The sequence below is a fragment of the Hippopotamus amphibius genome, chromosome 1 (genome assembly GCF_030028045.1).
Source record: "Hippopotamus amphibius kiboko isolate mHipAmp2 chromosome 1, mHipAmp2.hap2, whole genome shotgun sequence".
Taxonomy (NCBI): domain Eukaryota; kingdom Metazoa; phylum Chordata; class Mammalia; order Artiodactyla; family Hippopotamidae; genus Hippopotamus; species Hippopotamus amphibius.
The window spans coordinates 101249699-101311695 of record NC_080186.1 but is presented as its reverse complement, the minus strand read 5'-3'; the positions used below and the strand labels follow the sequence as shown (position 1 = coordinate 101311695).

At 42.8% G+C, this 61997-nt stretch overlaps 1 pseudogene; it reads right to left on the bottom strand.

The window, feature by feature from the left end:
• Nucleotides 1-1264: 1264 nt before the first annotated feature.
• Nucleotides 1265-38300, bottom strand: LOC130832714 (40S ribosomal protein SA-like; annotated as a pseudogene).
• Between the last annotated feature and the right edge of the window lie 23697 nt (nt 38301-61997).

Genomic DNA, 61997 nt, shown 5'->3' with positions numbered 1-61997 from the left:
GAATAACACCCTGCATACCGCGTTAAGCTAATTACTTGGACGAACACCAGGTGGCATTATTTCCTGAGGGTGAACCGGCCTCTGGCACTGCAGGCCTGGGCTCAGACTTCTGGCTGTGGAACAGACACAGGCGTGGAAGGCAGGCCTCGGCTTCTGGCCCACAGCCAGATCCACGCACCCCGAGTCACCAACGGTCTCCATGGTTGCTGAAGAAGGGGAGGGCCAAGTGCAGGCATAAAAGGACAACACCATTCATCCATCTTAGTGATCAGGGTTGGAATTAATCACACATTTTTATTGTCTGTATTTCTGATGCTTTGACATCTGGGGGTCTTGCTGCCCCAGGAGAGACTGCCCTCCTCAGGGCTAGCTAATTCCTAGAGACAGTGAAGACTCACAAGTAAGGCTCTTCATATGCAAACCAACCAATCCAGAGCCCACACTCCATCCTCCTCCTTTATCTGATTCTCACACTCTTGGACCACTCTCCATCTGCCCTAATCACCCCAGGGTCAGGTACCGGACAAGTAGAGACAGCTCTCACACTCCAGAAGCTGCTGACATTATTTAAAGTAGCAATCCTAAGCCTGCTTACCCTGCCTTGCTTGTTCCTTCTCATAAGAAAATAGAGGCTCTTGCCCATGTTTTCCTCCTACGCTCCCTGCCTCCTGACTGACCCTGGTACTTCTCTGTGTGGCCTGCATGGTGTAGTGTACCCTCGCCTCTTGGAATTGTCTTCTCAAAGGCAATTGTCTCCTGATCTGTTGGCCTTACCATACCTGAATAACAATAAAATCTGCATTTTAAAACAGGGTTTCTATTGAAACTGTGCTCATTTGTGAACCATATAAATGATCAGGCAGAGAGAAGGAATTAGTATTTATTGCTTTTTTTAAAATTATTATGTGGCAGGCATTGTAATAGTCATTTTTAATCTATTATTTAAAAGTATTTTCCTGGTAATATTATAAAGTGAATATTTTACAAAAAACTCAAATAGTTTAAGTGCCATTTCCAAGGTCATATAGGCTAAACCCAGGCCTTCTGGTTTCCAGCCAGGCTTTCCCACTGTACTGGTCATAGATGACTAAGAAGATTTCTTCCTGCTGTTACTTTATTTCTTCTCCCCGTCTCTGATTAATGATCACTGTGCACCCCATCCTCTACCACACTCTTTCTTTCTACTTTTCCATTTATTTATTTATTAGAAACTGTTTATTTTCCACCAACCTATTTCCATAGTAAGAGTTTGTGAAAGAACAGCTTAAGACCACTCAGTGGTTGTTCCTACCCATTCAGTGGCCTGAGCAGTGGGAGCTGCAGACCAGTCCTCAGTGGTGGGCTGAGTGCTCTGGTCTCAAGTAGGGAACTGCTGAATAGGCACAGAGGGCACCTATGCCTTCAGACTAATCTGTGATCTCAGGTTGAATAGCAGTGAATGTGGGAACTGGAGTATCCATTCACCCTGGAATTCCTCCTTGGTCACAGCCTTTTCAGCTGCAGCCTGCTCTTCCTTTTTGATCTCTTTAGAATCCCTGTAGAAGTAGAGATCATGTTAACCTCCCTTGGGTGTTCCTGGGAGGTGGTGCAGTGCGTGCGCAGAACTTCCTGGGCCAGCACCCAGCACATCAGACCCACTGAGTGGGCTCCCTTGTTGCTGCACAGGATGGCAATGTCCACACTGTGCAGAGGAGAGTCTGTGTTACAGGGAGTGATGGTAGACAGGTTAACTTCAGATGCCTCTGTGAGAGGCTGGGATCAGCCCTGGTATCAGTAACCAGCAAAAGTCTCAGCTCCCCGAAGGCTGCCTGGATCTGGTTAGTGAAGGTTCCAGGAGTGGAGCACCCACTATAGGAGTGGCTCCAATGGCAGCAGCAAACTTGAGCACAGCTCACTGGCCAGTGTTCCTGGAGGATATGACACTGACATCAGCTTGGTTTTCAATGGCAACAATGGTGCAAGCTGCCAACAGAAGCTTCTCCCAAGTTCTCTCCAGATTTATGATCTGGGTGCCATGTAGATTCCTTCTGTAGGTGTACTGTTCCATTTGGAAGTCAAGGCTAGTGCCACCTAAGTGGGTTCCTGCTGCAAGGAATTTGAAGACATCCTCCTCCTTTATTTGCAGGACATCAAGGGCTCCAGATAGTGTGAAAGTTTCACTTTAAGTTATGATGGGAATGCAGAACAATGCCATATAGACCCCTGTCTGGGTAGTTCAGAAAGGCCCTACCTTTCCCTTTCAACAGAAAAATTTCTTGGCAATGTTATTTGTGTGTGTTTGTTTCAACTAGGTGAAAATCTGAAAGACAAATCATAAATTCCAGGATATAATAAAAGTTTTTAATTACAAAAATGTTCAATTCTGAACCTATAATTATTCTCACATTTTAAGATCAATAATAAAATTTTAAATATGTACTTTGCTTTAAATGCTTTTTTAAAGCACCAGGACCAAGATAGAGGAACAGGTCTGGATTTATCCTCCTATGTGAAATAACTATAAATTCAGACAAAATGTATGAAACAACAGGATTCAAGAAATTGGATCAGGTTACAGAAGACAGTGATCCCTGAAATGCAAGAGACCAACTAGGTCATCCCCAGGATTGCCCTAACTTGCTGCCTAAAGAGAGTTTTCAGACTGTGGTACAGGGAGGGGGAACCAAGCAGAGCCTAGTGGGCTGCCTGCACTGAAGAGGGAGAGCTAGGGTGTAAGGAGGCAGAGTAACAGAGATGAGAAAGCTGCAGGTAAAGAGAACTCTAGAAAAATACAGAGGTTCCCCTCAAGTACTCAGCTGCGTACTGTTCAATGCATGTGTGTGGGGGAAAGAATCCCCTGAATGGATAAGAGGGGGCAATATCTAGAGTCACACAGTAAATAGTACCTGTTATGACCAGCCAGGCTGGCAAACCTCATAATTCATGAAGCACTGGGTAGTGTAATCAGACTGGTCTTGCCTCAGTGGTGGGGCAAAAAACTCAAAAATCCAAACAAACAAACCTCCCCCCAACCCCAAACCTAGATTAATGCTGCTCTGGTTTTGCCAAACAAAGCTTAAAAGCAAAACCTGAAAGCATCAAACTGTTTCCAAGTACTGTGCATTCCAAAGAAAAGTCAAGAATATTTATGAAATACACAAATATGCAGCATCCAGCAAAGTATGATGACTGGGATCCTATAAAAATTACCAAACATGTAAAGAAGCAGAAGAATGTGGCTCATAAGAAGGAGGAGAATCTATCAGTTGAAACTCACCAGAACTGACACAAATGATAGAATTAGTAAAACAAACAAAAACACCTTTAAAACAGTACTTCAAAAAGCTGGGGGGGTGGTACAGCCACTATGGAGAACAGTATGGAGATTCCTTAAAAAACTAAAAACAGAGCTACCATATGATCCAGCAATCCCACTCCTGGGCATATACCCAGAGAAAACCATAATTTGAAAAGATACACGTACCCTAATGTTCATTGCAGCTCTATTTGCAATAGTCAGGACATGGAAGCAACCTGAATGTCCATCAGTGGAAGAATGGATAAGGAAGATGTGATGTATATGTATATGGAATATTAGCCATAAAAAAGAATGAGATAATGCCATTTGCAGTGACATGGATGGACATAGAGATTGTCATATTGAGTGAAGTAAGTCGGATAGAGGAAGAGAAATATCATATGATATTGCTTATATTTGGAATCTAAAAAAAAAATGGTACAACTGAACCTATTTACAAAATAGAAATAGAGTCACAGATGTAGAAAAAAACTTTTGGTTACCAAAGGGGGAAGGGGGGGGAGGGATAAATTGGGAGATTGGGATTGACATATACATACTACTATATAAAAAAATAGATAACTAACAAGGACCTACTGTATAGCACAGGGACGTCTACTCAATACTCTAATGACCTATATGGAAATGGAATCTAAAAAAGAGTGGACATATGTATACATATAACTGATTCACTTTGCTGTACAGCAGAAACTAACACAACATTGTAAAGCAACTATACACCAATAAAAACTAATTTTAAAAAAAGCTAGGGGAAAAGTAAACATGATAACCAGAAAAATGGAAGATATAAAACACATCCAAGTAGAGCTTCTAGAGATAAAAACTGTAATGTCTGAAATAAAAAATATACCAGATAGGAGTAACAAAAGATTAGACATTGTAGGAACAAAGACTAGCGCACTTGAAAACATAGCAATAGAAACTATTCAAGGTTGTTAACCCCTCTTATGCAATATGTAATCTGTTGTTAATCCCAACCAGTGTACTTTTTCACTTTGTAGTTATCATTCTTAACCTTTGATTTGTGTCTCTTTTATATTGTCCATGTTTCTACTTAAATTTTTGAAACTATGAAATGCAGTTATAATAACTATTTAAATGTCCTTGTCAGCTAAATTTAACATCTGTATCAATGCTTTGTCATTTTCAAATCGCTGATTGAGTTCTTCCCCTTCATTATGGTCATATTTTTCTGCTAATTTGAATGTCTGATAATTTTTTATTGGATACTAGACATTGTGCATTCATTTGTTGATTGTTGGATAGTTTTGTATATCTATAAATATTCCTGAGTTTTGCTCTGGGATGCAGTTAAGTTACTTGGAAGTCATTTGATCCTTTTAGGTCCTCCTTTTAAGACATGTTATGTGGGACCAGAATCATGTTTACTCCAGAGCTAATTGCTTCCCAATACTGAGGAAGATGTTTCTGAGTGCTCTACCCTACACCCTATGTACTATGAGGTGGGAACAGGCACTCTTCCTAGTTAGTGTGAGCTCCAGGTACTTTTCCCTCTCATCCTTTTGAATGGTTCTTTCCTCAGTCTTGATATATACTCCTTGCATTAATGCGCTCATCAGTAATCTGTTTTTTTAATATAAATTTATTTATTTATTGGCTATGTTGGGTCTTCATTGCTGCGTGCGGGCTTTCTCAAGTTGCAGTGGGCAGGGGCTACTCTTCGTTGTGGTGTGTGGGCTTCTCATTGTGGTGACTTCTCACTGTGGAGCACGGGCTCGAGGCACGTGGGCTCTAGGCCCGTGGGCTTCAGTAGTTGTGGCTGGCGGGCTCTAGAGCTCAGGCTCAGTAGTTGTGGCACGTGGGCTTATTGCTCCACGGCATGCGGGATCTTCCTGGACCAGGGCTTGAACCCGTGACCCCTGCGTTGGCGGGCGGATTCTTAACCACTGTGCCACCAGGGAAGTCGCACTCATCCGTATTGTGTAGAAGTTGTTAAAGGGACTCTCGGAGAATCTCTGAAGTTCTTTCTCTGTGTAGCTCTCTCCTCTCTGATACTCTTTACTGTAAACCTTAGTTTCTCTGGACATTCAGAGAAATGTCTCCGCATCTCATGTAGTCTTCTGGGCTTTTCCAGGATTGCCTTTCCTAACCACAGTAGGATTTCTCCCAAGGGAATAAGCCTGGGCAATCATATGTCTCACTTTGTTCCTCATCTAGCAGGGATCACTGTCCTCTTGCTGCCTGATGTGAAATGCCTCAAAACTATTGTTTTGTGAATTTTGTCCAGTTTTAAAATTTCAGTCGGGATGGTAAATCTGGTCACTGTTATTCTACCTTAGTTAAAAGTAGAACTCCTGGATGACTTACATGTAATTTAATTATTGACATGGTTGGCTTTATATCCACCATGTTGTTAGCTGTTTTCTGTTTGATTTGTTCTTTTCCCTTTTTTTTCCTTTCCTGCTTTCATTTATATTAATTATTTCTTTGTGATTTCATTTTATTTCCATTATTAACTCATTCATGACTTTTTAAGAGCAGTTTTAGGTTCACAGGAAAATAAAGAGGAAGGTGCAGAGATGTCCCATGTACTCCATGTATGTATACTATACATGCATGGCCTTCCGTGTTATCATACATCCCCCACCAGAGTGGTCCATTTGTCACAACTGATGAATCTACAATGACACATCATAGTTACCCAAAGTTCATGGTTTACCTTAGGCTTCACTCTTGGTGTCATAAATTTCCTGGGTTTGGACAAGTGCATAATGAATGTGTCTATTGCTATAGTATCACAGAGTATTTTCACTGCCCTAACGCTGCTTGGTGCACTGTCTGTTCATCCCTCCTTCTCCCCAACCCTTGACATCCACGGGTCATTTTACTGTCCATATTTTTGCCTTTTCCAAAATGCCATACAGTTGGAATCACGCAGATATAAGCTTTTCAGATTGGCCTGTTTCACTTAGTAATATGCATTTATGGTTCCCATAGGTCTTTTCATGGCTTGGTAGCTTATTTCTTATTAGTGTGGAAAAATATTCCATTTGTCTGGATGTAACACAGTTTATTTATCCATTCACCTACTGAAGAACATCTTGGTTGCTTCCAAGTTTTGGCAATTATGAATAAAGCTGCTATAAACATCTGTGTTCAGTTTTTTGTGTGGACATAAGTTTTTAACTCCTTTAGGTAAATACCAAGGAGCACAATTACTGGATCATATGGTAAGAGTATGTTTGGTTTTGCAAGGAACTGCCAAACTCTCTCCCAAAGTGGCTGTACCATTTTCCATTCCCATGAGCAATGTATGAGAGTTCCTGTTGCTCTACATCCTCACCAGCATCTGGTGTTGTCAGTATTCTGGATTTTGGCCATTCTCATAGGTATGTGGTGGTATCTCATTGTTTCAATTTGCATTTCCTTGATAATAATATATGAGGTGCAGCAACTTTTCATATGCTTATTTGCCATCTGTATGGCAGTGCTGAAGTATATTTTAAGGTCTTTGGTCGATTTTCTAACAGGGTTTTTTGTTTTCTTGTTGACTTTTACTAGTTCTTTGTATATTTTGAGTAACAATCCTTTATCAGATATGTCTTTTGCAAATATTTTCCTCCAGTCTGTGGCTTGTCTTTTCATTCTCTTGACATTGTCTTTCACAGAGCAGAAGTCCAGCTTAAATTTTAATGAAGTCCAGCTTATCAGTTATTTCTTTCCTGAATTATGCCTTTGTTGTTTATCTAAGTTATCACCATACCCAAGATCATCTAGGTTTTCTCCTAAGTTATCTTTTAGGCATTTATAGTTTTATGTTTTACATGTAGGTCTTTATTCTATTTGAGTTAATTTTTGTGAAGGGTGGTCTCTGTCTAGATTCATCTTTTTTGCATGTGGATGTCCAGTTGTCTCAGCACCATTTGTTGAAGAGACTGTTTTTGCTCCAGTGTATTGCCTTTGATCCTTTGTCAAAGATCAGTTGACTGTATTCATACGGGTCTACTGCAGGGCTCTCTATTCTGTTCCTTTGATCTAACTTTTCCCAGTCCTGCAGTTTTCTTGGCATCGGTGTAGAATTCTGGACCCAAGATCTTTCTTGCTGTCCCTGGGGGTAGAGGACTTTTACTCCTACTCTTCTTCTAGCAGTGATGGTTCTTTGCCTATTTCCTGGTGGAGAGTTTCCTATCTTCTCCCAAGAAAGATGAATTTTACTTCCTCCTCGTCTCCCAGAAGCCGTGCATCTATAGGGTGCCCTCTCTCTCCCTCAATAGCTTCAGGCTTTTGCTTCAGAGGAGAAAAGAGCCCTGGGAGGCAAGCGGGGCTTAGTGCCTGTCCCACTCAGCCATCATTGCCTTCTTCCCTCCCATGTCAGAGGAGACTCTCGTCAATCTGCTGCCCTGCCCCCAATCTTTCTTGTGAGCACCCAGCAGAGGCTCATGAAGAAGAACTTACAAGTGAAGCAAGCTCTCCTGGTGCCTAGCACCCCCACTACTCCAAACTGACATGCTGACCCACTCTTGGCCTCCAAGAACGTGTTAAGCTTTTCGTTTACTTTTCACTTGTTTGTTTAGCAGCCTCCTCTTTCTCCCAGGCTCTGCCAAAGGACAGACACTGTGTGTGTCCCACCTTGCCTTTGAGGGCTTTGTTCCTCCTTGGAATTTGGTTTACTTAGCTGCCCTGTGAACTCAGATCACTCATGAGCTCTATGAAAGTTATACTTTTATAGCTTATCCAGCTTTTCCTCATTGTTAGGGTGGGGATAACATTCTTTCCAGCTCTCTTCATCCTGAGAGAAAGCCTCATTCTCTTAGCATTGAATTTACTCTTTTTCTTAATGGCCAGAAGAGGTGAGTTTCCCATTTCATACAGAGGAAACTGAGATCTCAGAGAGGTTATACTCCTCGATTGGTAGGTGATGAGCCAGGACTCCTCAACTACCAGAAACCTGTGAGGTCTTTGTTGGGATGGAGGGGCAGGAGGAGACAGCAGAAAGCTTGAGTGTCTTGGGAGGTGAGGGAGTGTGGGGAACAGAGGCTGCCCAGGGGGTGAGGGTGCAAATATTCACACCTCTGTTGGAGGCAAGAATCAGTGATCAACCAAAACCAAAAGGCCTGACTGGGTGGCTTTCTGAAACATCACTGGCCGGGAACTGCCCCACCCTGGGGAGGGGAGGAGGACTGGGGAGGACGGTGGTGACGCACCCACCACAGCTCTGCTCTGCGCTCAGGATCAGGACGATGCCTCCCCCGCCCCTCTCCACTGCTTGCCCCCCCTAACCTTTGCAGCTGTGCTCTCTGCCACTCCCAACCTGCTCCATGCCCATCCATGAGGCAGGCACACTGGCCTACTTGCCATTTCTCAAACACACTCCTCCCTTTCTTGACATTATCCACTTCTTCAAGGCGTTCCCTGAAACTGTAATGCCCTGTCTGACTCCCACAAAGTGCCCTCAGTTCTGCCTATCCAAAGCTGAAGATGGGGAAACAGCTCCGAGTGTGTATGTGTGTGTGTCCACCCAAGAGAGTGAAGGGGGCAACAGTGTGCATTGTGTATGTGAAATGAAAGAAAGGCTGTGGGTGTGACCTGCACGAGGAGGGCATCCCAGCAAAGGTGAAGGATGGCTCAGAGGGCACTCACAAGGGAGGAGAGGCAGGCAAAAATGGGCTTGCTCATTTTATCACAATTCTAGAGCAGCCCTGGAGTGACAGGCGTCTCATCCATCAACGCTAATGTTTTGGTAAGACGCAAGTGTCTAGCTGCAAGTGAGACAGAGTGAGCACAGCAGGGTTACAATGACAGCTCTCCTTGGGGATGCTCTTCCAAGCTGGCTGCGTGAAGAGGGACCCGGTGAGGCTGCCCCTGCTGCAGACAGACGCGCAGACAGGGTCGGGGCGCCTAGGTGAATGGCTTGAGGGGTTGGGGAAGGTGTAATGCCAGAGTGGATGAAATCCCACCATTAGGGATTCAATATTTTACCATGTCCCCCATCTCGTGTCTTTTAAAATGCAAATAAATCTCAGAAGGGTGATGTGTTTGATTCCTCTGGTTTGGCTTTATGTGGGCAGCATGGGCTTTGAGTCCATTAGAAAGGAGTTCAAACCCTGAACCTGCCCATTACCAGCAACGAGCTCTGTGAATCTTCTTTTTTAGTTTTTAACCCTCCTGAGCATTCATTTCCTCATCAGTAAAATGAGGACAATAATACCCATCTCACAAGTCTGTGAGGATGAAGCGAAACTGTGAACATAAAGTGCCCCACACCGCTTCTGCCACAAGAATCGTCAACTCATTTATTCATTCACCAAGTGTTTACTGAGCACCTACTAAGTGCCAGGCACCACTCTACATGACGAGGCTTCAACAGTGAACAGAGCAAATTCCCCACCATGGAGGAGCTCGTATAAAAAGTAAATAAGCAGGTGAATACAAGCTATGTCAGACAGTAAGTGCTCCAGGGCATAACAGAGCAAGGGGATAGGGAGTGTGTGGAAAAGGCACCATTACGATTTATATGGGGGGGGTCAAAGGCCTCTTCTTTGAGGTGATATTCGATCAGAGCCTGAAGGAAATGAGGGAGTGAGCGCCAAAGATCTGGGGAGAGAGTTGGTAGAGGGGGGAAGAGTGAACGAAGGTCTGGAGCCCGTGGCAGGCTGGGCAAGTGTGAGGGATGAGGGAGAACAGGGAGGTCAGGGTGGCCAGAGCAGAGTGAGGATGGGGAGACATGGGAGAGGAGGAGGAGGGGCCAAGGGTGTCATATGTCGTGTAGGACTTGTGAGCCAAGGTGAGAGCCACAGCTTTTACCCTGAAATGGGAGCCATGGGAGTGTTGTAAGAGAGGGGTGGGTGGCCCACATTCACCGGGGGTGCTGTGTGGAGTGTAGACTGCCGGGAGGGGGAAGGTGTAGACACTGGGAGACCATACAGGAAGCCATCGTGACATAAGGAAATGTTGTCTAGGACCTGGTCCAACTCTGTGGCCAGCCAGGAGAGATCAGATCCTGGACAGAAAGTGGAAGCAGCAGGATGTGCTGATGAATGGAAGGTGGTGTGGGAGGGACAGCAAGGGAGACTGCAAGGTGTTTGACTTGAGCAATCAGAAGGACAGACGTGCCAGTTACTGAAATGAGGAAGTTGAAGAGGGTGGGCTGTGAGTTGGTTTTGGACGTGTTTGTTGGACTCCCAAGCTGTCAGTAGACGGATGGACACGTGAGTCTGGCGTGCAGAGGAGAGGTTAAGGCTGGAGGTAGTAGTGGACAGGGGGAGGTAGAGCAGTGTTTCTTTTTTTCCATGTAGGTATGTCTGTAGGAGGGCATAAAGAAGGCTCTGGAAGGAGGGAAGGGCTCTGACAGTTCACACCCAGACTCTACCCCTTCCTAGTATGTGCTTTTTCAGGTGATTGTCTGCTTTGAGCTCATTCATTTGTCCATGGAGGAGGAGTTGGGCCAGATCATCTTGAGGTCTGACACACATGGCTCTGTGTGTGTCTCATGGAGATTCAGACTCATTTAGAAAAAGTGGTAACACAGCAAACCATTCATAACTTGTATGGGCCATCTACCAGTTATCTACCTGGAAAGCAGGGGAAAATCCTGAGGGTTAGAACCCACAGAGGCAGGTGCTAAAGGCGGGGGTGAGGGCCCATCAGGAAGGAGGTGGGTGCTGCTCTTCCGAGTAGAAGGGGCCAAAGATGGGCTTTGCATTGCTGCCCAAAGCAAGCAAGAGTGGGCTTCCCACACCTGCTCTCCAGGAGCCTGGCCATCCCAGCTGCTGAGTGGCCTGTTCATGTTGCAGCTCAAATCTGAAAGCTCCATTTTCCTAAGAGAATTGACTGCCTTTCCTAAAGCAGGCTGTCTCCCTGCCCGAAAGCGCTGATCACACCACAGGTGCACAATTCCGTACAGGCTTCCGAATCTACGACTAATGGAAGGAAATAGTTCTTTGACCTGAAACCCACTAGTCTGTGATTGGTGGCCCCTCAGAGAGTGTCCTAATGAGGCGGAAACTTCACTCAGCCATGAGAGAAATTAAATTGTGCTGTTAGCATTTCAAGTTGTCAGAAGGGTGGCACTTATAGAATAAATTATCATGAAATAAAAACAAAAGGAGTCAAGTTAAATTAAGCAAGATTATAAGTTGAGACATGAATACAGAGCATGCTGGGATAAAAATGGTTGAGAATTACACCCAAAAAGTGGCTCCTTGCCAGGGTCATGCTGGTCAGAGGTGATGTCCACAGTCAGAGTGTCAATAGAGTCCTAGGTCCAGGCAATTCACAGCGGGGAATTGGATGCCACCTCCATTGTTCCAAGGAAAGCAGAAACAAGGATGCTCGAGGGCTTGGTGCTCAAACTGTGGTGTGTGGAAGAATCACCTCTCAGACTTGCAGTGTGCTATGTCCATCCCAGAGATTCAGTATGTCTTGGTTGTGGCCTGAGATTCTGTATCTTAACAAACATCTCAAATGATTCTGCTTCAAGTGATCCTGGACCACCCTTGAGGAAACACTGATACAGGAGGGGAAGGTCCCACCCAAGGAGGCTGGGGACTAGGGGAGGGTTTCAGTGTTTTAGCAATGGATTTTGCTGACAGTAGAGATGGAAGCCTGGCCCTGGACATACCAGCAAGGCAGCAGTAGAATCAAGTTGCTAATTGAGCCTGTGCAGGCTCATCCCTGGTGGCCAAGCATTGGGTCCATGTAAACAAGACCTACCCTTAGCCCCTGGATGACAGGCAGGGGAGTGGAGGAACTAGAAAGAAGTGAAGGCAGGAGGAGGATGTCTGTGACTCCACCTGGGATGGACAGAGAAGGTAGAAGAGGACGATTAGCAAACTTTATATGCCAACAAAGTTTATGAGGGGTGTGTATATCTATTTGCATTTCAACCATGGCTAACTTTGATAGAAAAGGGCTTTGTTCCCAAACGATTCATAAACAAGAGTTTTACCACTGGTACTCCCTGGCTGAGTACAGAAGGACTTGTTTTTAAATGGAGAGTCAACTTTTACAGAGAAGAAAATCCATCACAGAAGGTTGCTTGTTGATCTAAAATGGGAGGGTGCTTTCTAGAGGGGCGGGCAAGCCTGGCATTTCCCTTCCTCCTGGTGTGGAGGAGAGGGTAGGCTCTCCCACGAGGATGTGTAAACTTGCCAGCCTGTGATTGTGGATGAGGCCCCATTAACTGGAGTGACCACCCGGTGTAGGCTCATCACCTCCACCTGTGTCAACACAGCACTCTAGGAAAAGTGAGCGATGAGACAGCTAAGCGAGTAGTAGAGATAGAGGGTGCAGACGCATCTCAAACCAGGCAGTAAAATTCATCAACTTTTCAACCTGCAGCTTGAACAGAATCATTCAGCTGAGATTGTGATTTTGTTTCCCTTGATTGAGGTAGCAGTTTATAACCCTAGACAGGCATAAAATAAGTATAGAGATAATGAAACACTGGATGCAGAATTCTTTCCAGTGGGTTATATTGTATGGGATTTGTAACAAGTTTCAAAATCATTCTTCTGCTTTACATGTGCTTTGTCTGCATTTCTGTTTGTATGATGTTGGAAATGGGTAAGAGAATCTGACACACCACGTTTGCAAGATTGATTTATTAATTTACAGTTCTCATAATTGCTGCGAATAATTTTGCTCTTGTTAAGTCTGCCACAACAGGAGTCTCAATTGCCTAGAAGAATCCAATATATTGAATTTGTGATTGTACTTTCAAATGTCTAAGGAAGTGTGATTAATTAAAAAATAAATGAAGTAAATGTTTAAGAAGGATTAATCTGTTAAACTTGTTAGTTGAAATTAATCAAAGAGCCAGTGGAAACAATTTTTGTAATTCTTTTTAATTGCTGGATTTGTATAGAAGAAATTGATTTGTGGGTTAAGCTTGGAGATTTAAGATAAACTAGGCTTTAAAAATTAAAACTTTGATATATTGCATGTTAGATTTTGAAAAAAAAAACCCACAATGAACTATAATTAGTGTTTCCAAGGTACAAAAGTCTCCTTTCTGCTTATGAAGAAAAGAAAAGAAGAAAATTATAGCCACATTCTCATTGGCCCTCTGCAGGGTTGCTCCAGGTCTTGCCCTAAGTCGGTTGTTATTGCTCTTATTAATTTCTGCCAACCTTACGAGTCAAAAATGACATTTCATTATTGCTTTAAATTACATTTCTATGACTACAGAGAGGTTGAACATCTTTTCGTCTTGAATTGGACATTTATGGTAGTCTCAGAATTTCTGCTGAAGCCTCAAAGCTAAAAACAGTAGGTGATACTGTGTGTGGGAATGTAAATTGGTACAGTCACTGCGGAAAACGCTATGGAGGGTCCTCAAAAAATTAAAAATAGAACTATCATATGATCCAGCAATTCCACTTTGGGGAATTTATTCAAAGAAAGTGAAAACATTGACTGGAAAAGATATATGCGCCCCCATGTTCATTGCATCACTATTTACAATATCCAAGATATGGGAACAACCTAAGTGTCCATCAATGGATGAATGCATAAAGAAAATATATAAGTTAATATATATTTATGTATGTTAATATATATTATATTATTATATCATTTAGCCATAAAAAAAAGAATGAAATATTGCCATTTGCGGCACCATGGATAGAACTTGAAGGCATTATGCTAAGTGAAATAGTCAGATAGAGAAAGACAAATACTGTATGATCTCACTTACATATGGAAAAAAAAAAAACCCAAAACCCCCAAAGCTCATAGATACAGAGAACAGGTTGGTGGTTGCCAGAGACCGGGGGTGGGGGGCTGGGCAAAATGAGTGGAGAAAGTCAAAAGGTACAAACATTCAGTTATAAAGTAGATAAGTGATGGGCAGGTAATGTCCAGCTCGCTATTATAGTTAATAATACTGTATCACATATTTGACAGTTGCTAAGAGAGTAAATCTTATAAGTTCGTGTCACAAGAAAAAAATTCTCTAACTATGTAGGGCAAAGTCCTAGGACCCCCCATGGTGCTCACTCACTCACTGGGTGCTGCCCCAGAAGGACACAGCTGATTCCAAAGCCAAGGCCGATTCTGCGGGCACTGCAGCTGGAGGCTTTGACTAAGTGCCCTCCTGTAACAAATTCTTTTTTGAGGGGAGATCCAAACAACACACTTCCCTGGCTTCCACATCAACCAGTGGGTTTAAATTACATTTAAACTAGTGATAAAATACCCCCTCCTTATACCCCTAGGGCAGACAGGGGTTGGCAGAGGGTCTCCAGCAGGACTGAGCCCTAGCTGCCTACAGCAGTAACTAGCTTGCTGGTGCACCCTTGGCTTGATTTTCCCTCACTTCACTAGTCCCTCCCTTAGGTTCCTTGTGATCCCTTCTCAAGTGATCTGCATACAAGCCCTGGTCTCAAACTCTGCTTTTGTGGGAACCCAGGCTGAGAGGCTGGCTTACTGTGTCTCTTAGTTCAACAGTGCCCTCTTCTGTTGGTACAATGGAGTTCAGTTCTTCGATGAATGATGGGTGGCGTGTGTGGCATTATTAGTGGCATGCTTTTGATTTTGTGATACACTCTGTTTCTGAGGACACTTAAATTCAGATGTTTCTTCTTCCTTTCCTTTCACTGTCAAGCCTCTAAGGGATGCTCCTCCTTCCAAATTACCCCTCTCTCTCCCCTAAAGTCCTGAAGGCTCACCTACTTTCTCTGCTATTGTCATGCTATTATCCATCTCTTTTTAAATTTCATAAGACATTATCATTATTACTGTACTATATAGTCAATCTTACTCAGATTTACTCACATCTTTATTGTTTTATTTTCTCATTATTCTTTCTCACATATCAGATATTTCTTCTGGAATAATTTTTCTTTTTTCTAAGGAACCCTCTGGATTTCTTTTCAATGATAGTCTTTGGTGGTCAACTCCTTCAGTTTCTGTTTGCCTAAAAATTAATTTAGTTCATCTTTGTATTTGAAAAATATTTTTTATCATTATGTAATTCTAGTTACTTTTTTCTCTCAGCAAATTAAAACTATAATTCCACTATATTCTGTTGTTTGTTATTGCCTTTGAGCAGACAGTTATGTTTAACTGTCAATTTTTATAGCCAATTTCTCTTTTCTCTGCTTCGAAGATTTTTTTATTTGCTGTTCTGTAGTCTTTATGTGGATTAATTTTCTTTAATTTATTTTATTTACTAAATATCTAGCCATTTACTAGGTGTTAGACATTTCTAAGCTCTTTGAATATTAACTCATTTAAATCTCAAAACAATCTTATGAGGTAGGTATTATTAAGTGTCTTTTCATACTAGTAGACTGAGACCTGGAGAGGTCAGGTAACGTCCCCAAGGTTACACAGCTAGTAAGGGGTAGAGCCATGACTTCAACCAATGCAGTCTGAGGAGTGAGGAAGAAGACAGACTAAAGGATAATTTCAAATTTTCTGGTTTGGTTTGGGAATATGGTGGTGCCTAAAAGATCTAAAAGAAGGAAAAAGTATTGTGATGATTAATTTTATGTAGCAACTCTACTGGGTCATAGAGTGCTCAGATATTTGGTCAAACATTGCTCCCAGTACCAAAATCTGTATTAGTTCTCCAGAGAAACAGAAGCAGTAGGGGATATCTCTATCGATTGATCGATCTATCTATCGATCTATCCATCCATCCATCCATCTATCATCTATCTATCTATCTATCTATCTATCTATCTATCTATCTATCATCTATCTACCTATCATCTATCTATCTATCTATCTATCTCTCTATCTATCTATCATCTATCTACCTATCATCTATCTATCCATCTATCCCCCCACCCCACACACATTTATTTATTTATTGTAAGGGATTGGCTCATGTGATCATGGTGGCTGAGAAGGCCGGATCTGCAGTTGTCACTTTGGAGCCCCAGGCAGGAGAGCTGATGGTGTGGCTCCTGTGTGAAGACAGGCAGTCTCAAGATCCAGGAAGAGCTGAAGGCAGGAAAACACTGATGTCCCAGTGTGAGGCAGGCAGGCAGGCAGGAGGAAGTGCGGCCATGGGCAGGTGCTTGTGGGATGCCCTAGTCTTGCCTCGTTCCCCAGCACCCTGAGGCAGATGGCTCCATCCAGCCATGGGATGGCCTCTTGAAGACTGAATTTAGCACCAGCCGGGTGGGAGTGTGTTGCAGGACTGGGGCATGGCTCTCCAGAAAGCTGCATAGGCCCCGAATCAGCACCCAGTATATGGTGCCTTTCCTTCCTTCGCTCCGATTCACAGGTCCAGAAATCCAGGGCTGGGGATGGGAGTGGCATCACTCACGATGACCCCTAGTGACCCCTAGCAAGATTTTTGCTTCCTGTTCCCGTGACCTTATGCTCTGCTGGCGTAGAGCTCTTCATTCCGAAGGGAGAAATGCTTCCCCCAGAAGACCCAACAATGATTCCATTGAACTGGGTGTTAAGACTGTCACTCAGCCACTTTAAGCGCCTCATGCCTCTGAATCAACAGGCAGTGAAGGGAGTTACTGTGCTGGCCTATGTGTCTGAGCCCGACTATCAAGGAGAAATTGGACTGTGACTCCACGCTGGCGGTAAGGAGGAATATGTCGGGACTATGGGAGATTCCTTAGGGTGTTTTAAAATATTACCATGCCCTGTGATTAAGACCAATGGAAAACGACAGGCACCCAATCCAGGCAGGACTATGAACGGCTCAGACCCTTCAGGTGACCTTCACGGGTCACCCTATCATGAAGGCAAAGGGAATATGGGATGAGTGAATGGGTAGTGGAAGAAGATATACATCATAATATGAGTTACAATATCATCCATAATATCTATATATAATATACATGATACCTATATTAAATATGTATTTTTGTTTTCTTCCCTTTTATTCCTTTATCATGAAGCATAACATGTATTGACTTTATATGATAACATTTAAGTATTGTTAATTTAACATCATAGTATTTAAGCAACAAGATATCAAGAAGAAGAGTAAATGTCACTCAAGGACTTTACCTCCTCTTTTGGGGGAGAGGTTAGTGCATTTTCAGTTGTACATGGGACAATTGTCTCAGGTGAGGTGGAATTATGACCTTCTTATTGTCTTTATTTGGAGATTAAATATGGTTTAAGATGATGTGATAGGTGCCAAGTTGACAAGGGTAGCCTTGTGTTGTTTACTTAATTTTATGTGTCAACTTGAAACACTATTCTGGTGTTTCTGGGAAGGTGTTTTTGAAGAGCTTAACATTTAAACAGATAGATGGAGTCAAGTGGATTGTCCTCCTTATTGTGGGTAGGCCACATCCAATCAGTTGAAGGCCTGAATAGAACAAAAGAAGGCTGACCCTCCCCTGAATAAAAGGGGATTGAGGATGAGGTACAGAGCTTCAGAGATGACCCCGGTGAATCTGGGTGCCTATTTCTAGTCATGTTTATGGAGCCACCCGTCAAAAACGCAAGCCTGAAACTCAGGAGCTTTTGCTGAAGATACAGATTCAGGAGTGGTCAACACAGTTCTTGGAACCATGTAGGTGTGCATAATTACCCATGCAAAGCAGGACACTTAGAAGATACAGTTCTTCACAGGAGTTGTTCTTGCTGTGTGGGCCAGAGCCTTGCCTCACACACATCGGAGATGCTAGTTAGAAAAACACATTCCTGGCTTCCCCCCAGACTAACAGAGCTAAAACCTCAGGTAGAGCCCAGGAATCCTCATTTTTAACAAGCATCCGGGTGACGTTCGTGCATACTTAACTCAGGGAACATCCGCCCAGTGAGAAGACAACCTGACTTCCAGGAGAGCTGCGTGACCGGCAGGGTGCCAGGTGGCTTCTGCGTCACTAGATGGCGCCAAACCCACATGACATCTCCTGCTCTGGGCTCAGTCGCTCGGCCAGAATATAAAAGGACTTGTAAAAAACTCCTCCAGATTCTTTAAAAGAAATTCTGTAAGAGCATTTCTACCAACCCTTTCCCACAGCGGAGGAACAACAAAGACTACAAGACCTACGCTGACACTGTCTGTCACCACGAGAAAGGTCTGCCCCAAGGAGCCTAGAGTGATTGGTAGGGAGCAGGTAGAATCCTCTACTGACCGGATTCCTTGAACCACACTTGTTACATCACACAGGTCTGGGAGGTACTGATGGGAGTCTCCTCAGACCCAGTGATAGAGAGAGCTGTGCAGAGCCGCAGGTCTGCCCTCTCCCACCTGGTGTCCCTGTGTCTCCAGCACAGGCCAAACTTTAAGTTTCAGGGTCAGACACAGGGCCTGGGTTGCGCCCCAGAACCAGGGGCATCCTGTACCCTTTTCCTCAGGGGCAATACCTCCATCTCGTGTCAGAGGAGGGTTATTGGAGTGGGGCTGGGAAGGGGAGAGGAGACCTGGGGGGCCACGGGGTATGTGAAGCGGGAAGGCAAGAGTACCACAAGCTGAGAAGAGGGAGCGAATTGGGAGAGCTCCATCAGGAACCCTGGGAGAGAAAATACACACCTGAACAGGGTGACTGAGGTGGGTTCCATGAGGGAAGGGGCAGGATTATGGAAAACCAACAAGAGATGATGGTGGCAGCAGTGTTGGCAAAAGCAGGGAGAAAGCCACTACCATCCCTGGGCCAAGGGTCAAGTGCAAGGGCAGGGACTGGCATCTAGCGGGAGAGCCGTAGCTGTAGGAGAGAGCCAGGACAGGGGTGCCGGGGGCGGGGAGGTGGTGATAAATGCCCCCACCTCGCCTTCCTGGCGTCTCCTCTGCCCGCTTCCTTGGATCTCCATGGGGGCCTCCCTTTGCCAAGCCCAGTGGGAAGCTAGAGGGAAAAGGAGCCTTTGACGCTGGTGTGACGTTCAGCCAAGGCCGAGGGCAGAGAGGAGAAGGCAGAACAGGGACCCTGGAGGAACAAGAAGAGAATCTCAGCATAAGAAGCTGCGACCAGGAAAGACACACTTTGGTGTTCAGCCCTTTGCAATTTCATCATGACGTTGCAGGCAAGTGCTGAATTTTGGGAGCCATGAGGGCCTGTGCCTGGCCCTAAAACTTACTCCACTGTAGACACTCTGAGCAGATTTCTTAATGCCTAACATGGAACAGTGGGAATGACCAGGTGCATCTTCCAAGTTTTGCGCAGATTCAAAGAGAGAACGCATGCCTATCATGTGAGCCTGTCTGGGGACGGGGGAGATGTGGGGCCCCAGGGCAAGTGTCTCTCCGCTTGCCATGTCCTCCCAATATGCCTAGGAATCCAGAGGGTTGGCCAGAGACTTCTATTCCCATGGCCATGCCCAGTGGCTTGGAGCCACACCAAACTCGCCCTAGGCCTGGTCTGTAGGTCCTGGGACGAGTGCAAGGGCTCTCCTGCTGCATTCTCTGGACCAAAGACAGCCACAGGCACCCAGAGGCAGCAGGCCAATTCCAGGCATGGTCAGATGGGGCTGGGCCCATCCAGTGGCCCCCCCATCCATCCTTTCGACACACAGCCTGGGGGCCTGAATTCTACTTTTCTGACATGGGGAGCCTTGATGCCTTTACAATCATCTGTATGGTTTTTTGTCCATCCTCCCCTCCCCCCGGTGCCCTCCTGCTCCTCAGGGTTCTCAGAGCCCTGGGGAGCATCCACAAGTCCAGGCAGGCTGGGCAGTGCTCCTGGGGCCCAGGGCTGGGCATGGGTATCTGCTCCTGCAATAAAGGGATATGGCTGTGATCCCAGGGTGGAAGAAATGACCATGTACCATGACCAGAGGCAGTACTGGATTGGCTCCGAGACTGACGAGGGCTTTGAAGGAAGGACTGGGGTCCCTGGGTCCCCCTGAAACCCACATCAGGAAGAAGCTGTGTCCCGCACAAGGCCCAGCACCAGCCTTGTGTTTCTACAACCGGCCCACTTCCGGTCGTGTTCAGAGTCAGCTCCCTCTGACGCACACCACACGTCCCCCCACGTCCACCGCAGGCCGGGAAAGGACCACACGGGACAGCGAGGAGTGGGGAGGCAGGGCCGGGAGGGCCTGGGTCTCTCCTGCACAGGAAGCCTGAAATGTGACCCCCCTATTATCTCCAAATGTGGTCATGCAGTTGATGTTTTTTGTTAAAAAGCATCAATGAATGATATATAAACTGCTCTTTTTATGACCCCATTTTGGCATTTATCCATTTCTTAAAAAGAAGAAGCTTCAAGAAGTGGAAGTAGATGCAGCCTTTCTCAGGTTGTAGAAGCCCTTTCCCGGAGGGTCACACGGGATTGGAAACAGGGCAGGTACTTCATAGTGTAGGTGAGTTCTAGCATGCATCTCCCCCCTCCCCTCTGAGGGAGCCTCTGGAGTTAGGAGGCACCCACGAAGCAGATTCTGGTCCACCTGTGAAACGGGCGGGCCTGGGCCTGCTGGGGGCTTCCTCCGGGTGGGTGGTCGGCTCTTCTCCAACACAGGGCCTCAGTGGAGGTCCACCCAAGAGGCCACACCTCACAGCCCAGCTTCTCCACTGCCCACACACACACATACACACACAACGCCCAGGGGATGCTGCAGAGACTTCTCTAGACACCAACTTGCAGGCTGGGTGCAGAGTCACTGGGGGCACCAGAGCCTCAGAGTCTCAGAAACACACACCCAGCTAGTGAAAATCCCTGCCTCCAGACCCTGACCTCCAGAGGGAGAAGCCTTGGCAGGCAGAAGGGCTGTTAAGGGAGCACAGTGAGGTCAGGCTGCTTATGGACTTGCTAAGAGGACAGGCACTGGGACTCCTGGAGGTGGGAGTGGCGGTATTAACCGTACAATAGGCCGCCTTTACTGCTGGCCGGGAACCGGGCTAAAAGGTTTTACAGACATTATCCGTCACCCCAGACCTCAGATATCGCTTCTCTTACTCTGTAGAAAAGGAAACGGAGGGCTGACAGAGGTCAGGTAACTTGGTGGCCCACACCGGAGTAAGGGATGGAGGATTCCAGACCAGATCTGTCTCCCCAGCTTTTAACACCGGATTTCATGTCCCCATTCCTGGAAGGGAAGGAGAGAGGAAGGGAGGGAAAGGAGGGTCTAGCAGGAGACCCCAGAATAGGCCAAAGTGGCTAAGAAGTAGCATTACTGAGAGCCTAAATCTGAGCTCCCTTCCCGATTTTAAAATCCAATCTCTCTTGAAATCTCCCTCAGGCACTATCTCTTCTTAGCTGGAAGTCTTCTCTCCCTTTCTTCTTCCCTTCCCTCGTTCCTTCCTTCCCTCCTTTTTTGTTCATCTGCTACGTGATGCCAGGTACTGTGCTCTGCTCCAGACGTGCTTGGATAATGAAAATGTACAGGTGCTTTGAGAATCCTGGAGGGAGGAGCTGGAAAGGCTCCCCTGAGGAGGAGGAATTTTAGTTGGGTGTGGAAGGATGTTTGGGTTTGGTGTGGGAATTCTGATGGACTTGAGGCGGAGGGTAGAGCATGTTAGAAAGCCTAATCCAAGAAACTCTCTCCACCAGACTCTACCTGCAGTACCCATAAACTAAAGAAAATTCCTCTCTTCTCCAGGTCCCCCAAATTGACAAAGGCTTCTGGCTTACCGGGAAATAACCTTCTTTACCATCTGCGAGAATGGGACCCTAGAAGTCAAGAACCTAACTTATATTCCATAGGGCATTGTAGGCTTCAGTTTGATGTGTAAAGTCAGCCCTAGTTCCTTAAAAGAAGCTGGTCATACCTAATTCAATGAGGATCTATCTCAAACGCGACACCGCAGCTAAGGTCTTGTTGCACAATCCATTTGTCCAATTATATCCTGGTAAGAACTTATGCAAGTAACTCCATCACCACAGAAAGTAAGAAAAGTCAGAATTCAAAACTTCTGATTTGGGGTCCAAGGATAATCAGATATCACTTTTAAGTGTTTTATTTCAGTTTACAAAAACAGAGCTTACTAAGTTGATTTGGATTATGGAAAGTTTAGGAAGAAAGAGGAAGACATTCTTTTTTTAATTTTTTTTTTGGCTGCGTTGGGTCTTCATTGTGTGTGGGCTTTCTCTAGTTGCAGCGAGTGGGGGTTACTTTTCATTGCTGTGTGCAGGCTTCTCAGTGTGGTGGCTTCTCTTGTTGTGGAGCACCAGCTCTAGGCACATGGGCTTCAGTGTTGCAGCACATGGGCTTCAGTAGTTGTGGCTTGCGGGCTCTAGAGCGCAGGCTCAGTAGTTATGGCACTCAGGCTTAGTTGCTCCAAGGCAGGTGGGATCTTTCCAGACCAGGGATCAAACACATGTCCCTTGCATTTACAGGCAGATTTTAATCACTGTGCCATCAGGGAAGTCCCAGGACATTCTTATATGCATAGAAGATAGACCACAAAATGATATCAACAGTATTCAAAATGAATAGTCACAAAAATATTTTTCATTAGTTCATTCAGTCTTAGGTCATTAATTCTTATTCTGCTGAATCTTGGGTTGGTAGTCTGCTTTCATGAAGCTGTCTGTTTCTGTACTAAAAGCAGTTCTGAAAATCTTGCTGTTGTCTGAAAGTTGTCTAAGCATAGCCAGCACAGAAACGTGTACCTAAGAGATTAGTCTTTGACGCCTCTGTAGTTTGTAGGACGTGGTACAGTCCATCCGCACAAGCTGGGCTCTAAGACTGTCCTTTGCTGAAGACACAAACACTGGCCTGTAGTTTATAGAAGAGACTTCAAGCAAGCAACTAAATGAGACAAAGCTGTGTGTAAATGATGATGGGAGACTGAATATACCAATGGAGTGGGGCTAGACTATATATAAAAGTAGAACTCTGACCCACAACCTGCAGCAACCAGCCTAGGAAGCCCACCCGTCCAAGAAGCCAGATGATAATTCCTGCAGCAACCAGCCCCAAATGGCCAGAACTTGATTAATAACTGACAGCTTCCTGAATTTTTGCCCAGCTTCAAACTTAGAGCTAACCAGCAAAGCCAATATGTACCCCTCCCCCCACCAGTCACATAGGATATGTCATTTCTAGTTTGCCACCTCCAGTTTCTCCAGGTTAAGAGCCTCCAATCAGGCATACCTGAAGCCTTCCCTTTTTTCCCACTGTAGAGCTTTCCCACTCCTCTGCCTGCCTTTGAGTTTCTGCCAAGATGCAAGCATTGGTGGCTCACTCCCTTACTACAGTAAGCTCAGAAAAAATAGCCTTAGCTAATTTTCATTTGGGTGTTTTTTTAAAAAAAATTTCCACAACACAGACATAATAATGGCTATGGTTATTTTAAAACTGACCATTTTCAAATATGAGAGGTCTGATGAAGGTTTATAAAATGAAAAATTCACCGGTTGAGGAAATTTGGTTGTTTCAATGGCACATAAAATAAAGATAGAAAAATCTTAAGGTTAACATAATAATCTAAAGACATTTTTTTCTTAGAATATTAAGTAAAAAGATTCAGTAAGTATGGAGTAGGGCCTAGATTTTGAATTTTTATAAAACTCCAAGAATAAGTCTGATGTGCATCCCAGCTTGAAATCCATTGGCCTAGAAGATGCTTTATGCAGATAAAATAAGATTGTAGCCAATTAAACATTTTAATAATATGCAAAATTATTATGGATAACAAGATACTGTTGTTTTCTAATATCAGGGGAAGCACCTTCAGGCCTCTGAGGAGTCTAGGAAAATGCTGCAAAACTACTTCATCAGAGTTTTGATCAATGTTATCCTAGAGGGAAAAAACATTATAACAGCAAGGGTACTGATCATTATCCAGGGACTTCCCACAAAGCATACAATTCCTGGAATATTTATGTTAATAATGTTTTATCTATCCAAATTTAGCCTAGGGCAGAATGAGTATTTTTTATGATGTGACAACTCTTCCCATGCAACTCTTATAGTAGAAGCACATTGAATAAATCAAATTCTTTCTAATACCTCTCTTTTTATAAGGTAAAAGTACAAATCTTTGTGATTTTCCAGTGAACTGGAAAGATGGTTTTAGAGGTAAGGGAGATCCTAAAGTTTTATTCTTTTCTATACCTAGGATCTAATTTTGAGTAGGCAGAAATTGAAAAAAAAAAGTTGTAAGAGGAGATTTTGACACTTGACTAAGATAGCATCATGGGTGATGAGAAACAGTACTTGGTTACTTAATCAAAATGACAATAAAACAGTCAAGGATAAACATAGAAGATGACATGTGATGGAAAAGAACCTTAGTTCTTTTGTATGTGAGGAATATTTTGTTTTTTCTTAAATAATAAAGGCCCTAATAAAGTCAATGTAAAGTTCTGAAAATTATGCTAAGTCCCAGAGTTTCTACTACACAGGTAGGTTATGAAGAAGGCAGAGAATAGCGTTTCATATTGTAGTAAACCAAGTAAGCCCATTAGCACTGAATGAACTTTGCTATAATTTTAACCTTTCATTGCTTTTTTTTCAGATGCAGGTATGTTAAACCAAGGGAAAGAAATTAAACTTTCCAACCTTTGTTCTTCATTATACTCCTTCATATTCTGGAGCAAACTGACACTTCAATACAGCAATTCTCTCCCAGGAGTCCATGAGGTTGAAACCATTTTAATAATAGTGCTAAGATGTTATTTATGTCAACATGAAATGCATTTATCATTGCTGTCTTTATTTTTTATTTATTGGCTGTGTTGGGTCTTCGTTGCTGTGCATGGGCTTTCTCTAGTTGTGGTGAGAGGGGGCTACTCTTCTTTGGGGGAGCTACTCTACTCTGCAGGCTTCTCATTGCAGTGGCTACTCTTGTGGCAGAGCATGGGCTCTAGGCACATGGGCTTCAGTAGTTGTGGCACAAAGGCTCAGTAGTTGTGGCTCATGGGCTTTGTTGCTCTGCAGCATATGGGATCTTCCCTGACCAGGGATTGAACCAGTGTCTGCTGCACTGACAGGTGGATTCTTAACCACTGCACCACCAGGGAAGTCCTGGTCATTGCTATCTTTAAATGAGCCAATTAATAAATATTGGTAAAATTTCTGAATATCAATTTCTAATACAGGAAATATTGACAGTTCTGTAAGCCACATATAAAAGCTCTTTGAGACCTATGGTGGGCAGCCTCTAGATGATCACTGAGTCTGCCTCCTGGTATTCACACTTTGTGTAATTGCTTCTCCTTAAGTGTAGGCTGGACCTACTGACTTGCTTCCAGTGAACAAAATATGACAGAGTGATGAGCTGTCGCTTCTGATATTAGCTTACAACAAGACCATGACTTTATTCTGGGGTGATTTCTCCTGCTCTCTGGCTCACTCTGAGGGAAGTCAGCTGCCATGCTGCGATCTGCTCTCTAGAGAGGCCCATGTTGCAAGACACCGAAGAAGGCTTTTGGCCAACAGCCAGCGCAAAACTGAAGAGCTCTGCCCAACAGCCCACAATGAACTGAGTCCTGACAACCACATGAGTGAACTTGGAAGCCGATTCTTGCCCAGTTGAGATTTCATCTGAAACTGCAGCCCTGGCCAACAGCTGGACCACAAACTCATGACAGACCTTGAGCCTTCAAAAAATAGGAACGCTTCCCATAGTCTTACAATGAGCCATAAAGGCCTTTCTGAGTTAGAGACAGACAGACACACAGAGAGGTAATAGCTTTAAATCTGCCATTTCAGCCACAGATAAATACAGAAACAAAAGCAAATTCACTGTTATAAATATCTGAGCTGTTCTTCTCACACTGTGCACTGAAAGATTAATTGATTTTAGATAAAAGTACAAACAGATAAACTAACAAAGAAACCCTACCAAACTGAATTATCTGTCATCTCTCCCAACAGAGAATAGATGTCTATTATCCTTCTAGAGAAATCACCCAAATTGTGAGATTATAAAACCAAATTCCTAATGGCTCTTACCAACAATGGGGACTAACTCACTGGCCATAAGCAAAATAAAACAAAAACACAAACAAAAATCCAATAGGGAGGAATAAAAACAAACAAGCAGAGAAAGGGAGAGTTAGCAATGTTAAATTTCATTGCCACTTGAAACTCACCTGTTGGAGTCAAGAAAAGATATATCTGGGTTAACCTCCCCATGGAGTGCACTCCTCAGGCAATGCAATTTACCTGGTTCTGTCAGGTAAATCCACTGGGTAACTAGGGTAACCTCCAAAACTGTTAAAAAAAATTTTTTTTAACAAAAGTAAAATCATGATAATGAACTCATGCCAAAGGCTTTATTTAACCCATTTATTAATATGAGAAACAGCAGGACGTTATCACTAGTTCGAAGGAGAAATCAAAGAGGAGACATTTATATAGGCCATCAAGAGTATAGAAATAAATTTCCTTAATTATGTGAAACCACTTAACAGGGCAGTAATCAAGTGCCTCTTCACCAAACACAATTTGCATTTCCAGGGACAAGAATAAAATATATTATTAATTTCTACAGCACACAGAATTGTAACACAGCACAAAGAAAATGAAAAGCAGAGAGAAAACCAAGAGAGTGGTCTACATAGGACACCAGGTCATCTTCTTCGCCCCTTTCAAAGGTTCACAATCTCTCTGATGGAGAGTTTTGTGAGCACTGGTCCACATATGTTCCTTTTCTCATATCTAATTGGATGGGAATCTTTCTCAAATAGAGTGCTCCATCTTTCACTATAGTGGATGACTTTGGTTGTCACCATCAATATTTTCAATTATATTCTGGCAAAAACGAAGACAGATTTTTACTGAACCCATCCAATAACTAAATTGTTCAAAGAAAGTTAAGAGACTCTATAAAAGTTTCTGAATTGAAGGGTGAAGGGAGAGGAGTACCAGGGAGAATTAAATACAATTTGTTTCACTTCAAGTAGAAAAGCAGTCTACTAAAATGAAGGTTAGAGATAGCTTAAGAAGAAAGAGAAAGGGTTTCCAGATGTATCCATTGGAGAAACACACACACACACAAGCAGCATGAACAATACTTCAAACAAATAGCTCCCATTAAACTTAGCTCATCAAGTTCACTCAATCTAATGTAATAATTAATTAATTCTTATACTATAATTCATAGTTAATATAATTAATTCTTCTGCTGCTGAGTTTTCTGTAAGCAGCTTGTTTTCAGGAAGCCATTTGCTTCCAGACTAAAACGAGTCCTGGAAATCTCACCCAGTCCGCTGGTGTGGTCTCAAGTCGTCCACGCAGTGTCAGCTCAGAAGCTTGTCCCCGAGAATCTATTCTTTGAGGTATCAATAGTTCAAAGTTCCTGATGCAATCCTTCCCATGAAGCTCTGAGACTTTCCTTAGGTGACCAGAGAAACTCTAGCTTATAGTTTACGAGAGAGCCATCAGGCAAGCATAAAAGTAAAGCAAACATTATTTGCAAATGACAAAGACCGAAATGCTGATGTTAATTTATTGTAGTAACAGATAATATCAGGATATAGGAAAATAAAATTCTCTATTGGGGGACATTTCATATGAGCTTGATCAATGATTTTCCCTGAGAGTAAAAACATATTATGGACACTGAAAAATTTCCAGGGACTTCACGTAAAGCATACAATTTGAACATTTTATATTAATAATATTTTATCTGTTCTAACTTAATTCATGGAATTGTCTACGATTTGGTAATTCTTCTTATGCAGCTCTTGCAATCCTGTTGCACTCTTTAGGAACTATGGGCATGTCAAACAAACCTAATTATTTCTAACACTGCTATAAGGCAAAATAACAAATTGTTGCCTTTTTCCATGGGCCTTTTGGGTCACCTCAAAGATAGGTTTCGGTGTAAATAACATTCTGGGAACTTTATCTTTTCTAAACTTACGGTTCAATCTTGGGAGGACAAAATTAAAAAGCTTGTCAGAGGAGATTTGCTCACTTGTTTAAGATAGGATCATGGGTGATTGAGAAACAATACCAACTTACCAATTTAATCTAATTACAATAAGATATTTTAAAATAAACAGAAGAAAATAATATAATTCTGTAGAAACTCAGCCCTTTCACAAGTGAAGAAACTTTAAACAAATAATCAAAAACATTATAAAGTCAACATAAGGCACAGAAAATTATTCTCCAAAGACATGGAGTCTGATTTCTAGGTAGATGACAGAGATGGTAAATAATAACCTTTCACATTGTAAACGAGGGCATTAATCAATAAACCACAGAAGCAAGCCCATCAAAATTTTAATAGCGTTCATGAATTTATTTTCAAACTGAGGTGCTTTAAACCAAGGCAAATAAAATGTACTTTCCTCGAGTTTTGTCCTTCCCTTTTATTTTTATTTTTTGGCTGTGTTGGGTCTTCATTGCTGTGCGTGGGCTTTCTCTAGTTGTGGAGAGCAGGGCCTATTCTTCATTGCGGTGCATGGGCTTCTCATTGCAGGGGGGCCTCTCACTGCAGTGGCTTCTCTTGTTGTGGAGAACAGGCTCTTGGCTCACAGGCTTCAGTAGTTGTGGTGCACGGGCTTAGTTGCTCTGAGGCATGTGGGATCCTCCCAGGCCAGGGCTCGAACCCGTGTCCCTGCATCGGCAGGTGGATTCTTAATCACTGCGCCACCAGGGAAGTCCCTGTCCTTCATTCTTATTCTGACTGTTAACACATTCTTATTTTAGGATGAAACTATTCTTTTCCCCTTGAAAATCAAAAACACAGAGTTGTTTTTCTTTGTCACTATTCTTCTTATGTAGTTTTAACCACTTATCATTACTTTTAATCAAAGTAATTAATTTCTGTTTTGTAAAAAAAAAACTGCATGATAGATAATTGACCTTAAACGATTAAGCATTTTAGCAGGCCAGAAAAGATCTTGAATACACAAAACAGAACTTTCTACAGCCACCCAATCCTTTTACACCTTCTTAAAGTGGCAAAAATGACCATGTTTATAAAATGACCCCCAATATGACCACTCTATAGCATATGAAAATGAAAACAAAAGTAAATAATCAATCCTTGTGTCCAATATTTTCCTTTTATTGGCTCAATTTAATATTAGCTCAAGGTTTTAAGTTTCCTAAAATCTTGAAAACTATGTGTAAGCTGACGTACAACAACATGTAATTTTTGTTGATATAAGAAATTGGGGGAAAAAGGTAAGTTTCTATTGTCGCTTAAGGGGCACTCTGGGAGAAAAGAAAGATGGGCTTAGGCGGAAGCAGCCCAGGAGGGAGACTTCTCTTGCAAAGCAGTTTTCCTGCTCCCTGAGGTGAGTATCCTGGAGCATTTTGGTGATAACTGACCAGATCCTAAAAATATTATTGTCAAGTGGTAAATCCATGACTCTCACAGAAATTTATTTATTTATTTTTTATTAATTTTATTTATTTATTATTTTTTGGGGGTACACCAAGTTCAATCATCTGTTTTTATACACATATCCCAGTATTCCCTCCCTCCCTTGACTCCCCCCCCACCCTCCCTCGAGTCCCCCCACCCTCCCCGTCCCAGTCCTCTAAGGCATCTTCCATCCTTGAGTTGGACTCCCTTTGTTATACAACAACTTCCCACTGACTATTTTACAGTTGGTAGTATATATATGTCTGTGCTACTCTCTCGCTTTGTCTCAGTTTCCCCTTCACCCCCCGCCCCCTCCCAAACCTCGAGTTCTCCAGTCCATTCTCTGGACCTGCGACCTTGTTCTTGTCACTGAGTTCATCAGTACCATTTTTAGATTCCGTATATGTGAGTTAGCATACAATATTTGTCTTTCTCTTTCTGACTTACTTCACTCTGTATGACAGACTGTAGTTCTATCCACCTCATTACATATAGCTCCATCTCATCCCTTTTTATAGCTGAGTAATATTCCATTGTATATATATATATGCCACATCTTCTTTATCCATTCATTTGTTGATGGGCATTTAGGTTGCTTCCATGTCCTGGCTATTGTAAATAGTGCTGCAATAAACATTATGGTGCATGTTTCTTTTGGGATTATGGTTTTCTTTGGGTATATGCCCAGGAGTGGGATGACTGGATCATATGGTAGTTCTATTTGTAGTTTTTGAAGGAAGCTCCAAACTGTTTTCCATAGTGGCTGTACCAACTTACATTCCCACCAACAGTGCAGGAGAGTTTGCTTTTCTCCACACCCTCTCCAACATTTGTTGTTTCCAGATTTTGTGATGATGGCCATTCTGATCGGTGTGAGGTGATACCTCATTGTGGCTTTGACTTGCATTTCTCTGATGATTAGTGATGTTGAGCATCTTTTCATGTGTTTGTTGGCCATCTGTATGTCTTCTTTGGAGAAGTGTCTATTTAGGTCTTGGATCTCCCAGAAATTTGAAATGAACATGTACCAAAGATGTTACGTAATTCTTTAATTAATGAAGGAACCAGTAAGATGTTAAAATCAGTTTAAATCAAGATTTGACTTGCACACAGTAGTTTGTAGTCTCTGTGAGACAAAATTTATTTGCATAGTGATAGAAAGGAATCATGTACCTTGTTGTGGAAGAAGACATCTGCATTACCATCCATTTTTCACAGCTTAACCTCTAATTCTAGAGTTGTGAAATAGCCTCGTCAACCAAAGGCAATCAGAGGCGCACAGACGGTATAGAGTGAGACCATCCTTGACAGTCACACTAGGCAAGGCCAGCATTTCACAGAAAGTACTCCTAGTAATTGCTTTTCACTTTTGAGACTCTCATGCTCTTTTTTTGTTTCCCTAAGAGCTTTTTGGAGGAGTTAAAGTATCTCTCTCTTCCTCTCTCTCTCTCTCTCTCTCTCTGTGTGTGTGTGTGTGTGTGTGTGTGTGTAGTGCTGGCAGCAGTGAGGGTGGAGGGAAGATATTAATGTATCAGCAATGGGACCACAGTTGGACAGTCTTCTATGCCATGCCAAAAAATCTGAACTTTGTGCACAATCGGATTCTGAAGCAGGAAAGGGACATGGTTACTTTATATATCAAAAAAAAAAAAATCACCCTGGTATCAGTGGAGGATAGTTTAGAGAAGAAAGAGATGGAGGTGGGAGTCCAGTTAGGAGGTTGGTGTGATGGTCCTGGGAATTAAGTCAGGAGGAGGATGGGATGAGGCGTTTCCCGAGTACAATGAAGGTAAAACCCACTAGTACTTGGCAAGGTAGATTCAGAAATCCAAAGATAGGATGCTTCCAAGACCACTGAAGATTTCTAACTTGCAGCCATTGTTGAGTTTGGGAATATGGGAGTGACAGTAGGTCCCAGAAGAATAAGTTCAGTCTTAGCCATTCTGCTTGACTGAAGACCCAGAGTCCTTCAATGACAACATCTAATAGAGAGTGGAAAGGGTGGTTGGGATTTAAGGAGAGTGACCAGGGCTGAGAACCAGGTGTCAAAGCCAGAGTGGTTGTGTGGTTGCTGGGGGAGAGAGAAGCGGATGGAAAGTGAGTGCTGGCAAAGAGGAAAGGGGGCCGTGAAGAAAGTTGGGAAGCTGTGGTCATGGAGGTAAAAGAACAGTTCCTTCCCCTGACCCTTTATTCTACCACGTGTGATATTTACTCTCACCTCCTGCTTTTTGGAGGCTATCTGGGGATATTTCTTCCTTAACCAACTGCATTTGCCCTGTGTAGCTCCAGAACGTCGCAGGGAGCCTTGAACACAGCTGCCTTTCAAGAAATGTTGAGTAAATTAATGAAAAGAACAAGGAAACAAAGAGGAAACTAGAGAGGAGTGCTAAGCCACAGAGGAGAAATGGTCTGCTAGAAAGGTCTTAAGAGAAACATCAGGATCACATAGAAAACTCTGGGGGTGAGGCCTGGAACGTGCCCTAGGGAGGCACCAGTAAAGATGGGGTGAACAACTTACGCCACTCTGATGGCCATGTGCCCAAATGCAGCCCCTCGCAGTTGGCCAGAGCAGTGCTGCCTTAAGTTGGGCCACAAGCCAACACATTGCCTCTGACCACACGTGCAGCAAGCATCCTTGTAGGCAGGCTCCCTTGCAAAGGGACTGGTCTCCTTTTGGATCTCCCTACATCGCTAGTTGATTGATTGCCCAAAGAAAGCACAGACTCATTATCACCCAGGAAAATATCCAACTCACCAAGACACTTAAGTTGCGCCTTCTGATTCACTCCTCTGAACTGGGTGACCACGACATCCCCTGTCAATGGACACATTGACTCGCCTGCCATTTCCCCTGCCTGCTCTCCTGCGACTCTTTGATGCCTTTCTCACTTTATAGTTATTGGCTGGCACTATAGAACTAGCATGTAAAAGCAGAGGTTTTATACTTGTCAGTTGCAAGCTTTTTACAGTGTCGCATTTTCTTTTTTTTTGCAAAGGTTGACTTTTGGTACTTTATCTTTGATTTCTGCCACATTAAAGTCATGGGTGCCAGGGGTGGGCCTGAGGCATTCAGGGTGACTGGTCTGCCCTGGATGAGAAAGAACAAATGCCCCATCTTATTTCTCTAGCAAAGGTGCAATAATGAATTAACTTTTTAAACATTCTTCACTTAACACTCAGGATTCTAGTATGGTGGAGAACATAGTAGATATTAGAGCAACATTTTCCAAATACATTAAATCTCATCCCAAACATATCAATAAAATCAAATACTTTAAATTCCTTCCATTTCCTTTGACTACAAGGATACCTTTAAAATGTTAAACAACTTGGTGAAGCCTCACAAGAGTACCTGAACTTTTCATGAATATTCTGATGCTTGAGAGAACATTATGACCGAAAGCTCTTATGAATGCAGTAACTCTGAATTTGCAATTAATTAATCACAGTGTTGTAGATTGTCATACTATTGGTCTGAAAAGAATCAGCCTCCTGGTTTAGTTTCCTGCCACGTTGACTCTGGATGGGGTGACCTGCTTGGCCAAAGGGACTTCAACAAGCTCAACACAGCAACAGCTTGGTAAGTGCTTGCCCACTGGGGTTTGCCTTCTTGGAACCTAGCTGCCATCATGTGAGTCTGGCTTCACAACGGGAGAGAGAGGCCCGCCTGTCCTAGCTCAGCTATCAGTCCAGTCACCAGCTGACTGCCAGCTGAACGCAGCCACGTGAATGATCCCAGGTGGACCCAGCAGGACAACACAGTCAATGACAAGTCATTGTTGTTTTAAGCCATTAAGTGTTGGAGTACTTTTTTACGCAGCCGTAGATAATCTAAATACAATGGTATGTATATAATTTGAAATATACTAGTATGTAAATGAATGAGGTGGCGCATTCATTCATTTACTCATTCATTCACTTACCAGAGCCTAGTAAGTACACATTGTCCAGACTACTCTCAGGGCTGGCTCAGCATAAGAGTCCATGGATACTTGGTAATAACCTTGTGGCCCCAGAAAGTCTGAAATCACAAGTAGGGAAGGAAGTCCCAAATTAGGATAATATTCTATACTGAGTATTTTCAAAGTTAGGAAAAAAAACAAGAACAGCCTCCACATCCCCACTTCAGGTCTGTAATGCAAGCCGACCCTTTAATTGTGGTGATTTGATCACTGGTCTGAAAATAAAGACTTAGTTGTGGTTTTGTATCTGCCTGAGCTAATCATTTTTCTTTGCTCTCCCCACGATTATTTGCTGTACTGGTCAAACAGTTTGTTTTTAACACGGACTAATCTTGTGTTAATGTAGCCCTTTACAGTTTACAAAGTGTTCTTCATTCTACAAGGCACTTTCACATTCATTATCTCATCAAACCTTGGAAAAATCCAGGGAGGTTGTTTGCTCCAGGCCCCTTGGAGCAAACATGCATGTAGAGGATCAGTGCAAATCTGTCACCACGGTTGGACAAAAGGTTTTGAGTGCAGACCTTATGACTGGCTGGCCATTTTCATAAACTTATATTAAAGATGAGCTCTCATAAAGGACATCTTCATAATACAATTGGGAAAGTGATACTCTTTTATCGATAGTGTTAATGCTTTTTCAATTAGAATTTTAGATCATTTTCTGTTTTGTTCTCTGAAACTTTTAATTAAGACAGAAAAACTTAACATCTCACATCCTTCACAATATACATTCAAAGTTTGGATTTTTCTCTCTTTGAGGCCCCTTTTCTCCCAGGGATATTTCAGCAAGAAGAATGTGATTCGAAGATTTCCAGATGTTACTTTTCAGATGTGTCTCAGCGTGCATCTATAAACCATCTGGTAGCAGCAGCAGCTGGACTGGCTCCAAATGTAAATGTACATTCAGGTAAAAGGGTATTAATAGAAGAAATTGAGCTGATGGGTGGTTTGTCAACTAAGTTTGTGATATTGTTTAATCAGCTGTTGAAATGAGCTCTCAGTAACCAAGACAGGCTTTCAAAATTCTATTGTCAGTTTTCCTTTTTGTTCAAGATGGGTATTCCTTACATGGATATTCCAAACCCTTGCCTAGGTCAGAAACTATTTGTGTTTAATCTTAGAGTTATCTCTGTGCTATTTGTATCCTGAAGCATCCATAGTATTGCTTCTATAAATATTAAAATAGCTTTGCATCCCTGTGCCCTTTCCAATCAGTGAAAGAAAGGACTGTCTCTGAAAGGTGCTGGGGACAAACAGTTAGTGGGTCTCTGGGGTTTTGGTAAATGTATATCTTGATCATCCAGCTTCTGAGTCAGGAAACTGCATAAAACATAAGTGAGTGGCAACATTCCCAAGTTCCCGGAATGAAAGATAATATCCCCCAGCCATCTGATTCTGGGATCTTCAACAGGGTAGGATCATCTCCTGAATTCAACTCCTTTTTGGGGGAAGTTTTGATGATTATGCCAGGGGCTGTGCTGAACTTTTCTTAGCTATTAACTAAGTTTTAGTGCTGCAAGTTAACAATAACAATGATTAGTAAAAAGTATGAAAATTAATTTTAAAAATTTCAGGGAAAGTATTCCATCTACATTTAAAAAACTACTTCCAAGCTCCTCAAAAGTAATTAATTTCCTAATTTAGAGATAGTAATAATAGCAAACATTTATTAAGCATTACTATGAACTAGGTATTTTGCTACTTCGTTTATATAGATTATCTCATTTAATTATCACGTTGAACCGATAGAGTTCTCTCGTTAATCTTAATTGTATAGAAGAGGAAACTAAGGTGTAGGGTATTAAGAAATTTGCCCAAAGTCAGAGATCTTGTAAATGAAAGTTGAACTAGGATTAAACTGAACTGGATTGATTTAAAACCCCACATCCTTAAGTTTTTAATTGTTTAATTATAATACTACTCAATTACTGCTATTCAGTCATTTATTTGTTCATTCATCCAAGAGAAGCTTTTTGAATACCGGAGAGTCACAGTTAATAATGCTTAATCTCTCCTCTTAAGAGGTTTACGGTCAATGATGAGACCACAAATAAAAGACAGATTGATATATACACAGTAGATATACGCAAAATGTGCTGTGGGAGCACTAAGAACGGGGGTTTAAATCAGAATAAGGAAGTCTTCTGAGAGCAAAAGTCACGTATGGAGGAGTAGGTAATGGCTATAGAGAGAAGAAGGGAAGGGCATAGCAGGAATACTCAGACGTATGAGGCAGCTAGCCATCCTGAAGCCACCTGGACCTCCTGACCTCATCTCCTGGGTCTCAGAAATTCATTCATCTTTACATCTTGAAGCAGAATGGAAGGACTTAAACATGAGGGCAGAGGACGTGGTTGGAGACCGAAAAACTGTGTGTTAGAAGAAATTATTTGGAAAGCATCATGGAAAGTGGACTTAAGAGGAGTCAGGCCAGAGGCAGCAGAGTCTCTAGATGATCCAGGTCACATGTAATGAAGGCCTGAATTAAAGCAGGGGCAGTGGGAGGGAGGAGGGCCTGGGTAGGACTGGTGTTAAAGAGGTGGGATCAGCCGGTCTTAAAGACTAGCTGTATTTGGAGGCAAAGGGCAAGGATGGGGTGGTGAGGGAGAGGTACCCCTTGGAGGAGCCAGTCGTTCCTGGCTGGAGCAGCTGTGTGAATAGTGGATGTCCTTCTACAAGGCCAGCCTCACAGCAGGCACAGGAGGAGGCTGGACGGAAAGGTGATGCCTTCATGGTGGTCTTCAACTCGGGATGGGGCAGGGAATAAGTTGATATTTCATAAAGTGTTTAGAGCAGTACCTGCTACATAGTAAAAGGATTTGTTGAATAAAAACTGAGTTATCTGGTAGACAATTAGATATGATCTATTGTTCTGGAGCTCAAAGGAGGATTCTGGGCTGAAGACACGGATCTGGGCCTTAACAGTACAAAAATGGTAGCGGCCACCATAGGCCTCCCCAAGGGTGCCCAAGGATGCTGTACAACATGAGCAGAGGAGATTGAGAGGGAATGGACAGAGAGGGATGAGAGGAAACAGGAAGAAGTGGTGTTCAGAGGCAAGGCAGGAGGGGACTGCAAGAAAAAGAACGTAATTAACATTATCAATGACTCGCAAAGTCCAGATAAGATATAGACTGAACATTGTCCATTGGATTTAACTGTCTGGACATCATCAGTGATCATGATGAGAACATTTCAGTGAAGGGAGGTTGGGCAGCAGTGAGGAATGAGTAAAAGGAGACAAATGGATGAAGCTAAGATAACTTCCTCCAAGAGTTAGATGTGGAATAATAGAGAATAAGGGCAAGATTTGAATGTAGATATAAGACTGAGGAAGGTTGGTTGGTTTGTGTTTTTAAGATAGAAGAGTCTTGAGCCTCTTCTTGGCTGTGCAGGGAGAGAGGAAGAGGAGAGACTGATGGAACATGAAGGAAGAAAGAGATGGGGCCCAGAGTTCAGAGGAGAGATGAGCTGTGGGTGGCAGAGGAGGACAACAGGAAAGGGTGATGGATGCAGATGAGCAAGTGGTAGGGCTGGAGGAGAAACGTGTCCACCCAATTCGAAGTCTCTTGCTCAGTTCTTATCTCTGTGAAAGTAGTTCAGCACCAGATACTATTACCACTCCTTCCTTGCAGGCAGTTTTTTCACTTGCTTCTGTTATATAGAGATAGACTGTTTTACCTCCTCCCACTCAGGATAAGTCTTTTCTATCTTCTCCTCCTCAGGTGCTTCTTTTTACCTCCCAGCACTTGGGTGTCCCCTAAGGAGTCATCCTTGGTGCTGTTTTCCTCATTCTCAACATTCTCTCTCTAGACAGTGACATCCATGCTTTTAGAGTCACCTGCCACCTGCCAGCTGGTGTCTCTACCCAAATCTCCCTTCTTCAGGTTACTTCTCCTCTCCAAACCATTTTATGTACGTATGCACCACTGCAAGACTGACACATTTCAAGAGTTCTGATCTGGTCCTTTCCTTGCTCACAACCCCCTGGAGACCAAATCCCAACCAACCCTTCCAACCCTACTTCCCATCACTTGGAGATTTTGCCTGACTCACAGGGTTCTTTGTTTCTGACACGCTTGTGACTCTCACCACCCTCATTTTTAGTGTATTTTACCATCAGAAAGCATTAAAGTTATGTGAGGCAATCAATCTAGCAGAAGAGACTGGTTTGCCTCCTTTGGCTCACTGAAGATAGCAGAGATCTAGGAGATGTGGGGCTTGGCTGCAGAGCTAAAGAAAGGCAATAAGATGGAGGCAAGACCATGGGGATAAAGAGTAGAACAGCAAGGAGGAAGACCCAGGGGATAGAGCTCCCCTGTACCCTTGCATAGTACAGGCAGCCTTACCTCTGACTCAAGGGAGATAGCAAAGCAATGCGTGTTCTGACCTCTGGACCCCTGAGTGTGTCCACAGTGGACAACAATTGGGTCCTTTTGTATGTATTTTCCACCTCTGTGGGTTGTATCAGCAGGGCTAGCCCAGTCTCTAGTTAAAGTAAATGGCTCACTGTTGCTTGTACACAACACACCAGACTTTCCCGCTTCTACATCTTTGTCCATGCTGTTCCCTTTGCCAGGCATCCTGCACACACTTCTCCATATCTGCCAATCCAGTCTTCAAGAGCTGGCTCAGATGCCATCTAGTGCATGAATCTTCCTATCATCTTCCAGGGGGTAGCACTTTCTCCCTTCCCTGAACTTCTATTTTTGTCAAAGTCACCGAGAGGTCCATTTTTTTCAGAACCAATTGTTGTTCCTGAAGAACCAGGAATGTTCTTTATTCCTCAGCACCAGGGGAACAAAGGGAACAGGGAAATGGAAAGAGAAGAGCCAACTCTCCTCCTCCCTGCCCTTCTCCCCTTTGCCCCCATAACCTGCTAATCACAAAGGAAAAAACCGTACCTTAACAGCATGGAGGTCTGGCTGGTCACCATCTTAGCCCTGGAATCAAATTTAGCATCAAAGAGACAGAAAGTCTGTGTACATTGTAGGCAAGCTGGGAGTGGGGGTGCGTGGGAAGTAGTCTGTTCTAGGTTTTTAAAAATTTAAGAGACATAACAACTAAAAGCCCTTTGATTGGATCTCTATACCCAAAAAAGTTATAAGACCTATTTCAGAAATAACTCAGGAAAATATGACATAAAGTAGGTATTGGATGATATTAGGAAATTGTTAGTTTGCTTAGTGTATAATGTTAATGTAGTTATGTAAAAGAATGACTTCTTTTGGAAATTCCTGTTGAAATATTTTTGGATGAAGAATCATTATCTCTATAATAGTTCAGCAAATGTACATATACGTATACATGCATATATAACATAATATATATAATATATAATATGGCAAAGTGCTAACTAGCTGGTAGATTGTTCACTATGTTGTTCTTTTCACTTTTCTGTAGATGTAAAATTTTTCATAATAAAAAAAATTTAAGTAAGGTAGAGAGAAGAAACCAGGTAGAGAGAAGAAACCAGGACTAGGAGAGTAGTGGTCTTGGGTCTGGGTGCAGGGCTCCTCGCCGGAGATAATGCTATTTCTTTCACCTCAGTGGTGATAAGGGACAATAAAATGGGACAGCTTTATTGTTTCATTAAAGAAATTCATTTAACATTTGGTGAAAACCTACTCTGTCCCAAGTACAGTCACAGATGCCAATTTAATTCTCACAATAGTTTTGTGAGACAATTTTTGGCCTTATTACTCTCATTTTTATAGGTAAGGAAAATGAAGCCCCAAATTCAGTGATTTTCTTTAGATCCCAGAAGAAATACATGGCAAAGCAAGAACGTGACCCCAGTTCTGCAGATTCCAAGTCTTACGTCATTCTAAGACCCATTCAGTGCCAAAGCCCTCATGACAGAGCCATTAAGCCCATGGAGCTTGTCTTGGGTGGATGTGGGGGGAAGTAAAGAGGCCTCTATTTGGGTTATTCCTAGTGTTACTGAGTCCAAGTTTGCTCTGCTCTCCACATGACAGGCCAATAAATCAGAGATGAGGTATTTAGGCAAGGAATACGACTTTACTCAGAAAGCCAGCAGACTAAGAAGATGGCAGATTAGTGAATCTGAAAAACCATCTTTTCGGGGTTTGGATGCCGGTTTCTTTTATAGGACAGGGAATGGGAGGAGATGAGGAAGTAAAGTAAAAAGGCCATACGTGTTGCAAGGAATGGCCAGACTTGGGGAGGGGATGTGTCAATTTCTTCTTTCTTGCAGCCATTCATAGGTCAACAAGATCAGGATGTTTCCCTTAAAAAAGGCACTTTGGTTTAACATTCAGGCAGAGTGGCAGGGTTCCTGGAGGCAGCCCATTACGTATAAACAGTATCCTTTTAGTGAACAAAAACAATGGGAAGCAAAGGTTAAAGTAAAAGAAACAGATCCAACAGGTAGACAGATTTGGCTCTTCCCTGTTACACTAGTATCCTTTGAGTATGATGCTTTGCAAAAATGGACCCTTGGGTCTACCTGGAGGACCACAGTATTTCCTGGCTTCAGCCTAACAGTTCCTAAAATATTGTTTACTAACCGCTGTGTAGAGAAATGTTTGCTGATCCCCTGTCCAGCCATTGGGCCAGCATGTATCACACAGGGACTTCTGTGATTGCACCAGGGGAGTGCTATTGGTGCTTTCCAAAATCAGGAAGGGAATCCAGCTGCCATTGGGAGTCAGGTTCTAACGAAGGAGAGATTTCTGCATCAAAGCAAACAGTGCATGCTCCACCACATCAAGGAAGAAACAGACTCTCAGGCAGATGTCGAGTTGCGGTACCGAGGAATGGTGACTGATTAGGCAACCGCAGGGCAGGACGTTCTGGGCTCCTGGGCTGGAGCAAAGCGGAAGAGTGAGGCTGGAAGGTGAACCAAAGCAGGCAGGGTGGCACAAAGTGTCAGGATCTATGAACATCTGGGGATGCTTAATCAGAAGGAAACGTAGACCTCCCACACAGTAGCACTTTTATGAGCTCTGATTATACACTAGAGTACAGAAAAAAATAACAGAAACTAGTGCGCTGGTAAATAATACCCCTCCTTAATGCATAAAACCTGCTGCTTTCTCAAATCTTTCCCGTTCACCACGTTTAAAAGGCAAGTGATGCCAAATGTATCACTGTGACAGGAAGGGAGATGCGTGTGTGTTTAACACAGACAGCTTCTGGGGAGCTGGTGACAAGTAGGAGTCCCCTGAGCCACTAAGGGAACTGATGGCCCCAAGATTCCTCTGGGAAACCTGAAAATATGTAACTCCGCTTTTAAGTCTCTGAACCAGTGCAGGGGTTGGGACGTAGGGTGGGGCTGGAGGGTAAGGGATGAGGGCCTCGCTCACTCACTTATTCACTCCCTCATTCATCCATTAGGTGTAATGTTAAAAATGTGAGCTCCGGAGACAGCACTTTTGGACTCACATCCCAGTCCCACAACTTGAGAGCTTTATGAACTCCAGCCAGTAACCTAGTCTCTTTAGGCTTTGGTGTCCTCATCTTGTACAAAGGGGTCCTGTTATGAGGAATGAAAGGCATAGTAATAGGATGACGCCCCCACCGGGCAGGCGCACAGTGGGTGATCCGTTGATGTATGTTATAATCGTTATTGAGTCTTTCGATAAATACATGATGAGCTCTGGGCTGGTTGCTGAGGCAACAAAGATGGTGACTTTGGGGGCATAATTTCACTCCTATTTTTGGAATGAGACACGGGCCAAACTTTTCTTCCAGGCCGAGGTTCTCCTTCCATTTTTCCCACTTTCCCTCATGTGGAAAACCTAATGGATGGAACAAGGGAGTAAAGGGGTTCTGTGGTCAGAGAGGTGATGAGAAAGTGAGAACGTTCTAGAATCCTCTCTGTGCCTGGCACGCAGTAGGGATTTGGTGGTGGAATAATATGCCTCCAAATTCTCCGAAGGAGAATGGAAATTTTAATCCAATTTTCCTGGTGTTTCTACTTAAAATGGAGTCACTCATTTGGAATTCAGGGGACGCAAACTGGACCAACGGATCAGGTCCGGCCCAGGGACAAGTTTGGCACGTTTTAAAAATTGGAAAATTTCACATAAAAACCTGGATGTCTGGCTTCTCCTGGAAAATGAGACGATGTGCAACCCAAAGCCTGCACCCCGATGTGGATACGGAGTGGGTGGAGGCTGCCGCCAGCCCTATGGTATTACAGCCACCCTCAGCTGCGGCACTCCCTGTTCATACACTTTCCAGGTGAGCCACGGCATCATTTACCTGTCTTGGCCACACTTCAGGTGATCGCAGTGAGTGGAGCAGAGCTCAGAAGACTCCAGGCGCAGCCCTTTCTCAAACCCACGCTCTCCCCCCGGCGCTCCTTCCCGTGCCTCTGCTCCGGCTTCCAACCCTCATGGCTGATCTTTCTCTTTCCACACAGACACGTGGGCCCCTTCACAACACCGCCAACACACCACCCTTCCTTTATGATTTCTCCCCCTCCAGGCAACAAGAAAACGATTGAATGACAATTACTGTGACATCTGATACAAGGGCAATTTCCCTCTGGTTAGCCAACCCCTGGGATGGAACATAACTGCACATTCTTTGCATACCTTTGGCGTGACTGAGGGTGATCCTTTGGTGAAGGCTTTGCTGATTCTGAGATCAGGACACTCAAAAGTGAAGGCATGGGGGGCTCAAACATCAGAGTACGATGGCTTTCAGGCCCACTTCATTCTTTTTATTACCATGGTTCTTTTAATTATTCTCTTATTTATTTATTTTTTTACCAAATGAACTCTTCATGGGGCCTGATGAAACCAGAGCTTCACCTGGCAGTACATCCTTGGATTCCTGGGGGCCTGGAGGGGGACAGCGGACTGTCCAAGCTCATGGAGCGAGGAGCTGGCAGAGGGGATTCAGAGAGGCCACATTTCGGGTCTGGCGCCCATCGCGGTCCCCCCACCCCGCATTGTGCTGTCCTCAGGCAGCTTCCCACAGCAGCAGCACTAACAGCTGGACCCCTGGGTGTCACTCCTGCTCAAACATTTGGCCTTTACCTTACAGCACTCAAGCTGGGCAGGTCCCTGTCTGGCTGAGTGACTGCACTTTGGGAAGCATCACTGAGTTTCTGATTTCTAGGCTTGTCCAGTCTGAATGCTGCTGCCTCCTTGGAGCAGCTGGTCCCCTGGATGGCCCCAGGGATGCTGCCTCCTGGTGTTCACACCCTTATGCAATGCCCTGCCACACTGTGCCAGCTTGGTCTCTGGGACCAGTGGAATATGGCAGAAGTGTCCCGTCTCAGATTGGGTTAAAAATACACAGCGGCTGGCACTTCTCTTTCTTTCTGTCTCTGTCTCTCTCTCTCATCACTCACTCTGGGAGGAAGCTCTGTTTGAGAGCAGCCCTATGAAGAGGATCCCAGTGAGGCACTGAGGTCCATCGCCAAAGGCCACTTGAGGGCGCATCAAAGCATGTCCTGCAGCCGCAGTCAGCAGGGATCGCTGCCCTGGCTGACAGACAGCTTGACAGAAACCCTACAAGAAAACCTGAGCCAGAACCACCCAGCTAAACTGCCCCCAGATTCCTGACCCCCAGAAGCTCTGAGATAGCCAAAGCGTGTTGTTTTAAGCTGCTGAGTTGTGATGTGATTTGCTATCCAGCCCGAGATAACCTTTACGCAGCAGCAGTGCAGTGATGGGCATCCTTAGGCGAACTTCAAAATCCAGGCAAAAACGTAAATGTCTGGCTTCCTAAAATTATCCTGAAGACAGGAATCAAAAGCCAGAATTAAAGTGTCATTTCATTAGATTTAACCAAAATATATATATTTATGGGATTTGGCAGGAAGTTTAAAAAAAAAAAAACTACACGTGGAACGAAAGATGGAGGGTTTTTTTTTTTTTTTTTAAAACTGAGATATATTTCTTATAACAAAAAATTCATCCTTTTTAAAATAAATTTTTGTTGGAGTATAGTTGATTTACAATGTTGTGTTAGTTTCAGGAGTACAGCAAGGTGAATCAGTTATATATCAATACATATACGTATATCCACTCTTTTTTAGATTCTTTTCCCATATAGGTCATTATAGAGTATTAAGCAGAGTTCCCTGTACTGTACAGTAGGTCCTTATTAGTTATCTATTTTATATATAGTAGTGTGTATATGTCAATCTCAATCTCTCAGTTTATCCCTCCCCTCCCTTACCCCCGGTAACCATAAGTTTGTGTTGTACATCTGTAACTCTATTTCTGTTTTGTAAATAAGTTCATTCGTGTTATTTTTTTAGATTCCACATATAAGCAGTCATGTGATAAAATTACTCCCTTTAAAGTGTACAATCTCTGCTGCCGTTTTTATTGTACTCGTTACGCTGCACATCACCTTTATCTAATTCTAGAACAATTTCATCACTCCAAAAATACGACTCTTATTTGTTCGTCCCATTTCCTCCCAACCGCTAATCTACTGTCCGGCTTGGCCTATTCTGAATATTTCACAGAAACGGAACCATACAATGTGCCCTTTTTTATCTGGCTTCTGTCACTAAGCATAATGTTTTCAAAGTCCATCCACGTTCTAGCATATATCGGTACTTCATTCCCTTTTTTTTTGTTTTTTATCCATTTATTTATTTATTTATTGGCTGTGTTTGGTCTTCGTTGCTGCGTGCGGTCTTCTCTAGTTTCGGACTTTCTCTAGCTGCATCAAACGGGGGCTACTCTTTGTTGTGGTGCATGGGCTTTTCATTGCGGTGGCTTCTCTTGTTGCAGAGTGCGAGCTTCTAGGCGCGAAGGCTTCAGTAGCTGCAGCATGCAGGCTCAATAGTTGTGGCACATGGACTTAGTTGCTCCACGGCATGTGGGATCTTCCCAGCCCAGGGCTGGAACCCGTGTCCCCTGCATTGGCAGGTGAATTCTTAACCACTGTGCCACCAGGGAAGTCCTCATTCCTTTTTATTGTTGAATAATATTTCATTGAATGGATATATCACATTTTATTTATTCATTTATCAGATGATGGGCATTTGAGCCGTTTCCATTTTCTGGCTACTATGAATAATGTTGCCATGAATATTTGTATATTTATCCTTTTTTTCATGAACATATATTTTTAGTTCTTTTGGGTATATACCTAGGAGTGGAATTGTAGGGTCATGTGGTAACTCTATGTTTAACTTTTTGAGGAACTGCCAAACTGTTTTCCACAGTGGTGGCACCATTTTACATTCAAGTGGGTATTTTTTAACCTAGTAAGCAGTCTAACAACTATACAAAAAGGGAACATCAAAATATGCATAAAATTGAGACTTAGAGAAATTTACTTCATTATATTTGAGTCCCTGCTTCTGACTTATTCATCATTTAGCATGTCATTTGGCATTGCACAGACGAAGACTTGTGGTTTTAGTTGAGACTGCTAGTTGTACCCTGACATCCATTCATCCCTTCTTAGTAATTGAACTCTTGGTTTTAAGCTTGTACTTCAATGCCCAAAATAAAGGTGACAATTCTCAGCTTCCTATGCAGATAGTGTATCCATTGACTCAGTTCTGGTAAATGAGATGTAATCAGAAGTTTGGTATGTGACTTCCAAGAAATACCCTCAAAGGGAGGAGATACATCCTTTCTCCTCTTCCCCACTTCTTCTGGCTGGAATGCAGATGTAATGGCTGAGCTCAAGCTGACAGTTTGGACCAGAAGTTGGTGGCTGTGTGCTATGGAAGGCAGAGCAAGAAAATACAAGATGCCTGTGTGCTTGACATGGCAGAACTCAAAACTAGTCATGGATTGACTACCTTCAGACTTTTCAAATGTGAGTTAAAAATAAATTTTTACCTTTTTAAACTAGCTGTTTGGAGTTTCTGGATATATTACAACTGAACTTAAACCTGGAAAACCAACTGCTTAAGAGCAGTGATTGAAAGTATAGTCTTTGGAGACTAACAGACCTGAATTCAAACCCTTGAAAGTTTTCTCTTCCTCACTTCCCCCATCTGATCAGAGTAAACACCTGTAATTTTACCTCTTTACTGTCTCTCAATTTTGTTCCATCTCCAACATTGCCTCCAAGCCACCATTGTCTTTTTCCTGGACTTCTAAAATAGCCAACTACCCAGTCATCCATCTCCATTCCTGCCCCCCTTCAACGTGTTCTCCATACACCTCTCAGTGTGATCTTCATAAACTATAATTTAGATCCTGTCACTTTGCTTAAAACTCATTAATGGCTTTCCATTGATCTTGGGATAAAGACTAGAATTCTCAAAGGCCTTACCGGTTCTGACCTCTTTCTCCTTCAGGCTCTTTTGGACCCATGCGCCTCTCTTTCTGTCCACTTCAGCCTCATCGCTCTTCTTTCAATTCCTTGATTAGGTCATGCTGCATCCCACCACAAGCTTTGCACATAGCATTCAAATCAGTCTCCTCCAGATTCCATACCCTCTTGACCCAGTTACTTCCTGGTCACACCTCAGGTCTCCTAAGAGAAGCCTTCTCTGACCATCCTCACTCATGTGTTTCCCCAGTGGGCTCTGTGAGGACAGGCTCTGACACATTCTGCTCACTATTGTTTCCAAGAGAGGGTCTGGCAGAAGGCAGTGCTTAAAGAATGCTTGTTAAATGAATCAATAAATGACTCCCACGTCTAGCAGTGTGAACTTGGCACTTAACCTCTCCAAGCCTCAGTTTCATCATCGGGAAATGGAAGTGATGACAGCGTCTGCCTCACAGCGTGGTTATATTAAATGAGGAAACGGGTGAAGTGTGTTTCATAGATGTTAGCCATCATCATTGCTCTCACTAGCAAGTGTTCTCACTGGCCAGGTGTGAGCAAGAAGGCTGAGCAGGGAGGAAGTGCATCATCTGAAGAGACAAGGAGAACTCTTTTCCTGATGCTCAGGATTACAGGAGAAGAATAACCATAAACCTCTTCTATTGGGACTTCCCCGGCAGTCCAGTGGTTAAGACTCCACGCTTCCACTGCAGGGGCTGCGGATTCGACCCCTGGTCAGGGAACTAAGAACTCACATGCTGCACAGCGTGGCAGAAAGATTAAAACAAACACGTCTTCTATCATCCACCTGCATGTGCCACTGGGAGATGTGGAGAGGCTGGACCCATACCTGTGCAGGTACCTGTGACTGATGCGGGATTTGTGTTAGACACACAGCCCAGTGAGATGGGTAGATATTAGGGAGATAATACAACTTAATGGGAGAAAGACTGGTCTCTTGTCAGAAACAGTTGAATTCAACTACGAGCTTTGTCAGCCTTGGAAATTTGCACATTTGCTCTGAACATCCATTTCCTAATCCATGAAATGGGGAGAATAATAAACTTATCTGACAGCACTATGTTGAGAGTTAAATGGGAGAAAGTCCCATTGCCTGATATGTAAAAAATGCTCAATAAATGGCAGCCATATTGGTTACCAGCAAAGACCCCAACCACATCCCTCTTTGATGAGCCTGCTCTTTTCCATGGTGATGAAGCCAGGGTGATGTGCTGGGGTACTGCCAACCGCACACAGGACAGTACGCAGAGGCTCTGCCCTTAGCAGCACCCCAATCCTAAGACAAGCCAGGTGAGGACGGGCCCCATGAAGTCTCTGTGCCCTGGTCTCTTGGGATCCAGGCCAGGCCTGTGCCGGGCAGGGGAGAGAGTCTACTGATAAAGGTGGTCACGTTGGAGTTCACCCCACCAGGGCCTGCCTCTGTTCCCGTAAGCAGCGCTTGCCCCTCTGCCTGGGGCCCAGTTGAGGGCCATTCTTGTCACCTTCCCTAATCAAAGTGAATTCAGCCCCAACATTCACAGCTTCATCTGTGCCCTCCCCTGGATCCTTCCAGAAGCAGTAATAAAATACAGGAGAGCGCTCTCTCCCCTGCGTCTTTCTAGGTCATTTCCTGGAGGGATGAGGAGAAGGCAGGTGAACAGCAGACCTAGAAGACACAGGCCTGTTGTGCTGCTGGGGATATAACCAGGAGCTGCCCTGCCCTGTCCTGCCCACCACGGAGCCAGAGCATCCTCCTGGCCCTCTCAGCATGACTGGAGACATAATTTGCAGACTCCTTGTTAAAAAATTATTAAGCATTTCAAGATGGCAACAGCAGAGCACTGAATCAAGCCCAAGGCCCTTCTGAGCACCAGATTCTGCGTGACTATACAGGTCACACACCCAGGAAGTCAGTGCTGCCCTGCAAGTCCATGACATTATGACAGCTGCCAAGTGAGACTGCCAGAGAGACTCTGAGTGAGCAGGAGAGTCTCGTGGGCCCATGTTCATGCTTGGGATGACAACAAAAGGAGGAGTGAAGGTGGAGGGTTGGAAAGTCATGTGCAAAACCTTGTGGAAGGCAGAGCCTAAGTGTCTGCAAGCCCACCTGCCTGCTTGCCCAGGACTGAGCCCGTTATGCATGCCACCTCCTCATGTGGGTGGCCTGTCCTCATGGATGTCCCCATTTATCATGGTGGTATGGAGAGAACACAGGTTCTGCTGCTGCTGGTTGGGTGACACCCATGGGATTTCCCTCTTCTGCTTGGATTTTTGATATCTGTGATCTCCCTTTAACCTAGCTGAAATTACTCTTCTCCATCTACTTCAAGGATCAGGTCTCTGAGGACTCCACACTTATGGGGCAAATGAAACAATAGACACATTTATTACCAAGGATGGATGATTGGGTACCTGATCTTGTGATGGGGAATGTTGTGTACCCACTCACCCATACACTGCTTTCCCCAGTGAACACATAGATCACACACACACACACACAAATATGACTTACCCTTACCCAAGTCTCTTTTGGAGATAGGTTATAAGTCCATTAAAAAAAGTGGAGTCATACTATGCTCTGAATGTTTATATCCCAAAATTCATATTAGAAACCCTAACCCCCCAAGTGATGGTATTTGGAGGTGGGGCCTTTGGCAGGTTACTAGGTCATGAGGGTGGAGCCCTTATGAATGGGATTAGTGCCCTTATATAAGAGACCCCAGGGAGCTCTCTTGCCCTCTTTCTATCATGTGAGGAGACAAGATGTCAGTCTGCAACCTGGAAGAAAGCCCAAGGCCTGCACCTGATCTTGGACTTCCAGCCTCCGGAACTTTGAGAAATAAATGTCTCTTGTTTATAAGCCACCCAGTCTGTAGTGTTTTGTTATAGCAGCCTGAATGGGGTCATAGAGGTCAGAGGGTGATATGGGGTGTAGAGTGCTCCTCCTCCCTGGGATACCTCTCTCCTTACTCACCCCCACCAAATCTTTGTGAAATTCTACCATCCCTCCCAAAAAGAAAACTGAAAAATGAAACCAACCAACCAAAAGCTCAAGACAGCCTCCCTCACATTCCCCAACCCAAGGGGTCCCTGAGGTCTTTTCGAAGGAGTCCATATGTAACTTTCTGATTTGGGGTTAGCCCTAAAATGAAACTTGTGTTTGTATTGAGGGATTGTAATCCTCCAGAAACACTGAGAGATCTGAGGATGTGAGGGGGCTACACCCATGTGGAATATTTAACAAGCCATCATTTCACATGGTCCACAATTTTCAAGATATAACAAAAATCAAACACTCAATTATTGGTCACAGCACAATAGTAAAGAAAACAGAAGAGGCCCACTAGCTTCCCAAACAATGATCTTATTCAGCTTCCCGATCACACATGTTGAAATCTCCATTCCCTCATAACACTTGAAGCTGCTTCAGCCCATTATGGGGCCAGGGAGCACTCCCACTGGAAGCTTAGACAAACAGCCAAGTTCCTTAGGTGAGGGTCATCATCAGATTTGTTTCCCTAATAGATGGTTTCCAGCCGCCTCAGTGTCATCCCTCCCACCTCCAGGCCCGCAGCTGGAGTGACCACGCTTGCAATTCACTTTGTCTCTTGTGAGGCTCATGCTTGGCAAATCTCCCAAGAAGAGTGAAACTTGATGATGGAATTTAAAGTCTTTAGAAATGGACAATCAAATTAGGCACATAGTAAGTGCTGAGTAGCAAGGGTGGATGAATGAATGAATGAATGAATGATTCTACCTCATGAGCCAATAGCTTCATTAATAACGGGGAAAAAACTGCATTGCAGGGTTTTTCAAGTTTGTTCCTCAGCACACCTGTTGCAGCATCTGCTGGTGGGTTTGCTAACACCGCAGATTTCTGGGTCCCACCCCAGACCCACTGGATCAGAATTTTTGGGAGAATTTGACTCAGATTCGACACTGCTAGCAAACTCCTTGGGGAGTTTCATGGGTTAACAAAGTTGGACGAGCAGTGTGCCACAGGCACCGTAGCCTCGAGAATTCTGGACCAAAGACTTTCAGGGAGTTCTGCCATCATGATTAATATCAAGCGGTTCCTTTTCTTGAATAGCGGTCTGGGGAAATATTAACAGATACTCACTTTGGTTTGTGGGCTAAGCTAAAGCAAAGAAAAGCCTAGAAGAGCCAAAGGACTCATAAAAGCAAGTGCATGAAATATGCTACTTTGCATCTCTGCAGTGAAAGAGAGCTCAGCACTGTTATGACCCAGAGAAAAACAGATGATGTTTAACAATGCATTAAAATGGTGCCTGGTCCCTAGTAATTTCACAGGGAGCCCTGAATTTCACTTCACACAAACAGCAAGCAAAGTGGGGGAAAAAAAGAGGTGCTAGCGGCTCTGGAGCACTCTGACCTCAGAAAAAGACAGGAGGGTTTTCTTTACACAATTACTCTCCTGCAAATACCAAGTGCCAACTACAGAGCTGACGTCTAGACTCAACAGAATGTTGCTATCAGCTGAGAGGTCTGTAAGGAATAGTTCATGTCTGCCAACAAAGCTTGTGATGTTATACAGTTCAGTTGCATTCAGTAGAGTTTGCTTCCCATAATTTACCTTCTTGAATAAAAATTCATCACTGCTCCACAAAGGGACCATCTGCAAGGAGTTCCCAGATTCTCAAAAACGTTTTCCTGCTGGGACTTCCCTGGTGGCACGTGGTTGGGAGTCTGCCAGCCAATGCAGGGGACATGGGTTCGAGCCCCGGTCGGGGACGATCCCACATGCGATGGAGTAACTAAGCCCCTGTGCCACAACTACTGAGCCTACGCTCTAGAGCCCGTGAGCCACAACTGAAAAAAAAAAAAGTTTCCCTGCTGACCAGTGTCCTCACTTAATTCAGAAGCTTTGGGGACACAAACTACAAATCCTTACTTGCTAGACAGAAAAAAGCTCTGATTCCTTAACCTCTAGGGAGCAGAACATAGTGGAGTTTCATAGTTTCTATTTAAGCCTCTCTCACCTGTTTTTTGCACTGTCAATTAATTCTCCATCACCCCTCCCATCCCCACATCTTAGCCCTATTCTTTCTGCTGTGGATTTCTTACTTTAGACAAAATTGGGAAATAAGTGAGCTTCGTCTGCAGAGCTCCCCTCCTGCTCCCACTTGCCTGTCTCTCCCCAGGGTCAGAAGCCCTCATGCTCTCCCTCTGTTTTCTGCCTCCATCCCTAATAGGGGGCCTACCCAGAGCCTGAGGCCCGGGCCCATCCTGAGCAGCTCACAGCCTCTTACATACTGATCGCCACCAGATTTTATGAGGACAGAGTCTCAGTGTTAGTGACTGAGGCTGGCTTACCATCCTCTTTACATGGATGACTTCTAAATTACCCACTGCCCTGACTGTCCATTTACATTTCAAAAACACAACTTCTCATGCAAACAGGTGAGCTTGAAAATGGGGTCAACTTAAACCATCCTCTCACATTCCTGGGAATACCACCCTGATTTCACTGTTGGCCACTGGAGACAGTGTGAAGTAGGGGGATTTGATCTTTGGACCCTGTCTTCTGTATTCTTCTCTTCATACTCCCCTCCTCCCAGCTCTTATGAAGTCTCTTTGATATTCTCTTCCATCAAATCCATTAATTTGTCCTTGGAAAGGATAAATTAGATGGTTATCCTACTTATATAAGAAAGGATCTAAAGATGACTCATTTGACCTCAGTGTGAATTTAAAATAGTTCTCATGGGCATTTACACATTAATCCTTCTCTGTACTTGTAAATGGAAGTTAATTCCTGCTTGAAAAAAGGCTGACATCAGTAGGTAGGATGAATAAGTATTTTGAGGTGCAAAGAAACAGGTTGTTCACTGTAACCTTAGAGGCTAGTGGAAAATAGAATAGGCCAATCACAGCACTTATCATACAGTGGTATAATAATCTGTTTATTTGTTTGATGTCTTCTCTTTGATGTAGCACTTGAGGGCAGGGACCATACTTATTTCTCTCTCTGTATCTTTCTATATATAGACAACTGGCACATAGTAGGCACTCATTAAATGTGTTGACCAAATGAATAAAGCAATGATCAAAGGAATGGAGAGGGGGGTGAAATGAGTCTACCAGAGTATGACTAATGTCAATAATAGTCTCATCACCTTGAACTTAATCAAAGGCTTAATGGAGGGTTGCCAAGAAGCAATAGCTCTTGGAGGTACGAAATGGAGAGATATATCATGAATGGCAATAAGACATTTCTATTCCTGCAGGTCCTTAAGGACAAGATGCTAACACCTTTCAATTTTACACACAGAATATATGGAATAATCATTTGAAATACATAATGTTTTAACTCTAATGTGAAAACAATTTGGTATTTTTTTTTCAAGTAAAAAACCAAATTCTGAATATTAATTGTCCCTGTTTATTGAATATCTGTCATTCAGAACACCCAAAAGAGTAGCTTCCTACCTACTCCTGGACATAAACCATATGGTTTGAACAGGATTTGCCATTTTCTTTTAGATCTCACCCCACTGGCCATAGCGATGGTTTTAGAAGTCAGAATCTAACCTGAGCTGAACCCTTCACATCACCCCTCTTCCTTGGCCACAACTGGGTTTTCAGAACTAGACATGAACCAAGCCTAAGGTGGGCCAATGAGACCCCTAGGCTGGGGTTACTTGGAGAGTCTCAGATCTGTGGGAGTGAAGACGTGAGCCTGTGGATTGACCACACTGCCCACAGTGCAGAAGCAGCTGTTCTCAGCAGGAGAGATGGATGCCAACTTGAAGAGAAGTAGAATCAGAGGTGGCTTGATGGGCTGTTCTGGGCCCTTCCTGCAGTAGATGAAACCTCTGTCTACCAGAAAGTTTGAATAGGCTTCTGTCATCCAAAGAGACCTAATTCACTCCACTTGATGCTCCAGACTCAGTAATTTCAGGTGCGGTTAACGCTGTTCTTGATCTAAAAAGATGATTTTCTTGCATTTACGTGTTATCCTCGTCCTCATGCAATCATTAGCATCCAGCTGCTAAAACGAATGGTTCTCCATGTAATTCAGCTCCTTGTGAAACCAAACACGAATGACTTATTTTCAAAATTCAGCTTTGTTTGTTTTGAAAAGTACAGCTTTATTTCTTGTGTCATTGCAATGTTTTATTTTGATGGTTGAGAAATTCACTTTCAAACTTTCAAATGACTCGTCTGCATTAAAGTATTTCCTAGACTGTGTCAGTCAAATCTTGATTTCTGTTTTTTATACATCTTTTGTCCTCTAGGAACTTCTGCAGCTGGCTGCTTCAGCTTAGCTACTTTATAAAAAAATGATATTCTTTCTTCTTTTGATTAGAATAAATACAGAAACTGTTTGAGCTGTTCCCCTCCTCTCATGGATTTCTCAGATCTGGGCCACACATTTTTGTTTCATTTCAGTGAAAGACAGGAGAAAACAAGAAGTGGTGAAATAAATAATGCCAAGATGTAAAGGACATAATTTTTTTGTTTGTCTACAAGATTAATGTACACTATCAAGTACTGAGACTACCAAGAAACCTAACTCAATCTTAGGCAGAATAATGAAAGAATGTTTTCTGCAGCAAGGAGGATGACTAATAGTTCTCTGCTTTTCATTTATCAGCTCCATGTACACTATTATGATATGCAATTCAGGATGCCATGTCTGAGAGGTGATATTCACAAATAATTGATAAAGGGCCAGAATCTAGGAAGTTACAGATCTGAAGTCTGTGACCATTTTGAGGAATGGGTAGGACACAGAGGATGAGCCAGAAGAGAAAATAAACTGTAGGAAAGTGAATACTATGGTCCTGTCAGATGAAAGAGCCGTAACTACTTATCAAGGATCTTACAGAGGGGATTTGGGCAGAGTGTGACTGTTTAGACTTGTAGAATCCCTTCCCCCTGCTCTTCAGTTGTGGATAGCAGAGCATAGTGAGGGGCAAGTAGAGACCAGGGCTTGGGTCCTAGCTCTGCCACATGTTATTTATGTAGTTCTAGGCAAGTTTTTAACCTTGGAGAGTATATACTTCTTCACATATTAAAATAGCAATAATGACATTAAACCACTGTGATTTTGTGACAATTAAATAGTATAAGGCAGCTATCACCCAAATACGCCCAAGTTATCAGCCTTCTGGGTCCTTCACCCTTTCCTATTGTCCAGGTAATAATTTTCAAAAGTTAAAAACAGGTCTCTCATACAGATATAAAATGTACACACCTGGAAGACTTATGTAACTCACTGATGAGGGAAGCACCAGAATGGCAAAGCTGTTTCAAAGGAGTGTAGTAGAAACAGAAATATTTATAGTCACTTAAAGAAATGCTGATGAATAAAATTGCTGGATGTGTGATAAAACTGATCCACAGGGTAACAAAACAGTAACCTTTCCAGAGTATCTTTTCTCTGGGTGGAAATAATTTTCATTTCTGTGTGTAGGGGAGGAAAAAATCTTTTACTCCACCCATCTTAGATTATCCCGCTGAGGCCCTGTAAATGAGACTGGCCAAAGAGAGATTAACAAAAGAAAAACAAACAGAAGTTTATTAGCCTGTGTCTCATGCTTACACGTGGGATTACCCAGAGATGAGTAACTCAGAGGGGTGATTAAAACTTGGGTTTATAAATCATGTTAGGGTAAAACAAAGGAAAAGGGGTTTGGGGCTTCTGGGTGGTTGGGGGGTGGGGAGGGAAGGAGGCAAGTAGTGGGAAGGTGACCAAGAAAAGCATGGTAAGTAAGGGTCATTTCACAGAGTTGTTCACTACCTCTTCCTGATCTGATAGGGAGATACTTTTTACAGTTTAAAATTTCCCTCATTAGTGTAAATTTTCTTTACAAAAGGAAAACTTTTGCCCTGTTTTTAGAATTTTTCTAGCATCTGCTGGTTATCAGTGGTTTATGGCTCAAAATAATCCATTTGTTGAAGAGGCATATTTTGGAATAGCATCTTCTTATACCCCTTATATCAGCCAAAAGATGTTTGCGCTGCAGTCAGATAAGAATCGTCTTCGGCAAGTTAACATCCACCCACCCAGAGTTGTAAAATATCCTAATCAATAGAAAATCGTGAGTAAAACACATTTTTCCAGAGAATGAGATAATCCTTGGGTGGAGCTGGTGGTGCTTCAGGATGACACTCACAGGACATGCAGTCATCCTGTTGCCTATTTCCAAGTTTTTGATCTTTTTTCCCTTACCACTTTAATAGATAAACTGTCTCAAGCTCTATCCCACAAAAGTCCAATTCCATTCTCAATTTTCCAAGGATTCCTAGGGTCTTAGATTCTTCTGGTCCCGATTTCCTGCCTGTGGTGGGTAGCTCTGACCTCTAACCTGGCCAGATTATGGTACTTGCTTATTCAATCAAACATGAATTTAGGGCCGGCCACGAAGTTATTTTGCAGATGTGGTTAACATCCACAATCAGCTCACTTTGTGACTTTATGTCGGTAATGTGAGTGTGTCTGATGCAATCAGATGAAAGGCTTTAAGAGCACAACCGAGGTTTCCCCGAGGGAGAGGGAAATCTGCCTCGGTTTCCAGTCTGTTGGTCTGTCCCTAGATCGTGGACTTGACAGCTCCCACAATCACATGAGCCGATTCGTTGACAATTTATTTATATAAATTGTATATATACATGTATATATATATAAATTTTAATTTTCTCTCTATATATTGAATTCTCAATATATGCATTGAAATGTATATAAATATACATTTCTCTCTATGTATTTATACTTTTCTCTCTCTGTCTCTATATGTATGTTTAGCTACTGGTTCCGTTTCTCTTGCCAGCCCTCTTGCTCTCTGTGGCTGCCCTCCTCACTCCGTAGCAAGCTGCTCAAAGCATGGACACTACCAAACTTCACTAATCTAAGGCTGAGTGTGTCGATAACTTTAACAGAAACTTTGGGGATAACAGAGGAAAATACAGCAGAGCAGGCAACTGGACTACTGGAAATCATTTTTCTTAATAGTCAGCTGTCAGCACAAAAGGATTTCTCACTGATCGGCATTTCCTTGATTCCAACCTGCTACTATGTTGGAAACCATTCTTTCCTAAAATCTGTCTTCCTTAGCTCTCTTCTTGGATGCTGGACCTCTAAGCTTCAATCTCTTGCAACTGCCAAAAGAAAACTCACACACAAAAAAAGAAAAATAGATAAGAAAGAAAGAAACTCACAATTGTCACCATTCAATTACACAAAGAATATAAATTCCATGGAGGCAGGAAACTGGGTCTGTTTTATTTCCTGATATATCCCAAGCACCAAAAACAATAACTTGTAGTGAGGCATTCACTGCTTGTCCAATGAAAGAATAAACTGAATGAATTAAGTGAGTGCAAATTATTCTTTTCCCAATGACTCCCATTCTAGTTTAGCACCAAATGGACTACTTTGCATAACTAAAAAATCCATGAACAATCTTTGCAGCATAAAATGTCTGCTATGGTTAGCAGTACATAGGTGTGATGGCCAGCTTTACATATCAGTTTAGCTTGGCTATAATCCCTAGTTATTCAAACACCAGTGTAGGTGTTTCTGTGAAGGTATTTTGAAAATGTGATTAAGGTTCACAATCAGTTGATTTTGTAAGGGAGACTGTCTCTTAGCTATTCTGGGCGGGCATGACTCAGTCATCTGAAACATTTAAGAGCAGAACTGAGGCTTCTTTGAAGAAGGTAAGATTCTACCTGTAATAGCAGCTTCAGCCCATGCCTAGGAGTTCCAGCCTGCCTCTCCCGAAGGCATGACTTCTGGATTTCAGACTTGCCTCATCAGCCCCACAACTGCGTAAGCCAGTTCCTTATAATAAATTCCTTATAATAAATCTATCCATACCTTTCTCCTGCTGGTTCTGTCTCTTGTTGAACCCTGACTGATACAATAGGGTGTAGGGCTGGTGGCCACGGTAATACGCTTTAAGACAATTTTTTCCCCCTTTTTCATGCATAGGGACCTTGCGTGGTACCTAACATATAATGAACATTAATTAAATGGTAGCTATCGTTACTATTCTAGAACTCAGAGAAAACCATCTAAATCTAGGATTTATTTGGATTTCACCAGACTTTGAAGTTCTGGTTATTTATGCTAGAAAAGCTTCCCACATGTAATTGGCAAATGGTTAACTAAGGGATAGTCCAGATCACTGCTATCATTCATTTTCAGTGTGACACAAGCAAAATTTTGGAGTAAGATTTTTCCCTGATAAAATATGTTTATTTAGTAGGATCCCAGAGGGTAACCTGTAGAACCGTATAGTGGATGTCTATCATCCATAATTGCTTTCATCTTTTAAACTGAACCTCTCCACATTTTGGTATTTTACCACATTGTGAGTTTTGCCTTTCTAAGGAAGATTAATTTTTTTTTTAATCCTTATATTTCCTACCTCCCTGTTAAAGGGCAGATGTGTGACTGAGAACCCATAGATCATGGCTGACCAAGTGAGATGGGGTTTGGGGTGAGGTCCATGAGGCTGGGTGTGGGTACCGGCTTGAGCCTGGACTGTGAGGATGGCGGCATCTCCCTCATCACAAGTCTGTGGCTGTAGGAGTCATCCTTGGAAATTCTGTCTAGAACCCAGTGCTCCAGGCCTCCTAACAATTCTGTGAGTTAACCAGTAACTCGTAATAAACCCACTGCTGTTCAAACTGACTAGAGTGGATTGACTGTGATTAAGTAAACATCCTGAATGATACAAATGACTTGGGAAGTGGAAGATGATTTATACAACTTTGCTGAATTATGTATTTTCTATTTAAATTTATTTTAAATTATAAATATAAATTAAGCCCATGGGGGAAAATTTTCTAAGAGTTCAGGTGGGTGTGAGGTGAAAAATAAGTCTCCACCATACTCCCCACCCACTTTACAACATACAGTCTGACTCCAAGGGGCAACAACCACTGACAATTCTCGAATTCATTCAGAAAATATTGCTGAGCACACACACACAAACACACACACACATATACACACACCTACTGTTTTAAAACTCAAAGGAGCTTAATATACTCTTCTGTAACTTGAGATTTTAACTTGACAGTATATCTTAGGTGTCTTTTTAAAATCAGTACATATAGACCTATTTCATTCTTTTAATGATTATGTTGTAATCTAGTGTATGAGTGTGTCTTAATTTATTTAAGCAGGCCTATTGATGAGCATTTATGTTGTTACTAGCTTCCTGCTCTTCCAATACTGCTACAATATCCATTATAAGTTGGTATAATGATGTGTTTACATGCACACATGCACACACACACCTGCCCATTTGTGCAAGTTTATCTATTGAATAAGTTCCCCAAAGTGGAATTGATATACCAAAGGATGTACAAATTTTAAATGTTGAAGGTATTGCCAAATGCCCCTCAAAAATGTTACTGAAATATATTTTACACTCAGCAGTTTCCCCCCCAAGCATTAATGAGCTTTAAACCGTAGCAGCTGGATTTTTGTTTGTTTGGTGTTTTTAGAATTTTGCCTCTTAAACATTGCTTTCTGGGTTTATTTGCCTACTCAAACAAAAGAGCAGAAGCAAGGAGATGAAAATGAGACAGAATGGAAGAGGAGACAGACAGGCTTAGACCCAAGAGCAGAGGAAAGCACAGCCTAAGAAGCAAGGTTCAGGCAAGGAAGCTTGTGTTTGCAACATGGTGACCAGGAAATGGGCTCCTCAGACAAGAAGGCACTCTGCAAGACTTGCTACAAATCATCAAATGCTGTGCTGCAGACACAATAGACTTAATTATGTGAAATATATCAGTGCATATGATATATGCACTGTAGGTAGCAACCTACACTTGCGTGTCATATCCAGTATTCTGTAACGTGAACAAAACAAGCTATGTGTGTTCCATGCCTTGGACACCTGAAGCCTGGATTGTGTAAAATGCTGTTACTGAACTCAGGTTAGGCTACTTGAGACGTGACTGTTGGTTAGAAATGAAAGTTTGCTTTATTCAGGAGGCTGGCAACCTGGGGAGAAGGTGGACTCGTGCCTAAGAATCAACTCTGAAGAATTTGCTTGACCATGAAAGATTTTAAAAGGAGAAAGGGGAAGTTAATTGCAGTTGATCATCTGGGGAGGGGGTTAGAGCTTGCATTATCTTCCACTGTTTGCTGACTTTCTTCTGATTGGTTGGTGGTGAGGTAACAGGGTGGTGTTCCAGGAATCTAGTGCTCAGCCTGAAGTTACCATCCTTCACCTGGGTGGTGGCCTTAGTTCCTGCAGAAGAACTCAAAGATGTTGTTATACATATCGCTTGAGGAGGAGCCAGGATCCTGCTTTATTGCTGCACTATTGTTTCTTGACTGTGCTTCCTTTATTTCTGCATTCCCTCACTTACCTGATTAGCAACTGTTTGAATCTGCCCTTTGGAACTCAGGGAAGGTCAAGGAGGCTGAATGAAGCCTACTTCCTACAAACAAGAAATGAGGGACATGGAAAGCATTTGTACCCTGGAGGACCCCACAGGGTCCTGCTCGGTTTCAGTGCTACCAACCTTCCCCCATCACTCACATGTTCAGGTCTACCAGCTAGAGTGTAAAATTAACATTGACAATCAATATTTCTCTGTCTCTGGTACTTTCTGCGTTTTAGGAAGACTAACCTTCCTCACAGCCCTTTCAGGTAGGTCTGACTTCCTCAGGCATTGTCCGCATATGTTCAGGAGATTAATTCTTTTGTTTACATACATGGAATCATCTTGGAGCCTTTTCTGATTCTCTGGGGGTCTGTGATGATGTCTTCTCTGGCTGTCAATACCCAGAGAAGCAATTAGGCTATTTGATAGTAAAAGAAACTTAGAATATGTTATCCCCAGATGTGTTACATTGGCATAAGGATTATTTTGAGCTGAAGGTAATTGAGAAGTAGATACAAGAAAAGTGCCTTGCCCTTCCTCTATTTGCCTAAAAGCAGGATGTAAATATACAAAGATGTCCCTCCTCCTCTGTATCAGGAAAAACAAAAATTAATCACTAGGAACAATTTATCAGCCTGAAGAAGGCACCAGAGGAGGAAACTACATAACAAATTTACTGATTAGCCTTTATCTACCACTGCATCCTCACATATTTACCTACCTACAGCCTGCTGCCCTTGAAAGCCTAAAATATCTTTCCTTTGTCCTGTCATTTCTCTACAAATTTATTGTTCTTTATTGAGCACACTTTAGAAGTCTGAATTCTAAGCTACCTCTTTGAGTTATTCCTCTTTGAATACCCCCATTTGTTACATGCATGATACAGATAAAATAAACTTGTTTTTCTCTTGTTAATCTGTCTTTTATACAGAGCCCAGCCAAGACCCTAAGATGGGTAAAGGAAAAAATTTTCCTCTCCTACAGTAGATAAACTTCTGGGTAGTCTTTCCAGAACACAAAAATCACACTCATGAATACCCCCAAAGTTCACATTTAACAATTTTCAACTTCTCAGTTTCCTGGGACAGGAACCAGGTCTAATGTAGAGGATGGACGTATTTTCTAATAATTTTGTCATCTCTCATAGACTCTCATCCGTTCCTAACAGTTAATCTTCAGCAAGGAGAGGATTCTCTTGGATAGGGAAGCAGGAATAAAACAAGATCCAAGGAATCCTACTGTTTCTGTATTATCCATTAACACTGCACCATAAAGCCCAAATGAGGGGCTTATAGCTTTTTCTTTTGAGGTGTACTTGAGGGTGTTTTCTGTGTTCTGAAAAGACCACCCAAGAATTTAATATTTTTTAACAAATAATACTTTATTAAAATTAAACATTCAAATCCCAGTTCTTGTTTGTTTTAAAATTCAACTTATGAATCATTTATTTATTCACTGAAAAATAATTGTCAGGCTCTGGTCCAGGCACTGAGGATACAACAGGAACAAAACAGATGAAACATCTTACTCTCATGAAGCTTACATCCTAATAGGGGGAAGACAGAAAACAAAGTAAATAAGTGAATTAATATGTTGGAAGATGATATTTTCTATGAAAACAAATAAAATGGGGGAATGGAATGAGAATGAATTTCAAAATAGGTTGGCAAAGAGGGCTCTGCTGAGAAGGTAAACACCTTCAAATATTTATTTTATTAATTTTTTTCCAGCTTTATTGAGTTATAATTGACATTTAACACTGTGTACATTTATGGTGTATATCCTGCTGATTTGATACACTTATTTATTGAAAAATGATTACCACCATACTGTTAGCTAGCACCTCCATCATGTCACATAATTACAATTTTTCTCTTATGGTGAGAACATTAAGACCTACTCTTAGCAGTTTTCAAGTATACAATACAGTATCAATGACTACAGCCACCATGCTATATATTAGGTTCCCAGAACTTATTCATCTTAGAACTATAAGTTGCACCCTTTGACCAATACTGTCCCATTTCCCCTTCCTTCCTTTGCTCCTGGTAACTACTATTCATATACATATGAATAGTAGTGTGTGTGTGTGTATATATATATATGTATACAGAGAGAGAGAGAGAGAAACCAAGTGTCCATCTATATATATGGACACTTGGTTTGTTTATCTCTTGGCTATTGAGAATGTTGCAATGAACATGGGAGTGTAGACATCTCTTTGAGATCCTGTTTTCATTTCCTTTGGATATATACTAAGAAGTGTGAATACTGGATAGTACAGTAGTTCTATTTTTAATTTTTTGAGAAACCTCCATGCTGTTTTCCATAGTGGCTGTACCAGTTTACATTCTCACCAACAGTGCACAGAAGTTCTCTTTTCTCCATATTCTCACCAAAACTTGTTTTATCTTGGGTCATTCTTTCACATGTGAATATCCAATTTTCCCAGCAGTATTTATTGAAGAGGCTGCCTTTTCTCCATTGAGTATTCTTGGCTCCCTTGTCAAACATTAGTTGACCACATGTGCATGGGTTATTTCTGGACTCTCAATTCTGTCCCACTTGTCTATGTGTCTATTGTTATGCCATGACCAAACTGTTTTGATTACTATAACTTTATAATATAGCTTAAAATCAGGACATATAATACCTCCAGCTTTGTTCTTCTTTCTCAAGATTGTTTTGGCTACTTGGGGACTTTTGTGGTTTCATATAAATTTTAGGCTTTTTTGTTTTTTCTTACATATACTGTAAAAGATGACATTGGAATCTTGGTAGGGATTATGTTGAACCTATAGATGACTTTGGATAGTATGGACATTTTAATAATATTAATTCTTCTGATGCATGAACATGGGATATCTTTCCATTTGGTTGTGTCTTCTTCCATTTCTTTTATGAAAGTCTTGGAATTTTCAGTGTCCAGGTCTTTCACCTCCTTGGTTAAATTTTTTCCTAAGTATATTATTGTTTTTGATGCTATTGTGAATGAAACTTTAAAATTTCTATTTCAGATATTTTATTG